At 38.2% G+C, this 61540-nt stretch overlaps 1 protein-coding gene across 1 annotated transcript; it reads left to right on the plus strand.

The window, feature by feature from the left end:
* The first annotated feature begins 1131 nt into the window (after positions 1-1131).
* LOC121630423 (fibroblast growth factor 10-like) lies at positions 1132-31026 on the plus strand. The gene is made up of 4 exons (XM_041970702.1): positions 1132-1135; positions 11680-12282; positions 25946-26049; positions 30249-31026. The coding sequence occupies exons 1-4, from the start codon at positions 1132-1134 to the stop codon at positions 30447-30449; spliced, it is 912 nt and encodes a 303-aa protein (XP_041826636.1). The 3' UTR covers positions 30450-31026.
* Positions 31027-61540: the final 30514 nt, after the last annotated feature.

Raw genomic sequence — 61540 nt, forward strand, 5'->3', positions numbered from 1 at the left:
AGTGTATTTCAAGTGCTTAGAACTTCTTTCAAAACATTTTTAGCCTAACAATTTGTGTTCTTGTCTTACCTACTAAGGAATGTCTTCTCTGTAGGGAGTCTCCTTACTTTGGTTTGTTCGCGTGTCTAGACAGAAAGAGTTTAGCGGGGCTTTGAATTGGTTCTCTATTGTCTACCCCTGCACCTGAGGACAGCTGCATGGTTTTACCACATCACAGGGCTTTGTTTAAATTTGTCCTCCCATCAGAGATCTAAAAATATATGTATTTGTCTTTCAACTTGTCTGTGGGGGGAGGTAGGACATCCTCACCTCCTGTGCATACATATCTGTGGAGGGTAGAGCTACAGGCATACTGGTCACTTGACTGAGCGTGTGCAGAGTGCTTTGGAAAAAGGACAAAGTGGGGAGGATGTTGCTGCTCAACTTAAACTGGACACCTAAATCCTATCTTAGTACATTGGACAGAAGAAGCGTATAATTCCAGCTATGATCAAAGTAACAGATGAGTGTTGCTGAGGTGTGTGTGTGCATTATTGCCTGGTGTGGTGAGGTTAAAAAATCAGCTGTAATATTTGGAAGAAGATGATGAACTTCCAGTGTCTCGCACTCATCTGACCTTGCATACCCTGCTACACCCTACAGTTGGGTGAAAAACAAAGTTCTTGAGTAAGAAAATGTGTAATTTTTCAGGTATGGGCATTTATATAAACACCCAATCAATTAAAGACATATTTTTGAAAGAAAACAACGCATCACATTCTCCTGTTCAAAGTAGAGGTTTTTGTGACTGAAAGATCTGGGAGCATTTTGTCCAAATTACCCATGAACCCATGTTCTCTCACACACACCCACACCTGGCCTCCATTTTACCTCCTTGACGCAATTCTGCACATGAAGGGAGTAGGTTAGCTATGTCCCCTACAGAGGCCTTCTCGAGTAAACTTTGGTGAAACGGTGACCCATATAAGAAACCTCAAATAATATTGAGGTGGAGGTATTTATAAGCTTTAACAGAAAAGTTACAACTGAGTTTGAGAAAACATGCATATTTACATGTTTTTGGTTTTGCTGGTTAAAGTCCAAATCTAACTGAAAGTTTTAAAGAAAGTTGATGGTTTCACACTCGATGCGATGGGTAGGCCTGATGCTTTAAACTGTAGCAACAATCAGTCATAAGATCAGACACAATAAGGCAATTTGATTGGCCGGGGTTTAACTGATCTTAACTTTCTCACCTTTTGTACTTGCATTCTCAAGCTAAGCAAATAAAATGACATAGAAATCAATTTGGCAGCAAAGGACATCAGACTATTCAGACTGAATGAGAAGCGGGACCACGGACACCTGAAACACATACGTGTGAATCTGGCCCGAGGGTCTCTTCTCTAGCATTGGTTGGCCTTTTTCTTTGAAGACATGCATTCAAACTATTACTTGATGCACAAATGTGGTCCCAAGTAGCAAGCAACATTTCCACCTGGTGATCCAGATTATTAATGCAAATATGTTTTATTTCTTATGTCTCTCTAATGTGACTACAGTTATCACAGCAGTGCATGTGAACAGATGTGTTAGAAAGAGGAACACAATCATTTCTTTTCTTGGTATTTAGTTCTCCAGGTTCAGCAGATGAATGGGTTCTTCAGTCGAGGGTCACTGAAGGGATGCTTGCTTCTTAAAATACACTCCCATGCATTACAGAGGTCTCACGTAGATCTCAATTAAAGATTTATTTACAGATAATTGATTAAGTGACTGATAATAAATGTACATCATCTGCTGCTGAGTCAGCATCAGACCTTAATTTTGGTGAAGATGTAACTTGCTTATAACAGACTAGGACTGTTTCATCAACATGATGGTGATCAACGCTAGATTTCTGTGGTGCAGTGGAAAAAGAATTCAGAATGGCTTAACCGATACTGACAGCTCATGCGTTTGACACAACGGAAACTAACCACAGTGGAAAGAAAACTAAATGATTGGAAATATGCTGATTTCAGCTGGAATGAAGCTTGCATGGCATGAGGCAATCCAACAGTGTGTTTATGCCACTGATTTATGTAATTTGTGTTTTATCATAAATAGAGTGGTGGGCCACATTGTCATTGACTTCTCTTGAGTTATGATGGTAAAATAAACGTGCATTTCAAGCTTTTAAAAACTAGTGTTCACTGCACATAGTCATTATGCAGGAAACACTGTACACAAACAGTTTTACAGACTTAACAAACACCTCTCATCTGTTTGTCTGACGATGTGACTGCTTGGTGCTTTTCCCGCCATTTACTGACGCTGTTTTTGATTGGCTTTGGTCCTCTTCCCACTTCTTAATGATCACAGCTGACTGGTCGCAGGCCTACTCTGCTTTCAACTTCCCGCCAAGCAAAAATAAACAAGAAAGCCACAACAATCATCAAAGAAAATTACCTCTCTCTTACTCTCCAAAAATCCTCCTCCTCACTCACCTCAATTTTTTTTTTCCTCTAACTACATGCAGGTCTGGACAGTGACACATGCACCAGTTTATGCTGAAAGTCAAACTTCATCATTTTACTTGTTGCATTACATTAAAAACATGTATTGTCAGGAGTAAAAAGAAATAGTCTGCAAAAGTTTTAGAAACAGGCTGCTTACAGGATTCATGAAGTCTTATGGAAACACACTTCATGTGTTACATATGATGAATGATGAAGCTGAAAGGCCCGAGCTGGTATCAAATCCAAAGATCATGACTTTCTACTGGTTTGAAAAAGTGGGATACATCTAATTACTGGAGGGTTTCTTTGAAAATAAGGCTACTTATTTATTCTATTTCTGTAATATTTGAGTAACTGAAAGCAACTTTTGTCATAGTTGTGACTTTTTTTTTCCAATTTATTCTCAATGAAACCAGAATGGAAGTATAATTATTAATTTATCCTTCCACTCGCTTTCTCTGAAACCAAAACTAATCCACGCGTTGCATTATTCACCCAGAACCAGCACCTTGGCCTGTCTCATCAATATTTCAATGAGGAACCGTGCAGCCACACTGGACTTTGCACAAGCAATATGTTGAGACAGATGAGTAAGAAAGGGGTGATGAAGCCAATAGGAGATTTTGCTTTAAGTTATGGTTGATTTTTCATGTGCAAACTCATGTACATTTTTATTCCTGTGGTGGATAGATGCTGTAATACACAAATATGAAGATACTTCCTGGCAGTTCAGTGGAAGCACTGAAGCTATATGGTAAATTTCTAAAATGGGCATGGATCTTTATTTTACCAGCATGGAGACAAGATAAATCTGGATGTTGATGTTTCATTTGCTCTAACAAAATGTGTATTTTTCAGATTTCCTCTTGTTGAACTGACAACCATTTATCTAATTTGAAGCTATAGAGTCATACAGTGGGATGATCCATCATCCAGTGCTACTTTATACAACTGGTTGCTCTGATTGGTTGTATACAGCAATTTTATGCTTCTGTATAAATGGCTGTTCTACATGTAGGAAATTTGCTTGCATTTGAAGTGGTACATGCATTTTTTCCCTTTCCCTGTTTTGTGTTTATGCAAGAGTGATAAATGTACTCTCAGATTACGTGCTGCCTGCAAGTTCACAGCAGCCAGTTGATAAAAATGAGCTTCGCTACTAAAAGCAAATGTTCATGAAACTTTGTGTGAATTCCAGTGGCAGTCATGTTTAACATTGCTGCTTTTAATTGTCCTGCACGGGCCACAAACTAATTACTTCCATGTAGTTAGTCGTATTTTCCCAACTCATAGAGGAGGATAAATTAGGGAAAGCTATCCACATTGTTTTGGGAAACATTTCTAGATTTGGGTTTACATTTCTAAAATATAAACCTAATCCTAACCCAGCAGCAGCTGACTTAACCACAGTTTATAAATTAAGGTGATAGGTGAAAAATTAAGACTTTTTTATGTCAGACTTGAAGCTTGAACAAAGCCCAGTGAAGGGTAAACTTGTTTGCTTCACAGTTGGGGCCTTGTCTTCACTGATACCAAGTCTTTATCCTAACCCACATTAAACATTAATGACTATGATAGTTTATACTCACTTTACCAAGCCAAGTCACAAAGGCAGAAACAAATACATCCGACTAAAGAGTTAGACATTCATTAGTAAAATCAGCACATGCTCCACATACTTCCTATGTTCCCTGTGAAGTTAATATATCTGGGCAACGTTTGTTTGACTCTATAGTTCATTATGGCATCAGTGCTGCTGGTGTATGGATATATCTGTGAGGCAGATGTCAGAGCGTTGTGTCTGTTTCACAGATGCTGATGTTTTGTGTCTAAAATCCAAAATATGTCAGTATTTTCCTACAAATGTACAATTAGCTGTTGTTACTTCATTTTGAGTCATAATTTTAGTGTCTCAAAGAAATAAACTAACTTCTCTCTCTCGTCTTTAGGGAACATTTGTGAATGAAGAGCAGCAGCCCTGTACCAGACCATGCTTTTTGTTGTTTGATTTCACTGCTTCCTGCTCCACCTCTAGATGTACTTCTTCTGACCAAACAAGAAGTTTGGGGGCCAACCTGTGTAACTCTTTGGAATTACTAAGACTTCTGGATTCATTGTTCATCAAATGAGGTTTGATGTTCATTTTAGCCACAGTTTGAGACAAAGACAATCCGACTAAACAAAAACACACAAGCAGCCGTGGTTTTCATATGCACATGAAACATGAAGTCACATGGACTCACAAGTCATCATTCAAGTTGGAAATATTGCATCTAGTAACTTGTAGATCTCATCTATTTAGGAGAAAAACGAAGAATAATTTTGGACTTGACCTCATAATTTGACTATAAATAACAGCATATCAGAACATGTCTTTTTTATATTTGTTTTAATGGGAAAATAATCTCTGTGACCATTATTAAACCTTGTCTATAACTAATTTCTTTTGCCCCCAATTGCTCAAATATTTCAAAGCCTCTTGCTCCGGTTGTTAAGTCGCTGATTGTTGATTTGGGACTACAAAAGTTTTTAGCAGGTTGAGGAAGCATGCTCTTCAAGCTACAGCAGAGATACAGCTAAGCACTCCATCGTGTGGGCGTGATCTTGTGGGCATGCTTTACCTTCCTTCATCTGAATATTTCTTTTTTGTCACAGTGCTCTGATATGAGTGCAGACATATCCAGTTAGAGCAGTGTTTCTCAATCCTGGTCCTCGGGGACCACTGCCCTGCATGTTTTAGAGGTATCCTTCTTTAACACACCTGTCTCAAATGAATGGCTCATTAGCAGGCTTGCAAAGAACTTGACAAGCAGTTCAGCTGATCTGAATCAGGTGTGCTGGAGTTGGACAGAACTTAAACATGCAGGGCAGTGGTCCCTGAGGACCAGGATTGAGAAACACTGAGTTAGAGAACTCCTGGTACTGGTCATCCAGCACCAGGAACTGGCAGTGAAACAAATCTACAACACTGCCAGTGTCTGCAGATTGTGTTACTGTATATATGATGCATTTACTTGACTGCTAAAAGATTAATGCATATTTCAGAGCCTGAATAGCTGTAGCTGATTAAGCTGAAAATTGACCACTTCCAGTCACTGCAACATGATTAGGGCATCCCTGTTCCACCTACCAGTATATAATATAAAATATCCATCTGACCTGTGTTTTTCTTGTCTCTGCTCATGTGGTTCTTGGAGCATGCTGTGGCTGGCTGTCACCAAACTGTCTTGAAGTTTGTAGCCTTTGGTTTCATGCATGGCCTTTGGAGCAGCTTGTGGCTGGCTCTCATCAAACTGTACTTGCAGCCTGTAGCCTTTTGTGTTAATTGAGGTCTCTGGAACATTTTATGACTGTATGACACTTATAAATAGTCCTGCATTTGCCATTAGGAGCTGATGTGGAAACATTGCCGCCATTTTTTTACCCTGGATTGGTCTGCTTGTGAGATGCCTGTTTTATCTTTTTTTTTTTTTCAATATTAATTTGTAATTGTTACCTTCACCAAGGTGGAGGTTGTGTATTGGCTGGCATTGGCTTGTCTGTCTGCCTGTCTGTTTATCTGTTAGCAACATAACTGAAAAAGCTATGGACAGATTTTGATTAAATTTTCAGGAAATCTCAGAAATGGAATTAAAAAAAAAAAAAAAAAAAAAAAAACACGAGTCTAGAGATTTTGGGTCATTTTGGATCTGGATCACTGCCTGGATCCAGGAATTTTTTTAAAGGATTCTTTACTATGGGGAGAAATGTATAATTTTGCCATTAGAGCTAAAAAAAATGATGACCACAATAAATAAATAAAGGCTTGGCAGAGGTCTGCATTCTTTAAGTGCTTCTAGTTGTTCAATAATTTTGCTTGATTTTCCCTAATGGGATGTTTTTATGCTATTACATTCCTGTGCAAATTGTGACTCTTGTTTTACTGTGTTGCAGGTTTGGTTCAGATGGTCATGTATCTGGAGTTCGAGGGGAATCTGCTGAGTCATCCTTTTGCATATTTCAGCAAGTATCTTTTAGCCAATGACCCTGCTTGAGTCAGTGTACTTTCAGAAAAACAATTTGTCAGCAATGATTCTTCTTGTATTTTTACTTTTAAGGAGGAGAACCTCTATATTATTTGTTTCCACAAAGGTTCACATATTTTTCCAGCCTGGATTGTTAAAACTCTGTGCGTCTGACTCATTTTGATGGTACACCAACATTCATTATACACGTTTCCGGAGTTATCGTTCCCCTGCAGCATACTGGGCCTGAGAAACAGCATCACACGACAGCTGCGTTTTGCTTTACAGCACCGCATCTCACACCACACTGGCCATTTTCAATATGCACCATGGCTGATTCAGCAAAGTAACCCAGGAGGACATTATCGGAGGAAGGGAGGAAAAAGAAAGGCAGTGACAGAGCAAGAGTCAATATCGAACTGACTTACTGGCTGGAGAGATTTAACAGACGAGACAGGATGTAAGACGGGAGCTGAAAAACCGCAATTGCTCCCTGGTCCCCAAAATATGACAGCTTACTGCTCTCTAATAAGTCTATTAGAGATGGGTGAAATTCAGCCTAATTTCCAAAGTGTGATAAATAAAGTAAAAAAAAATAATGTCATTACAATTTATTATAAATAATTACTCAGCATGTTGAGTTGGCACATTTGTGTAACTGATGTAGTTAGTTTGTCTGGATTTGAGACTATGATGGAGATCAGACCATATTTTATAGTATTCGAAGAAGAAATTCTGGTGATTACAAAAGGATTTCCCTTTTTTGTTTCTTGTAATTACAGCAATTCTTTTTGTTTGTTATGATATTCTTACTCAACAATCATTGGATCCTCCTTATCATGAGCAAACTGCTTGCCTAACACAGAAAGAATAAATTTTATTTCTACAGTAATATTCCAGTGAATGACAGAAACTGTGACATCAGAACCTTTCTGTGCGACAATGTAAAAACAGCTTTGTCTTGATTTTTAGATCCATGTTTCTGATTACAAATCTGCAGCATCAGGAGACCATCGGAAATTCTGTGGTGCGTGAATCACACAACACCATTAAACCAAAACACAAGTCTTATTGTTTAATGTCACTCTCTTGGAACATCTTTGTTTACGTGATCTGAAGGTCACGTCTCTTTACTCAGGAGTTTGGCAAACCCTCTGAAGCTGCCTGAGAAAGAGGTGTTTACTCATGTTTCTCTTATTGCTGCAGTTAACATGCTGATCCCTGTTTGTTTCCATTCCAAGTGCATGTAGAAATGTAGAAATAATGCCGCTGTGGGGGAGGGGCAGCTAAACATATAAAAGGTGACTTTACTGCATGTTTCATACCTCGAGTTAAACAACTTGTACAGAACAGATTGTTATCTAAGCACTTGGGATTGTTATGGCTGTCACTGATGGTTTGCATTCACTGAAAATTATCTATCTAGCTGAAGCTGAAGTGTATCTGTAAGTTAGCTTATCTTAAGACCTCCTTTTTTCTAAGTGCTTTAACGTGTGTGTAATTAAAGTTAACTGCCAGGGCCATTTCTGCAGAGCTAGTTTGAAGATCATAATGTGTTCAAAGCCACCAGTGCGACCGCAATGAAACAATTAGAAACAGTGAGTCAATCTGCTGGTCCCTGATGGCTTTCTCCTCCTAGGCATGAGCGAGCAAGGCATGACCAACAGAGCCAGAGGGGATCGTCTTTTTACATGAGATCCGTAGAGGAGCTCCCATTTGGTAAATTAAGTCAAATTCCAGTCAGTGGCTGACCCCAGTTCTGGACCACCACTTTGTAGTACTTCAAAGTTTGCCTGCCAAGTGCGACGCCAGTTTAAACCAAAACAACTCTTTTTCCAAACTGCGGTGACGTGTTACGTTACTTTTTTTTTTCAGCTGAAATTTGAATCATTATTTTTTGTGTAATACTTTTAAAATATTATTTTTTGTTGCTTTAAAATGAACAGATTCATAAAGAAACTGTTAGACCATCTGATTTTTGACTTAGCAAAAACATCCGAATGATAATCGTGTTCAGAGAGGGAAGCCTCCATTTTTTTCTTTCAAAAAAAAAAAAAGCCCAAAATGTGTGGCTTCAGTGCTCCAACAAATTGTTTTCTGGTGTGATAAAACCTTTTTTTTTTCCCCAACTGACAACTTACTTACAACATCTGAGTCTTGTTAGGACTGTTTCACAGAACAACAAGAAAACAGGACAAAACAATGAAGAGATCAGCGAGACATTAAAAAGTTTTTGCATATTAGTTTAATGCTGATTTCTTATTGATTACACAGACTGAACACTAAAGAGAGAGAGGTCAGTTTCAAATGCTGTGTGGGTGTGTGCATGTGTGTGTGTGTGCATGTGTGTGTGTCTACGCCCTAATTTCCAAGAGCCACCAAGCAGATGTTTTTTCTCCCCCTTTCTTTATCGATTAGTGTTCTTTGCCTCTTTTTCTCATTCAACTATTTTTCTGCTTTCCCCACAACATGCATTTTTGTTGGAGGTTGTTAACACAGCATGTCCAGTGTAAGTTTCTGGGATCAGTGCTGTTTTGCAAACCAGTTCAGAACTACAGTTTGACAAACTTTCTCTCAAATTCTATCAACACACCAACAACTTAAACTAAAAGGCTGTGACCATATTATAGCTTAACAGAACTGTGCTCTTCAGAGTTTGTTCTTTGGAAGTGAGTCTTTGTGTAATCTGCATACCTTCCTCAGAGATTTTCCTTACACTGTACTCAATCTAAGAAAAATGTCAAACAACAGCTTGGGAGGACATTTACAGAAGTGAAAGATGTCTGAAGAGGGGATTTTTAATTATAGCATTAGTATGTTGAAGGACCGCTCTGAAAAGTGCTGTCCGCGGTGCTGATCAGTGCCAACAGTTGACACATACAAAATATGTCCTCTATTACCTAAGTAGATAAACATATTCTGCATAGACTGCTAAGAAACTACTTTGATGACTGACAAATGATTTTAAGTCACTTATATAAAGCAAAATTATTTGCTAAGTATTTTTGAATTTGAAGATTTCAGCAACTTGAAGTCATATTTTTAAGTCCTGGAAAAGTGAAGCCTGAAGGGAAACAAAAGATAAATGAAACTGGTGACTGTTACGGATGTGTTGGATTTTATCTCATGCCTATGAGATAAAAATAAGTTCATGCAATGATTAGCATCAGTGGTGGTTTTTTCCACCAAAACAGCTTGTCAAATCAATCTTTACCATCTGCAATGTCGGGAAACAGAAGGCTGCTGACGAGAGTGACAGATTGTTGGCAACACCCAACATCTGCCTATTCTTACTCAGAGTTACTCTTACAGATGAAAATATTGGCTGAACAGTGAGAGTACAGGTCTTTTCCACGTAGTTGTGTGTATGTGATGCATTCAAAATCAAGGCTGTTATGCTCGGAGAAACTGAAGGCAGGTAAACATGATGTTTTAAACCTGTCTGCAGCATACCATGCTCTAAAGAAAAACTAATGAGAGAGGAGACGAAAAAAGGAGAAAGGAGGAGAGAAGAGGCGGAGATATGGCTGTTGTCTGACTATGTGAAAAGGAAATTAAACAATGCTGAAACCAGACAGAAGACCTAGATTCTTGAAAAGGTAAAATGCAGCAACACATGTATGGTACATTGATCCACAACAGTGTGTTTTGGTTGAAAGAGGTTGTCAAGGAACCCCAAGGAACGCCTGAGAGTTCCTTTAATAAAACAGACTTCTATGTCCAATCACAACAAGACATCAACTTTATTATTTAGTCTCTCTATACCATTAACCTGTAGGTTATAATAAAAAAAGAGACAAGAAGGTTATTTTATTACAATTTGAGCGGATGGCTATACACTGTGATAAATCTTGGCTCTGTCTGAGCAGCATATTTTCATTGCTGCTGGAGTTTATCCAGCATTTAACTCATCAGAAGTTTGGTTTATTTAGTTTAAAAGTGATTTGTTAGCAAACACATTATAAAACTCGGTCTTGGTGCCAAGAAGTGCCAAAACTCAGGCATGTTACAAACATCATTATTACTAATCAACACCAGGAAGAACACAGAAAAATGCGGGACGAGATGAAGGAATGGTTTTCTTTTTTCTTTTTTTTTCTGACCTGCGCAACTAGTGGGGTTTAGTCTGGGAAGGGGTGGAGACAGAGAAATGGGGGAGAATGAAGGAAGGCAAAAACAGGGTGGGACACACACACCCCACACCCGTCTCCCGCACATACACACTTTACATGTACAAAAACACATGCAAGCTCACCCAGCTCTTCAAAGCCAAGTGGTTTTAATAGACATCCAATTAGACTGAGACATGTGGGGAGCTGCTGCAGATAAATAAGGTGAAGAGAAAGACAAGGTTCAGTCACCTCAGAGAAGCAGATAACCAGGGAGATAGAGACAGGAGAGAGACAGAGGAAAGAGGGAGGGGGCCAGTAGAGAGGGAGCCACACACGGGAGGAAAGAAGAGAGGCAACACGCTGCTCCGGCGTTCAGACTCTGAGAGGCAGGGACAGAGGACAGACTGGGAGCGCTGCTCACTGACAGAAGCACACCGAGCGAGGGGAAAATACGAGAGCTGGTGGGCTCAGTTACACACTTAAGTAACTTCAAACCAGCTCGGACAAAACAAGAGAAACTAAGAGAAGAAAAGAAGAAAAAGTCTGGATTCTGTGTTTTTTTGTGACTAGCATTGCTTGGATTTCTCTGGACATTTCATGAGAAAGAGCTTAGATGTTTTTAGTTTTTGTCCCTTAACTTCTGGTTGTTATTTATTAATTTCAAATTAAGCACTTTGACATCTTTTATTCAGCCTTCTCTGCCTTCCTCTTGTCCTTTTCCTGGACTTAAGGACATAAATGGGACATGTGTCTGTGTGGAGGAGATTATAATAGCACATGAATGAACTTATGAAGTGTGTTTTGCTGTTGAGGGGTTTGGAGTGCGTGTTTGTGTGAGAACCAGAAGCAAAGAGCAACAGTCTTGAGGAGAAGGAGGTGAGACCTCAGTAGTTCTTGTTGTGAGGTGATCTTAGTAATGGATGTTGACACATTCCTGTGGTGCTCCTAAGGAATAACCAGCACAAGGGGACTACAGCAGTCAGCCACAGCACCAAAAGCTTCCACCGTCACCAGCTACATCACCATTCATATCACCAATAACTCCACATCTGCTGTCCAAAGTCCTGCTCTGACCTACTGAAGTCATATCGGCTTCACTCCAGCCATTCCACAGGTTTCATCACCTACAGTCCCAGTTTTGGAGGAAGTTTTGTCGATTGTTCAGGGGGAATTTCTCCCACTCTCTTTCCCTCTCCCTGCACCCAGCTCAGCATGCCCCAGCCCCTGAGCTTCTCCACAGCTCTCCCAGCTCCACTACCATGTGTAGATGGACAGTGACACAAGGTGCACCGGTCGCCTGGTTCTCCTCCTGCCCGAGCTGCAGATCTCCTTCACTCCTCCTCTCCTTCACCTTCCTCCTCCTGCTCCGTCCTTCCTCATCCTCGCTATCGATAGACTCTGAAAAGAGCCACAATGCACCAGGAGGGACTCCTTCTCAGCTTTTCATCTCATGTCCACCACCTTCCTCATCACTTGTGTCGCTTCATGCATCTTCTGCAAGGTTGCCACGGGCAACCAACATGTCATCATCGTCCGCTACGGTCCTCGGACGTCACGTGCGGAGCAGCTATAAACATCTACAAGGAGATGTGCGCAGGAGGAAACTATTCTCCTTTCACAAATTCTTCCTTCGCATTGACAAGGACGGCAATGTTAATGGCACCAAAAGTGAGAATGATCCATACAGTAAGTTATCCTTCTTTTACATTTTAAATTGTCCATCTATCCTATGATTAATAAAAATAAATTAGTTTTATTTTAATGGATATTATAGTGGATATTGAATAATCTACTAATTTATGAGTCCCATCAGCAACTGCGTTTCTTTTTAAACTTTTATAAGGTGATAAAGCATCAAAATACAAGGACCTATTTATCTGTCAATGTAACCATTTTCACTAAAGCTTTTTCATCAGTTCATCTCATGGTGGGGAGTAATGTTCCTGTGTTTTCTCCCTGGGCAACAGTGCACATTAACACAGGTGACTGAGCAAAAGAACAAAATAACAAAGTTGCGTGCTTCCAGCCTTTTCCCCATGTGTGGAGGCAAAGCATATTTGTCTGACTACAAAGACTGGGAAAGGAAAGCATGAAAGTTTAAGAGAAGGAGAGGAAAAAAAAAAAGTAAGCCAAACAGATTTTTTTTTTTTTTTTTTAAAAGAGAGAGATGATCCACTGGAACCAATTAGAAATTGCCCAGAGAAAGTTCTTCATCTTTAAAGAAAATCTAAAACAGCTATTACCAAAGCCCTGGGGAGAATGACAGTCCGTTTACTCTTTGCTGTTACTGTGCTGCAGCTTTAATAGTGGTGGGCATATGCTAAGTCTGAGGTTGTACTCAGTCAGATGTAACGTAATAACCATACGATCTCTGCTCCTTCTTCTGGTTGTGCATTTTGCATGCTGTTAAATATGATTATAACCTCTATTTATTCTGTGAGGGGTCACTGAACACACATACTCGTTTGTAGGTGCCAGTCAGCTTCACATCCACACAGATACACTCTTTCACATCAAATCCAATCAAAGCTTTTCACTGCGGGACTTTGGTACTGCGGGACTTTGGTACTGTCTTAAAGCATCTCAAAGTATCACAGGAGATTAATTTCCGTTATAGTAAAATTAATTGTACAAAAATAAGGCATGCTAAATATAAACATGTAAAAAAAATTTTAAAAAAACTGCGTCCCAGTGGCTTTAAAAAATTTGTCATAATTTTACTACAAAAGCTGAGTAGCGTCCTACAGGTCTGCACAATACTAAGTCTAAATACTTTTAACAGCTTGCAAGGTTCATCATAATCACTTATGGCTGATCCAGAGCAGAAAATCAGCTGTTATCATTCTGTCATCCACGACTTTTATCTTCTAGCTAAACACATCTGGAGGTTCTCCAAGACTGCCACAGACTGCTGGCCTGTGAGTAGCAGAGAACTGCACTGTCTCAGAGAACACTGACAGTAGTTGCTGAGGAAAAACAGAACATTACTCCCACCTTTACCTGCCCCAGATTTCCCTGCATGTTCACCCAATCTGTGTGACATCAAAAAGCACAAACTAATTATTGATATTAAGCAACAGGCTGTGACTGCATTATGTCTACGGCATGTTTTTAAATTTGCTGCAGCCTGTGTACGTGCGCCAGGGAATATAATTCTTACAATAAGTCTTTGTCAGACACCTTCATACACGTGTCATACGTTTGCATGCATCTGTCTGTGGGGCTGTGGTGCTGTACAAGCCTCTCCTGCTGGGTGCACACATCCACACACATACACACACACACAGGCCTGAGCACAGAGAGGCCAGTCTTGCACATGGCCTCCATATGGCAAAGCCCACTTTTATTAGGGCCAGGGCCAGTGTGAATATGTGTGTGTGCCACTCAGACACCAAGGCTCTGCCAGACATGGCTGAAGGAATTTCAATTAGTGTCTCTTCCTCCCTCCCCTTGCCTGTAGTGCTCTCTGACAAACACACATGCACATGTGCACACACTTTCAAACACATGCATAGAAAGAGCTCAACCATTAGGCTGCAACGTGTCACTAACTATAATGGCATCAGGTCATTGCATTAGAGGGACAATCCATCAATTTCAGGAGCTCTTGCCACTTGATTATGGTGGGAAATAGGTAAAAAAAAAAAAAAAAAAACAACTTTCTAGTGAGAAAAAAGAACCCTTCATACAAAAACTTGGCCATGCAAGCCAAACCTTTCAAGCCATCTTCTGCCTTAGCAGGATATTTAGTAAGCATTTTGTCAAGCCACGTCTACCTGATAACAAGTATAGATGTTCACATGTCAGATTGAAAAAGATGGATGAACACTTTGTGATAAATTGGGGAGGTTTGGATTTTATGAAATAATGATTAGAGTAAACACATTATCATATGTCTTCGTAACTGTGCATACAACAGTGTACAATGTTTGCATCTGAGCAGAAGCTTGCTTGTAGAAAGATTTGTATGCCCCTCCTGCTTTTTTGCACATGTTCTGAACAAATTGTACCCTTCAAACCAAAACAAACAAGATGTAAGTTAATTCTGCTCCATTATATTTGAACATGAATGCGGTTTTTCGCATTTCACGCTTCATGTCTTCTGCAAGAGTCTTTTTTACCTAGGAGTTGTCTGGTATGTTTGTGCATATCAGACTTTTTTACACATGTTTTTACATCTCAGATCATAACATTGTTCATGTTTTTAGAGCTGATAGAAGCGAAACGCCTGCTTCAAAGCAGTACACTGACTTGGGGACAAATTACTTGCTTGATGCAGGTTTCTGTGCTGCGCTCATTAGAAACATGTGGCTTCTTTGTGGTAAGGCAAAGCCAAGTTACAAAGTTTCCTCTACATGTACTGTAACATGTCATGTAAGGCAGTACACCTACACAGCTTAGTGCATTAAGTTTATCAGTGCAAACTCAAGTTCACAAACAGACCACTTCATAAGGAAATTTTGAAATTGTAGCTAAAGAGGAAGCAGATGCTGCGGTCATCATGGTCTTGTAGTCTGGTAATGTTCAGAGTGTCAGATTACAAATGAGCATCATTAGACGGTGTCAGAGGTGATGAAGGTTTTAGCTCCATCTCCGGGGTCGAGACTCCTCTCCACGGCCAAGCCTATCTAATCAAAGTTGAGCAGATCACATCATTCAGGGTTTAGGACCTGTGTTATAAATTTGCGCATGCTAGCTCTTGTCTTGTGCTCAGCACCCATCTGTCCATCTCACCTCATGAGGCTTTCTAGATCAGGCGCTGCAGCCTACATGTGGAAACCTTGCAGGGTTGTCAGGATGTGATTAACACTGATCCTGCCGCTGACCACAAGCAACAAAACTGTCCTTGTTCTCTTCCCTCCGTGTTGCCCACAGACTGTCACATCTTGTTTACAAACAAACAAATAAAGCAATGAAACAAATGGACATGTGTTTGTAGTTGGACCGCAGACTTATTGAACGGTGCCAATTTGACAACAGTCGGAGATTTTATTCTCACTGTGACCACCCGCACTGTAAACATTACATCCATTAATCAATACTTACTAACATAGATGAGTTTTACAAGCCATAATTTAAGAAGAGCACAGAGTATGCTTAATACTGCTTCACTTTTGGTTGGGGGTCATGTGCTTCCCTCAGTTTTTTGAGCTTTTGTGGCTAACAGATGCTAATTTCACCTTTTAAAGTTCAAAATGAATGCAAGTCTCTGCACTGAGATGAGCTTAAACAGTCTAAACTGTCCAGAATTGGAAGTGATTCTTCTAGTTTTGGGAAATTAGCACTATAAAGTAAAAACCATAACCATGTCTTCATCTTTGTTCTGAGCACCATAAACCTCTTGTGCTTCAGCAAAGGTTAACACACAGTAAAAACTGTAACAAGTGTTGGCCCTTCCAGAAAATGTTAAACATCTCCTTGAAATTAGTCCCAGTTGTCTCCTTGTCTGTTTTTGGACGTCTTTATTTTGCAGCTTTAGTCTCACTGTCTCTCCACCCATGGAGCATGTTTAGGGTTCTCATGGGAAAAGGTAAGAGTGTGGCCTATAAAATAGAGTTATGAGGTGGTACTGGATGCACCAGGGGTTAGTGTCAGTGTTGCTTTTCATTTAAAATCACTTTGACATCTTCACAGAATTTTGTCTGCAGCGGTTGTAAATAAAAGCGGTGAGCAAACGTCTCTGAGACATCTTGTTCGAGAAATACTGAAGCAGGTCGTGAGTCTGTCAGAGCCACAGTTAACATGAACTATTATCTTTAGCTGCACTCTGAAAGTATAAAATAATTATACTACCTACACACTTGTATATTGACTCTCTGATATTTCTCCCACTACAGCACTGCTTAAACAAAATGTGACCTAATGATATGTTAAGAAAAAAACCTTAATTCCTTGTGATTTTTGGTTAGAAGTTGGGGTAAAATTATATCACTTTTAAATCCTTCAATCAGCGGAGCAAATGTTATCAATGTACGCTAGAAAGGCTGCATAATGATTCTCTTATGTAAGAACAATAGTATTTCATACCGTAACTGATTTATAGCTTTTTCTTTGAAAGTTATGAAACAGCTGAATAGATAATGAAACCAAGTCCACTCATTGAGAAACTTAAAAAGATTTCGTTATGAGCTGTTATGCAGTAAGTCCTCTGGCTCATGTATTGACACGATATGCAGCATTTGTTTGTCATTCTTAGTTTCATTTCATGGCTGTTTAGTCCTTAAATGTTATAGTCTTCATATTTGACATCTTTCTTAAGATGAAAATGTGAATGATCTCATCACATGACTTTGCTTACAAGCAGGCTTTTCAGTTTATGACAGAGCCATCACATTATATATGTATAACCGTCCATTTAACAGCCCTCCTTCATCAATGCTGTTTAGGGGTCTCATTCCGCCTCACACACAGGAGTGAGTGTGGTATTGCAGAGGTCAAGATGTGTGAGTGCCCTTTAACCCCACTAGTACCAAGCCAGGGTCATTTTCAGAGCATGTGTGTTTCAGAAATGCTGACTATAACATCCTGGAAATTGTCCCAAATAAGATATATGGACAGATATGACCCTCAGCTGAATGTGAAACAGCTTGTTGCATCATGGTTTCTTCCAAAGCAGGGGAATGAATTATTCTGCTAGTGACTGTATATCACATGTAGCCCAGAACTGATGTCAGATGAGCAGGAAGGTGCAGAAAATGTGCAGCTGGATCGTTTTACAAACTTCATCCATGAGAAAATAACTACATTGTTATAATAACTGTTCCACACACATTGCGAACAGTCATTTATCTGGATACTTGTCTTGGCATCTTTATCAAACCAAAACCTAATGTCATATTTTGCAATCACAAACATGTAACACAATCACTTGTGAAGTTGTCAAGTTTCTTAAAACACTGGTTCAGTTTGAAAGCATTCTGAGGATGTTCTTCCACCACTCCATGTTGGCGTCTACATCACTACTCGACAGAGAGAAAAATGTAGGAGTAGTTTGTTGAAGGGGGAACCATGATAGGGCTGTAATTCTTCTTTATTAAAGTGCTGTTTTTATACTTTTAAAGGCTGACCATTTTTTGGCAGGAGTCACCGAGGACAATGACAGAATCTGTCTCATTTTTCTCTAACTGTTTACATTTTTCCTGTCATCGCTGCTTGACATTTTCCCATTATTTCACTCCATAGTCGATTAGCGAGGCAGCTATAACAAGACAGAAATAAGAGCCAGATATCTGTAGGCAAACCAAGATCGTCCTGCCACAAACCCGACCAGTTGACCACCACCTTAAAAAAAAAGTCTTTGATCCACAAAAATCATGTATCTGATCTTCTGTTGCTTTGGAGAACTTAGCTCTCGGAATAGGAAACAGTTCCACAAGGCTACTAGTCCGCAAAGTTAAGTGGACATCTTGTTTTCTTTATGTTATGTGGAGAATTCATAATAAATACATAGAATAAAGAATGCAGGTACAAATCATACAAATATATTGAAAGGATTCTGGTTTAGTTTAGAAACAGCTGCATGGAATATTTAAAGTCCATATAATGAGGACAGGATCATCCTATATAAATGGAAAGATGTTGTCCAAATAAAACAATTCTTAGTTTATCTCAGCCCAAAATGACAAATTGCAGCTTTTTGTTCACTTTGGAGTTAACAGTGATGGGAAACATGTTTGCAAATTGCTGCATTTGCCACATCAGCAACACACTAATCTTTGTAGCATGACTTAGGTATGTTGCCTAACCTCAGAGATGCTGAAACCACAACCCCAGTTTTACAAATAACTATATCTAAAGAAAATATGAAAAAAAAAACTATATAAAATGTAATGTTAAATCATAAAATGACATTACAGCTCAGAACTTGAGTTTGTGAAGCTCTATTGGGGACTATCCTAAAGCTTTTTTAGATTAAGGAATGCATGAGATGCTGTAACTGGACTTGAAGATGACTCCTTACAGCATAAATTCACTGTTCGGGCATTCATTGATGGATCACTGTGATTGGACTTATCTCACTTTTTTTTCCCCAATTTTAAGTTTTGCTTCGTAAATTCCAAAAATGTGTTTTTACAACCAAAAACAATAAGCCATGACTGCACTATAGTGTATTTTGGAGAGATTTTCATAATGCTTAAAAAGTTTACCCGACGCTCAATACTAAAAGTGTCATTTAAGTGTGAGCTTGGTGTCTGTGAACAGGCTGAATTGATGGCCAGTAAAGCTGTGGGAGGTGAAGACTAGCATGTGTGACGGATAACATCCAGGGCTGCTGCCATACTGACACCACGCGCATTAGGAAAAGACCCCTCCACCAAGTGCACACCTAATGTTACTGCTCTCCTCAATGCTCACCCCAAATACCACTACTCTTTCTCTCTCTCTCTCTCTCACACACACAGAGGATGAAAGTGAGGTTTTAATGGAGTCATCAAAGGTAGAGCGGAGAGCTGAGTGCAAAGAGGCATCTGGACAGTCTGGCTGTTTGAGCAGAGGAGTAAAGAATTCCAGCTAATTACTTCGTGTTTGTGCGTACTGAGTGAACATTAATACATGCACAAGCAGACACAAGGAAAGTTAGACTAAAGCACAGAGAGAATGTGCAAAACTGAATAACATGAGGTGAAAAATAACATGCTTTCTCAAGCTGAAATGTCCGTCTGCAACAGTGCAAACCACAACAGTTGGGCAACATCATGCTGGCAGCTGAACTGTAAATGAAAAATGTGTGAAATGCAGACAACCGTCGCAGCACTTTCTCTGAAAACATAACTCCTGCCGTGTCAAGCTTGTGAGATGTTTTGAAAGAAACTGGCAGCTCTGGCACTTTATCATGTTACAAAGTCAACTCTGGAGGAATCACAATTTCTCAGGTGGTTATGTTTTTTGTTTTTTCTCCTCTCAATCAAATCCCCATTAACATCGCTGCAAATATCTTTTGGTTTCCTCTCAGCTGCTCTTAAAAATATGTGACATAACCCACTGTGGTTTTTCTGTGCTCTGTAAAGTTGTCTCAGATTACATGGGTGGGAATGTTGAGTCAAAACTGTGTGCTATTTGTCAGCTGGGATCTTAAACAGGGTTTTCTACTCAGGTGATCTCTTATGTTGAATTTTAGTTAAATCCGAGTTTAGTTTCCTTCTCACACTGAGTCCAGGTGTGATGACACATTCAGCTTGTGCAGCGTCTGTAGTTTTGCCAATTTCCAATGTGAGTGTTTCTGTCAGGAGAGGACACAGAACCATTTTGGAGACGGAAACAGGCAAAATAATGTGAGCATCTTAACCAGAACAACACCACTAATTAAAAATAAGAGTGCAAACCCACTCAATGCATCACACAAAAACTTATGGCCAATGTGAATTGTACAATACCATACAAAAACAACAACAACAAAAACCAACAAAGATTTCTTTTCATATCTGTAGTTAAATGTTGCCCATGTTGGAAACTAGCCTCTGTTTCCTCTGCTACAGTCAAACCCATTAGTCAGACTTTGATGTGGCCACTTAGCACAGGATGATACTCTTGCCAACCACATCATTCTAAACCAGTTACTCAGTCTTCCTTAAAACCCATAACATGCACCAGTTTCTACTCCAAGCTGACATCTTCACCAGAGCTCACCAACAATCTGCTAAGCAGAGAGACATAGTTCTCCCTTTGACTTCGTAAAGAGCTGGAAGCATTCAGTTTAACTTTGTGAACACTGTTAAAAAACGTGGGTGGCCTCAAATGCTGCTGCAGCTAAAAGGACTAAACAGGGTCCATATATATATATATATATATATATATATATATATATATATATATATATATAGTTCTAAGTATTACATGAGCAGAGCAGATCAGTTTATATGTTATAATCATGTCTGATTTAAGCACAGTGGTGGTCCCCGTTTCCCATTTTTTCAATTCTTCTATATTTTTGTAGCTTTTTATGTGGTTTCCTGGATGTAAACACTGATGTCACAGTGAATACAAGACATCATCAATCACTCTGATGCTTGTTTAAAAGAGAAAAATGGCTTACAGTAAGTGCTTACACCTCTGCTGTTAAATTGAAAAAAATGCATAGAAATAATCCTTTTTGCATCACACAAACTGTTTCTCAGATGTCTCTTCATATCACTGCAGGGAAGCACTACATCCATTCTTCTTGCTGATGAAAGTTCATGACACAAACTAGCCCATAAGGTGACAATATTTCACAACATAGAGCAAGACCTCTCCATGCAGTAGATCCACTCACAGCTGGTCACCATGTTGAGGTCACAAAGTGAACAACCGCTGTATAATCTTCAAAAAAAAACCCTGAATAAACAGTGGAAACATTTTCACAACCTCCCTTAACCTTTAGGTTCAGCTGGAGTCTCAGAGACCGTGTTTCCAAAAGGGGCCAACCAGGGGTCGACAGGAGGTCTGTGTATGTATATGCGTTCCTGTGTGTGTGCGCATCTCTGAACATTTTTTTTTACTAAATATTTAACTTAGATTATAGTGATCTGCTAGTTTGTTGGCCTAATAAGCGTGTTGCTGAAGAGGTAATCTACATCCCAGCCTGCAGCTTTGAGCTGTGAATAAGTCTCAAAAGTGACGATGAATGCAGCAAGAGAGTAGATCATCTTAAAATGTTGTTTATATGATTTAGCTATCCACAGAGTAAAGCTTTGTAGAACAAGAACTGTACTAACAAGTTTACTGCTACTGTATGCCTGCCGTGTAACGTAAAGCTACACCCTGATGAATTCTCAAAGACAACATACCCCTAAAATTCTGTGCAGTCAGATTTACAGAGGACAAAGTTAAGAGGTTAACCTGAAGCAGGAAAACAGATAAAGGATGAGATTACAAAGACAGAGCCAGAATGACACTTTAAAGTGAGGGGAAGAAATTATGTACAGGGTAAAGCAGGGAAAAGCCAGTGAGTGCATTTCTGTCCACTGATTTGGGGGCACATGTTTAACGGTTTGAAAAAAAAACGTTATAACGTCCCCAAAACGTGGAAAAACGGAGATAAAATGGAGGTGAACTTAAAAATTTTTAATAACTTTCCAAAAACAATTTTTTAAGATATAGGGGCACATTTCACATTTACTACTATGTCGCATCCCCTCAGCTTTTTAAATTCCCTGGTGTTAGGAGACCATTTGCCTTAGTTTTCAAAAGGAAATGATTTTCTCCAGCTTAATGGAGGCTTCAGACTACACAAAAGTTTGTGGCTTCCTTTATTTTATTATTCTTTGTGTAATGAGCCAAACGTTTCCAGCGGGTGACAAGTCTGGACTGCAACAAGCCATCCCAGAGAACCCACAAGATCCAAATGCAGTCCTTTATTGTCGAGCTCATGCAGTGACTTTCTTTTCTTCATTCTTTCAAACAACAGAATCAGTGTCTGTCTTTAATGCAGTGCTGCCTGAGGGCCTGAACATCACGGCCATTCAAAACTTATTATCACCCTTGTCCCTTCAGATATAGAGATTTGTCTTGATTCTCTGAGAATATTAGTACAACACATACAGTTGATTATATTATCCTTCAAGCCTTTGCATTTTTATAATGGGAAAGATTGTTACCTTGCTGAATGACTTGCCTCTCTGTAATGCTGTTTTTATGCCCAGTCATGTAACCTACTTGTTTCCTGAGACATGAGAAGGTCTAACACCTGTATTTTTTCCCTTTCTTGCACTGCACATATTTTTTTTTTGTATCTTACCTGTCTAACTTTAAATTTGACAATAACCTTTATCAATGCAGTTTTAATATTTAATACATTACCTCTGAACTGTTTTCAATTAAATATAGGGTTTAAATTATTTAGATTTTGCACAGCTTCCAACGTTACAGGGATGCACAACATCGGGCCCTCTCCTTTTGCACAACAGCACATTTTCAGATGTCTGTTAATGTTGTTAAAATTTCTGCTGATGTAGCATTTATTTAACTTCTAAGAAAATGTTATGATTACGAGGTCCACAGTCATGAGCAGCAATCCACAACATCTTGTTTTAATATGAAAAGCATAAACCCCACTCACACATACACTTACTATATGTCAATATTGCAACTATTAACTATGGATAAAGGCTCAACATATATTTTTTTATGAAGTGGTTAATGAACAGGATCATTCTTATTAAAAGGTCATATTTAGCATATTTGAACTTATAGCTTTGTCAATGCTACAGTATTAGCTCAACAGGCAGAAAAAAACAAAAAAACAAATCATAAGTTTGGCTTGTGGTTCTGAAAGTTATAGTTTTGCTCTGCTAAACACAGGTGTTTGCCCTTGATAGTTTCTTGAAAATGCATATAGCTGCAAATGTCCATGCCTTTTAAATTAAATAGACCCAATGCTGTTAGTGCCTTCAGTGCTGGACCATAAAAAACTTTTTTCTTTTGCACAAAACATAAATTCATAATGAAGACCCTGTGGGAGACCCAGGTGGCACACAGAGAAAAAGAAAGTAAAATCATAAAAAAAAAACTTTTAATAGCACAACAGGCCCAATAGCAGAGTTTGAAGTTTGCATATGCCAGTGGGGCGGTTTGTTTATCACAAAAATTTTATGTGCCACAAGATTATGTCCCCCCCCCCATAAACTGTGTGGCTGCAATCTAAACCTTTTGTTGCAGCCAGGCTTTTTAACTTAAAGGCAATCAGGATGCTTCTGGTAACTGGTAAAGAGGCCATAAAAGAGCCCTGTGCTTTTGGTTTTTCACAAACCACATCAAACAGGAGGAGGGACAAGGGTTTGAACAGGTGGACAAGCTCTTGGCGCAGCACAAACAGATCTTATTTTGTATGGATCACAGCTCGGAAATGTCAGCTGTGGTGCAGCAAAATGGAACATTTTCAGCCTGCTAGATCAGTGTGGTCTGAGTGAGTAATGAACTTAACATAGAACAGTAGCATGATGCACAGAGAGCCATGAAAATCTTCATGTTTATACGTTTAAGAATTTTTATTGACCAAATGAAAAAAAAAACTGTAGAAACACACGAACTCCAGCATCGTTCGTCATATATATATATATATATATATATATATATATATATATATATATATATATATATATATATATATATATATATATATATTTATATATATATATATATATATATACAGAGAAGGGGAAACTGTCACTGCAGATCAAAATAAATGTGTCCAAATGTAAAAATAGTCTCATTATCATTTTGCAGTGTGAGAATAGATGCATAGGGAGAAAACAATGACATTGTTGTCTTGAAATATGTAAAAGCTGTAAGAGAAAGATCCAAGAAAGATACAGAGCAGAACCAAAAGATTTTGACCATGAATGGCATGCACTGTGAAACACTATCTGAAGATGTGTGTGTGTGTGAGAGGGTGAGGGCATGTGTGTGGAAAGCACGGGGTAAAAGGACATCTTCAAAAAAAAAAACAACATTTTTTTTCATCCAGCTTCCTCATCTAACTAGGCAGAAATGTGAAAGACAAAGTCAACATTTGCTGCTTTTAGTGTATTTAATTGGTGAAATAGGAGCCACATGCTTCTAATTAAAAGCATTTGATTAATCATGAACAATTGTGAGGACCTCTATAAATACTGACATTTTAGTAGTTTGTTGGTCTGAAACATTTAGGTGTATGTTAACACAATGTCAAGGAGGAAAGGCATCTGCTATGATCTTAGAGAAACAACTGTTGCTGTTAATCATTCTAAAAAATGAGTATGCAGTTTAGCTATGATGCACAGCACCATGTTTGTCCAAATCCAAACACATCAAATTAGCACAAACACCTTTTACCAGCTGTCAAGCATGATGGTGGAGAGGTGACAATTAAGGCTTGTTTTGCAGTTACAGGACCTGGGGCACCATGTAGTGACTGAGCCACAAACTCTGTAAACAAAGAATTTTAGAGCCAAATGTGAGGCCATCTGTCTGACAGCTACAGTAAAGCTGGGCTGAAACTGGGTCATGTAGCAGAAAGACGACCCCAAACACATCAGCAAATCTACAACAGAATGTCTGAAAAAGAATAGAGTTAAAGTCTTGTAATTACCCAAAGTTTAGAGCTCAACCTGACTAAAATGCTGTGCAAGACTTTAGAAAACTGTGGATAATCTAATTCTTACAAATCTCAATATACTGAAGCAACATTACGAGTGGACCAAAGTCCCTCCATAACAATGTGAGAAACGGATTACATCCCTTAAACTTATCGCTGCTGGGGCTAGTTCTACAAGCTAATGAATCATGGGGTTTACTCCCCCCCCCCCCACACACTCCTTCTGTATTATTAGTTTGTGTTGAATAAATGAGGATATATTGTAACAGGCAATGTGATGTTTTACTGTTTTTTTGTTTTTTTTTTTACCTAATGTTAAGACCATGTGAGGACCCGGTAATTTTTACAATAGGTGCAAAACCTTGAAATTGAAAGAGTGTTGACTTCTTTTTTTTATATGAATGTTTTGTATATGCGTAATAATACCAGCGACTCTCCACAGTTTTGCCTTTTTACTAGTGCATATTGACAAAAAAAACATTTAGAGATAATCTGAAGATACTGATTGTCCTTTTGTACTTACTCCTACAACCATGCTCCACTTCCTAAGCTAACCCTTTCAAACATCTGATAGTTTTATGGCTTGGTGTACTGACTTCAGGATGAGAGAAGAAAGGGCCAGCGACCACAGCTTAAACCAGTAATTGCTTCAGGCTTGAAAACTGATACACATGCCTTGACCTCTTGTAAGTCTGGCAGCCAGAGTGCTTCTCTCAATCCTGTCCGTGTGCCTGATGGCTTGCCTACACTCCCCTGGTCAGAAAAACAAACATTAAATGCAGAAATGTTTTTTCCTGGCTTGCACCTTGGTCCCAGGGCATACAGCCCACAAGCTAACCGGCAAATGAACAGGGGGCAAGAGGCCAGTCTGAGGTCTGAATGTGATACAGCGAGAAAAAACTGGGAGATAGACTGGGGTTCACTTGTGAGGAAGAAAATGGGATAATTCATGTGTCTTTAACAGTATTTTAAGATTTTTGAATAAAAAAGAATACATGGGAATGGAATGTATGTTGCAAAATGTTGTTTTTCATATTATATATTAATAGTGTCTTTGCTAAATATCTATTTTTGAGGTCTTTTCTCAAATCAATCTGTCAATCATATGTTGTATTTTCAGCACTGAGAGTAATGCTTGTAAGAAAATATTGAAGGAACATTAATTTAAAAGTTATTAGTCTCTAAAAAGAAAAATGTCACAGAAAAAGTCACTCCAGTATCTAATAAAAGTCTACGGATGCAACAATATCCACACAAAAGCTTGACATGTTTTTGTCTCTGTGCTTGCTGTGCCAGGTATTCTGGAGATCAAATCAGTGGATGTGGGAGTGCTGGCCATCAGGGGCCTGAGCAGCAACCGTTACCTGGCAATCAAGAAGAATGGAGTTCTGTATGGAGCGGTAAGTTCTTTTCCTAGATTTCTTTCTTTAAGTGAGATCCCTATTACCATTTAAAACCTGAGGTCTTGGGGGACTTTTAGAACAAAGTCAAACTGTGCTAAAAGGGTCATTTTGGAGACCTAGTCTGAACCGTTTGAACTAAAACATTTATTTTGTCCTGCTTTACTTTTTAGAGTTGTCCTTTGCAGAGATAATGCAAACATACTGTATTATGATTTGATAGAAGTTTTAACCTTAACCTGCATTATTTAAACAGATATCCATATTCATCTTTAAAGAAACCTTTATTCATTTGACCTACGTGCCATATTAATTTATTTTTCACACATATGCTGATATTTACACATCTTATCAAATCCCAAGACTGTTCCCTATATTATGACATCAAAAGTAATAAATAGATATTTGTAGTTGCAGACATATGTGTTATTTTATTATAGGTATGCCATTTTCAAGCAGAGGCCTGAAAAAATAAGCACAGGGCTCAAAGTTTAATGCAAAATGTTCACTTTTTTCATTGCAAGACTATTTTCATAGTCCTGTGAGTGGTAAACTCAAATGAGTATGTCAGTGTGATAGAATCAAAGTCATACAATAAAGACTTTTTGACATGGTGATTATTTGACTTTAAAGTCTCTTGAATGCTTGATGAAATAATAGCTGCAAGACCAACTCTCCAGAAACAGGTACCGTAGTTAGTCAGTGTGAGCCATCTTCTCTTCTCTCCATTCAGAAACAGGAAACACAATCCTTCAGTTTCTCTATTCTACCTCAATCCCTCTGGGGAGAACAGCCCTGATTCATCTGTTTTCTCTCTCTTTCCTCCCTTTTCTTTATCTCATTCTCTCCCTCCTTTTTTCTCCCTATTTCTTACTTTGAAAGACCCGATTTTCTGCATGTCTCTCTGGAGCCACACCACAGATGAAATGACACACGGTAGACAAGAAAGAAAAAGAGGCATTTTGTTGCATGGCCTGAAACTGAATTCCCATGACGTCTTCTGCCCGGTGCAACACAAGCCATAGTGGCAGTAGGTAGAGAGGGACTGGCATTCGATTACACTTGATGGGTTTACACAGTGACTTCTTTATCCGTTGGTAATCAATTGAAATCATTGTTTCATTACATCCGCAGATAAAGTATCACAAAGACCATTAGGTTTGAACATTTTTACCATGATTTTCATCAACAATCACAGCATGGCCGTGTCATCTCTGGGTTTTATTTGAACACTATCTGAGCAGCTTTTTATTTATTAATCTCCTCATTATGAAGCTTATTTTTTCTGCCTGCTGCCCAAACTTACTTACCCATACCTGGGTATAATCTTGGTTTCATAAGAAAGAAAATATATGTGAGATTAGCACAGATTAGCAAAGAAGTATATTGACCTGGAACACATCTCCCAAAACAGACACATTACTTAAAATGAAAACCATCTTTAAACTATGAGATAACAAGACATTTATTATATATATAGATATATATATAAATATACGTGTGTGTGTGTGTTTCTGTGTGTGTTGCTAAATGTGATTTTTGGGACATTTTACTGTCATGCACACAGCATTGTTGGGTCATTTTGTATTATGAGTACAGGGTTGATGTCCTTACAATTCATGCAATGAAAAAGTAATTAGAGGGTGCTTAAATGTTTGTTAGCATCTACATCTTGATTTTCTCATGCAGTCATTGTGGTTCTTCTTTACCATACTTTGTGTGTTTGATTTAAATTGAAAGACAGCTGACAAATTGTTAAAGCACATGCCATCATACCAGCAACAATACTGACATGATCAGATATAAAATGTTTTTTAAAGATGAATAAAAAAAGAAAGAAAACTTTTTTTTTTGTTTGAGAATCATAATCCTTACAAGTTATACTTTGCTGTAAAGATGCCCAATCAGACTTTCCAACAATGTATGAAACAATATACATTGTAAAGTGATTTACAGTGAAAAATAAAACACCACCCCAATCACTTTGAGTCCTTTTAGGTCTGAACATTTTTTACTCAGTGAGGGGGTTCAAATTTGAAGATCAAAATGACTTTACACCCCCTGCTCAGAGTACAAATATGCAGCCTCCTCATCTTTATCTTCCATCTTTAACTTTAAATCATGTGGTAATTGGTGTACCACAGGAACAGAAAGTTCAAGTTTTGCTTCTTGCTTTGCTAATAACTGCTAATTCTGGACCTAAACACTTTGCACCTGCTTGAGTTTAGATGAGTTGTGCAAATGCCTGCAGGGATGGACAATTTCACATTTCCTACCTGCAAGATGTGTCACTTGCACATTGGTCACCTTATTACAAAAATCAGGAGGTGTTTACCCAACTGAAGTGACACTAAAGTCCCAGGAACTATGACATTAGTTTTAACATGTGAAGGAGAGAAAAGTTAGCATAAACCAAACATGTGTCCCTCAATCCCCTCCTAGTGTGCTCATGATGTGCCAATGTTTGTCGTCTGAATCTCTAGCAACCCCACCATGTGAATGTAAATTTCATGATCACAGAATGCTGGTTACTTAGTTCACTTAGAAATATTATAGAAATAGAATAGAATAGAATTAAAAAATACAATATTGGAATTGTGAGTTAGATTTGATGCCTTGGCTATTATTAGTTCTCATGCTGGGCACTGTAACAATGTGTTTTAAAAACATTAATGAATTATTATTTTAATTATATTTTGTGTCCAATTTAAATTTGCTTGGTAGCTTGAAGATGTAAGAAAAGAAAATCAGTTAAGACATCCTGCTCAGGAAGAGGTGGTGTGTGGAGGCTAGTTACTAAAACAAGTTATAGCGAGAAGAACTGTAAATTCATAGTTTTATAAAAGTGCATAATACATTGCATCTCTTTTTGAGAGCAACTACCTTGCAGCTTTTAGATGCATTTATTCCCCAACACACCTGAAGTGAATGGTTCGTTACCAGGCCTCTGCAGAGCTGAATGACATGTGGATGAAGGAATTTAGCCATTTGACTCCAGTGTTGAAGGGATGCATCTAAAAGTTGCAGGATAGTAGCTCTCAAGGACTGGACTTGGGCACCCCTGGTGTAATATAATACGTTTTCCAGGCTGGTAGCTAAGAAATGTCAAATGGTACACGTGATACCAGAATGTGCCCAAAAGGCCCATTTGATGGTTCTGCCTGGACAAATCGGTGTTAAAACCTTTATAAAACTGCTCAAGATAACTTTTTTCAAGATCTTTTGCATAAATACTTATCACACACACACACACACACACACACACACACACACACACACAACGTCTGTTAAATATTCTCATTTTACTTTGAGAACATTCAGTTTTACTTCTGGAACCAATTTGAAAAGCTGTGGCCAGACTCGGAGAGAGACAGTGAGAGATAGATACTGAGCATGATTGTATGTGTTTGTGTATGTGTGTGTGTGCGCACATGAGGGAGGGCAAACACATTTTTTTCTAGTGAGTATCAAATGCATTCAGTTAACTGCCTGCTTAAGTGACGTTAGCCTTTAGCGCAACAGCAGCTTCCAGTAAACTGGCAAACGCTGCCCTCTCAGATAATTTTCCCTTCATGTAGCAGTCACTGTGGTAATGGAAGCCACAAACTTTGTGCCACAATGCTCTTCACTGGCAGCAAGCCTGAACTTTTAAAATGTCACACCTAAAAACTAACTTGTATATCCCTAGCCTACCCATCACCCCTCACTCCCATAACACTGACACATAATTATATTAAGCATGGGAATTGTTCTTTAGCTGATGATTATTAGATTTGTGTTAAACTAAAGCTGAAAAGAACAATGTAAGCCATTAACACCTATTGCAACATGAGTTTAACAGTACCCAAGCTTAGAGGGCACCTTGATGGCTTAAATGTTAGAAACACACACAAAAAAGAAAAACACTTACAGTTTGTGTGTCCATTATCCTCTAAAACTTTAACCTTAATCATGAAAATGGTGATGAGTGGCAGAAATTAAGAGGAGAAACAGATTGGGATCATACTGGAGTAGATCAAAAGAGACTTACACTATTCAGCTGTGTCTTTAAGAGTCATCTGACTTTGGGCTAGTCCTATTAAGTTCAGATCATTCTTGAAAAGAAAAGAAACTGTGGTTGTTAAGTTAATAACAGAAAATAACAATGGTTTATTGTTGCATGCATCCCATTTCTAAGTTTACATACTTCTCTTCCACAGAGGGATTTTGGTCCGGACTGTCATCTAGTCGAATGCATCGAGGAGAACAAGTACAACACCTACGCTTCTGCTGAATGGCGCAATAAGAAGAGGCCCATGTTCGTGGGACTGAATGGCAACGGAAAACCAATGAAAGGAAAGAAGACAAGGAGGAAAAACACAGCCACACACTTCCTGCCCATAGTGGTTCAACCACGATGATTGGACTCATCGATCGTGGGACAGCTCTGCACACTGCAGGAGCTTTTTTCTTTTTTGGGAGTTACAGTGATGGCTGCAATGGGACAGATTTGAAAACGATCTGTATGATGCACTGAGGAGGAAAAGAAAGGAAATCTATAGACATTTAATTACTGTTAATAAAGACATTTCTATTTTTAAAGAAAGATATATCGGTATACATTGTATATAATATTTTCTGTTTTAAGTTATAAGGTACACTGGCACAGTTAAGCGAGAGAAAAACAAGAACAGGAACAGCGTCTGTGCCAAAATGTTATTTAGTAACACATTTCTAGATTTGTGAAGTGTGACTGAGATGAAGACAGAGAGGGAAGAAAAGGAAGTATTTTAAGAAGTTTAACTGAGAGGAGAAACAAAAGACAACAAAGAGAAAAGCAAGAAAGAGAAAGTTGTGTCAAGAAAGCATCAACATGAGTCTAACATTATCATGTTTTTCTTCCAAATTATTTATTTTATGTAATATTTAACAAAAAAATAGAACAAAAACAAAAAGGTCAAATTTTTGTCTTTTTCTGGCATTTATGTTTTTCTTTTTGAGTACTAATCATTTAAACCTAAACAAATATTAAAAAATATATTTGTCTTTAACTTGTTTGACTTGATTCCTTTTTTGAAAAAAACTGTTGCTGAGTACAGAATTAAATATGACAAAAATCAGTTTAAGAAAATATAAAAAATTGGGAAATGATTTAAATTCCTAACACAGGTTAACATACTTGTGAATCATTGCTGGCCTCCAAACTTAAATGTATTTCTAATGTTAATCATTTACGGTGTTTAAATGTACTTCTAAATGTACTTAATACTCTTTAATATAAAAATTTAGATGTCTTTTCAGCATCAGGGCCTGGACGACATGTAATTCCAGGGATCTTATATATGATTTACTATCCCAGTTATTCACAAAATAAAAGATAAAAGTAAATTTTGAAGAAGAGCTTTATCCATTTTCCTCTTGTGGAGGGTCACCTGTACCACCACGCTCTAGTGACACTACACAGCCTTGTTCACTTTAAAACTATTCCATGGAAATGTGTCTAGTTCACGTTTCTTTTTTGCACCTTTTTAAAAGACCAGTTTGACTTTGTAACTGGAAACATGATTGCTCAAAAAAAAAAAAAAAAAAAAATGCAAATGAATATTCTCACTGAGTCCTTTACCTGAGGTGTAATTTGGCCGTTTGGCCATAAAGTGCAGGAAAACACCTTTTTCATGTGACTTAAAATTTTGACTTAAAATAGTAGGACAAGCTCTGGTCTGTTAATGATGGCTTAAAGGAAATATGGTTTTTGTCCATGTTCAACAGCTAATTAATATACAAGTGTATAAATAGAGTGCAGCCCTCTTTAAAACACCTGAGCTTGACCTACTATTTCTAGCACACTTGAGTGTGTACTATGGCTTTCAGCACAGCCTCAGGATTCCCCTTTACAAATAACTAGATCAAGAAAGCTGTTATTTGGTGAATATCTTCCCTTTGTTAAATTTGGAGAGCAGCAGCTCATTAATTGGTTATGCCTTTGATGACTTTGGTGAGGTTTTAGACATAAGCCCATGATGAAAACAGATTGAAAGCCTAATTAGTCACCTTTACAGCAAGGTAGAACTTTCTAATTTTAACTAAATATGTGGGTAGCTTCCCCCCAAAAATGTGCCAAAATCCCCTGCCATGATCTCCTGTTGATATTCACTCTTGTTTTGAGAAGCACTGCAAGGTATGCCAATCACAGATGTATGACTGGCATCTTGACTCCTAATTTATAGACAGACATATCACAATTAGATTGTGGAGCCAGTGGCAATAACATATTTCTAGAATTTGGGACATGGCTTCATCCTCATGGATGGCAATGGTCTCCCCCTTTAAAGTCAGGATCGTCACAGAGTACCTTTAGAATTGGGGAATAGAGAGGGTGCACCTGCCATGAGTCCAGAACTCAACCTAGTTGAACACTTGTGTCAAGGGTACAAGATGGACTCAAGAGATCTCTTTTAATGCTGGATGAGAAGTCTCAGAAATCACAAGAGAACAAGGTTTGGGCGAAGGCTGACAAAAGTAGAATATCCACAGAACTTGGGGACATTTTGAGGGGGCACTACATACACATTTACCTGTGCTGCTCATTCCACAGATGCATAATCCTTGCAAGTTATATTTCATGACAAATATGAAAAATCAGGCTTTCCAAGAATGTATAATACAACACGAACTGGTATTATTAAAGGAAAGAAACACCTGACCGAATGCACATTTCCTTATTTTTTGTGCTAAACTTCAGTACTTCTTTCAAGTTTTATGACAACAGAATGCTGCAACCTTTTTCTTCTTCTTCACCTGATAGTTGAAAATAATGTACCATGCAGAAAACCTGCCAGAAAATTTACCAGTTAATGATTATATACTTGAATTTTACGTATAGATTGATCATGTTCCATAATGGCATCAACTAAAGCTGATACATTCTCTTTAACAGCAGCTTGACACAGTAATCTCTGAGAAATCACACCAAGCTGAAGGAGAACTTTGAAACTCTGAAGGTGTAAATGAGGAATCTGTAAGAGATTATAGTTTTGAAAGGAGACCAACAAACAGCCCAGCAGATTAGTGTAGGAGTTTCCATTTCTTGCTGCAGAGATGTCTCCCTTACAAGTAAACATGGCTTCCTGGAGGATAATCAAAAGTCTTTATGTGATAACAACAAAGACAAAGCAGGCTTTAGAAATGGCCGACACATGCATGAACACGCGCACAGATGATGTTGGGTGGCTGGGTAGCTTTGTGTGTGCATCAGTGTGGTCTAGCAGCTGGGAAAAGCCTCCTCCTTGACCTTATGTGTCTGAAACCTGTTGCTGTACCCCCCGAGACAGAAAGACACATGGAGTAGGGCATATGGTATAACATAAATATCACTCCTTTGTTTATCACCTGATTCTAATTAACTATGATGTCATGTTTTCTTTCGCTTCTCTTGTCCTCTTAAACTCATACTCTCATGTTGTTGCTGTCCTGTGTTGAGTCCTGCCCCCCGACCCACTCCAGCACTCACCCATCCCACGTATACACACACACACACACACACACACACACACACACACACAACTGTTTTTTAAAGGTTTCTGTTGTCTCAGAAAAGTTCAGATAGATTCCAGCTCTGAAACTGGATCAAACATCGAGCAAGGCTATCACATAGACGCAGTCTTGCTCTGTCCAGGACTGCAGCAGTTATAATTTGCTTACTACAAACATCACTTTAAGTCTCTTCCGTGTGTTTCTCTTATGTGTCTGTGTGTGTGTGTGTGTTTGTGTGTGCATCTAAGTTAATTTCCAAGTATGTGATAGAATCCACTAGTGTCGGTGCACCCCGCTGTGTTTATTACAAAAAGGTCCTCGATCTTCTTACTGTGCTCAGGAATCCTCAGTGTCTAACACTCATGTCAAAATGTGAGTAAGTATGATGCATCAGAGGGCGATTCAGATTTCCTTTCATCCTCCCAGGGCATCTAGTTCTTTGTTTATATGATTACTTGGGTGTTCTGTAAACGACATATCAAGTACAATTACATTGAAATGTGTTCAAGACACCGATACGCCTCCTCCTCTCCCCCTTTTCCCTCCCTCATAAAGTTCAAGGGCTGGCATTCTTAGGCCAAGATGTCTTTATTATTTGGTGGTACAACTCCAAAGACCTAAAACATCCCATTTGCATCCTTACTGGAACATAGAAATCTGGACTGAACTTAGATATCTGAGACAAATTTGCCTACTTGTTCAATCTGGAAACCTGGTATGAAGTACATTTACGGTATAACATGTGTCAGCCTCTTGGAATAGCTTGGTGTATTTTTATTGCAGCTTTAACATGACTTAATGTGCTCTTGCCTTTGCCCGTAATCCATAACAAGGCCAGACTTTAAAAGCGGGGCATTTATTCAAGACAGATGTTTCACACTGATTATCAGTGATATCTGAGTTAGTCTGTTAAATGGCACCAAACCGCGCATCGAATCTGAAGAGCACCTAACACGTTACTAAAAACAATTTGCAGTGGTGTTTTTTTTTTTTTTTTTTCTTTTCTTTTGTACTTTTGTGCCTGGTTATATTTGGTTTGTTGAGGCATGTGGTGAGGTGCGGTATGCGGTTTCTGTTTTGACTGTGTTGGGATCTATCGGACCTGTGTCGGACCTCAAATGAAATGTGCTCCAATGGCTTCACACGTTCACAGCTCCCCTGTTTGCTCAGAGGGTCTTGTGGCCGTGCTACCTGACCGCAGCAGCAGCTGTGAATATTTTACATCCTGGTGAGTGTTGGAGAGACAGAAAAAGAGGATCGAGAGAGAGGGGGAGAAAGGCTGTGCGCTCTGACTGAAAGACATGAGGATTTGAAGGGAAAGGTGAACATCTGAAAAAAAAAGAAAAAAAAAAAAAAAAAAAAAAAAACTGTCCTGGGGGCATTTACAGCAGTCAAAGGGGCAGTTCAAGAAAAAAAAGGGAGTAAGGGAGTTGTTTGCTGAGAAGGCAGCAGTTTAAGCAGGATGCCAAAGGGTGAGAGGAGAGGTGAGAGGAAGAAGGGGTGATGGGGTGCAATTGAAGGAGTTGCCAGAAAAAAAGGGGGGGTGGGGACTTGAAGGGGTATTTGGAGAAGTAAAGAGGGCCAGGGGGGCTGGCAATCATTGGAAGCAGACCAAGGGAGTTCCTGGAACCCAGAGGGTGAACCGGGAGTTGTTCTCCTCATGTTCAGCTTATTTTACACATTTTTTGTCTCTTGCCTTTTAGTCATTCAAACATCATCTCTAAGAAAAAACCCAAAACAATCAATATTTTTAATCTACATTAATTAAATAAAGATATAGAGTGGGCAAATGAGCTCCTTGTACAAAACAAAATAGAAAAAAAAAGTTCAATATTCATTTAGAAGTACAGTCATAAGAAAACAAAAGTTCCTATAATCCCAGAGGAAACTACAGGTACTTATATTATTAGAAGGTACGATATAATATTGTGCATTTCCCTTTAGTTCCTTTAGTTTTTGTCTTTATATTGTAAGTAGTCTCATATAACTGGTACAAAATTATGGTTTTTTTGGCTTATCAAAGCTCCTAACTGAGACAAGGTGACACGGAAACATTAGAGGGCACTGATTGGTCTGTGGGTGTAATAACAGCATCTGTAGATCTTAGAAATCTCATTTCTGCATGTAAATTGCATGTTGTGCCATGACTAATGAATACACAAGCCAGTTTATGAAAAGCCATATGAGTTTCTCTCTGTAAAGACCATCTGTAAAAGTCTATTACAAACTCTTTCAGTGTAATAAAATGCTGGTCACAGCTCCTTTAAATTCTTCAATTTAGAGGAGCTTCTTCTATCATGTTTGATAAAAGCGTCTGCTAACTAAAAGAAATTAAATACAAAACATGCACAGTTAAGACTTGCAGATATCCGTTCAAACTGGATGGATGTTTCAACTCCATGTCTCTTTAAATTAGAAGTCGATGAGGCTGACATTCTCATTTTTTAAGTGCAGGCAGACATAACTTGCATAGAAATGTTAAATTTTTACAGTGGAACTCTTCTGCAGACAGTACATAATATTCCTGAAAGTAATCATAAACACATGAAGCATGTGATGCCCACACTGTCTGCAGCTCCTCTCTCTTCACCTCCTCTTGCCATTTTAGAGCGGGTCTGCACCCGCTTTATCATTGCAGAACACGCTGCAATGATAAATGGCCGATCCCACCCAGGGAGATATTGTCTGTTATGGAATAGTGAAACAAGAAATTGCTGTGCCAAGTTGAACCACACTGTGTACTACATAACAGAAAAAAGCCATGATTCTTAAGAATCTAGCCAATATCTACTCCAATGACGTCTTAGTTAGAGGATTTGTGTTCAGGAAACAGGAAATTTACAATGATAGGTGTTTCACCAAAATGTGTGACCCATCAGAATCTGTGACCGCAGGAGCCCTCTGCACGTACGTTTTCAAAGACGAGCAAAGTCTTGAAGCACTTTTATCGAAGTCTGAGTTCATTATAATGCAGGTAGAGTAAAGTCACACATTCTGACATATACAACCTACAATACCACTACTGCATTTTTTCTGCTATAATCTCAAAATTAATCAAATACAGACCTACTCTATTGTAGCCATGGTTTTTGTCTGGCTTGCACAATACAAATTTGACAGCTCTATTTGGTCTGAATTGTCTAACGTGCCTCCTTGTGGAATCGTTCTTTAACAAGCTTAGTACACAAGCAAGTATGTGAACAATTATGGTTGCAATGGAGTTAGTTGGATATGCGAATGCTAGGTTAAAAGCAAGTACCTACTTGGCCATACGCTGTTACAATGCCTATACTGTGCCATATTTCACCTATGAAAATGTCAGGTGGAAAAAAAAGTAGTTCCTACATTCCTTTTTCTGCCATCGTCTGAGTGGGTGCATGGTTATCCTTGCAGTGAGCTGCTTGGGTGCTGTGTGATGGCTGCTGGTTATCTGGGTCTAGGGGCCCTTTTTGTCTACTTCTGATCCTTGAAGGGGGCATGATTGGATTTGCACAATAGCACTCATCATTAAACACAAATCCCTCCTGAAATTGTGCAATTATATTTACACACACACACATGCACACACACACACAGACACAACCAGTCAGTCACTTACACATGTGCTTATACAATCATTGTGTTGTCCTTCAAGTTTTATCACCAATAACTACAGTTACGTTTTCATACACTTGCTGCTGATTATTTTTTCCTGTGAGATGCCTGTAAGAAATATTCTGCTAATATCTTTACAGGTGCAGTAGCCACTTGTCTGGTTTTCATGTTTGGGTTTGATTGTGCAGCTATTGTTTTTTTTTTATCTTTTGTATATTTGTCCCTTTTGTCTTCACTCTGTCCTCATTTCTTCTCCTCACTCTCCCTCTTCTGTCGTTCAGCTGTCAGGTCCATTATAAAAGGTAATTCAGCAATGACCAAATTCAAAAATAAAGTACAATATTCAAGTGGAAAGGGGGGGATCTTAAATCTACAAAGCTGCCTTCCCTTTTTATCCTTTAAGCTCCCCCTCAATTAAACAAATTTGTTCGGCACAACACAGCAGCCAGACCATCATTCCACTGGCTTGCAACAATGCTGGACAGGACAAGTTAAAAAAAAAGAAATTGCTCTTACCAATTGGGGGTCAGTTTCAGTTTTTTTGATTAAAAGTTTGGCAGGCAGGCATGAATACATAGCGTAACAACACCTTATAAGCAATGTACAATCAAACCAAAGCCATTATCACTAAATTAAATCTAAATTGGACACCCACGTGAAAACATATGTCAAAGTTTAAAAACACAGGGAATAAAAGAAAGTTCATGTTTGGAGGGTACATCTGGAGGAGCAGGAAGCTTTGCAAGGTGAATACCAGTCCCTAAAGGTGCATTCACACCAGCTTTTTTTGTTTCAGCTCCTAGTCCTTTTGCTCAGAAAGTCCACTTCGTGAATGCACAAACAAATTCTGATTATAATCAATGAAGCGGACTCGGTCCACCTACAAACGCAGGTCTCGGTCCGTTTCAAGGGAACCAAATACAGGAAGTGGACTACAAAAGTGCATTGTGGGTTCAGTGCACGGCATTGTGGGTAAACACAACAGTGATAGGCGGCTGTGGACAGGAGAAATATCACATGGTCAGACGAGGGAGAATTTGGTAAAAGAATATAATCAACCCAAGACCCCTAGAATCTTATGCAGCTCTGTATTTGGCTGTTATGTACTAGAAACCAAAGTTGTTCTGCTTTAACCCAAAAATGAACAAGTTTTCTTCTTTGTTGTGTGTCTCGACTTCTCCTTCAGTAATTCGAATGGAATACATTATTAAAAAGGTCCGATTCGTTTGATAAGTGTAGTGTGAAAAAAATATTGATCCAGAAGAATGTTGCACCCCCCCCCAACTGTACCGAATTATTCTTCTGGTTCTTTACCTTCACTGACTCCTGAGAGAGGCCTTTTGAACATTTAAATAAGATCTGATAGTATAGCTACTTTCCTTCTTACTTAATACCACAAATTTTATTACTGTTTTGTATTAAATGTTTAATTTTTACTCTCAGTAATATTTATTGCTTGATTAGTGTATTAGGAGAGTACTAAGGAATTAAAATCTATTAACTCCAGGAGGGTTTCTTTTTATTTTAGAGTTTAAGATTCCTCTTTGTGGTGTAGATTAAAATACCTGGACGTTTAAATACAGAAATAAGTTAAATTTCACCTCATTTGTCAATGTGCTGTCAAACTTGCTGTTGCATCAAGTAGTTCACCCCCTGCCTGTGGCTTGACACAAACACACACATAGCTCTGAATTTTCCTTCTCCCTCTCTTTTTTTGGTTCAGAGTTAACCTGTAGCTGGATCCTAGCCTCTGCTTCAGCTCTATCTTCACATCTCTTGAGGGCCTCAAGTTTCCTGCAGCAGGTGGCTCAAACATTTGCCTTGGCCTGCTCTGAGGTGAGGCCTCTGTTTATTGGTTTGGAAAGAGTGAGGAGAGTTAGGAGAGGGACAGAGAGACATGGATAAAAAGGCAGAAAAAAGATAAAGTTAGTCGGAAGGAAAATCATTGAGTAAATGGCACCTTGACAAAACAAAAACAAACAAAAAAAAACAAAACAAAAAAAAACACAGACTACAATGTGAATCATTCCAGTGGAATGTGTTTTATCTTAATGCACTTGCTGTGTGGAAATAAAAACAGTCAGTAAACATGTACTTTGTAATAAATTAGCTCAAGCCTTGAGAAACTTATTAAACCTTCTCCAGAGGTGGAGAAAGAATGGAGGTAAAGCCATTCTTCTCTCCTTTTTTCTCATCCTATACACAGTATGATTTTTCTCTCCTCTGCTTTACCACTCACCCCCTTTCCTTACCTTTACTCCTCCACCCAGCAGTCTCTAGAGGAATATGCCTGGAGTCTAAATGAAAATATATTTGTTGTTTTTGTTGGCCCTCTCTCCTCAAACTCTACTGGCATGATTCATTTAAGACCCGTCGCTGGAAGCGGCTATGGCAGCAGAAAACCTCCATTAGTCCTTGATCACTGGCTGCCTGACAGCAGAGTCAATATGCGGGGCATTAGAGCCTGACATGGGATCAAATAAAGACTAATTTATTGGCTGCTTGTAGAACTACATTAACCATCGCCATTCCCGGTATTGTTTTTAATAGTTAAAATTGTTGGAATTAGTAAATGACACATGTGAACAAATGAAAAGAGGGTGTTTTTTTTTTCCTTTTACCATAAATGAAACCTATTTTTATAATAGAACTTTATTTTCCCCTCTAAGCAGCTGACAATTTTAACACTGATTTAATTTAAAGGAAATATGGCCCCCAACTACTTAAAAAAAAAAAAAAAAAAAAGAGGATTTGGTTGAACATCATGTTTACATTGTGGACATAACGTGGGGCATGGCTTTTGAAGCTGTTATTACAGATAAATAACTTTTACATCTGCCCTTGATCAAAATAAATTTGCATGCCAAAAAGTTTAATCAAAAAGGTTTAAATTCACAATTACATTCTCTGTGAACAAACCTCCAAACCTGATGTGGTGCAGTTTAAGATGGATGAAATTAACCCCAAAGACCACACACTTACAAAGTGAGAAGTACAGACATATACAAGGTCAATTTATACTATCTGTTTTTCATCATGTACCACAGGAGACAAGTACAATGTTTCCTCTAACCGCCTGCAGTATTTTCATTTTAAAAAGGAGGAGAAAAAAAAAAGTGAAAAATAAAGGCACGGGCTTGAAGCAAAATGTGCTGGGATTTAGTGCTACTGCATACTGATTCATAAAGTACCCGGTTTTATCCAAAATGAGTTTTCATTCATTCTCTACCGTTTTGTCCATTATGGATCGTGGGTAAGCTGGAGCCTATCCCAGGATTTTACCAGGTGAGAGGGAGGGTGACCCTGGACAGGTCACCAGTCCATCGCAGGGCCAACACAAATAGGGACAGACAACCATTCACACACACACACTCCTAGGGAGAATTTAGAGTGACCAATTAACCTAACACGTTCAAAATTGAACAATGATTGAGAATTACAAAAAACAAACAAAAAGAAACCCTTAAGCATGTACATATACTGTTTTCTAGAATTCAAAAGTACTTTAAGTACAATGTATTCAGACATTTTTTTTTTCCATTGGATCCCAGTAAGGTTCAGCAGAAGTGGTTTCTAGAGCAGTGTCTGGAAGTCCTCTTTCTTAATATCCAAGTTGTGTGTCTTAAACTGGGGGAAAAACACACACACACTCACCCCACAATTAGTGATAAGTTTATCAAGATAAATCCTCCTTTCCCAAATTCTTCTATTCATGCACCTATTAGCATTGCTGAAGTGTAATCCACAAGATGTGTGTTGCTTCAACCATAAATGACACATGTACAAATCAAACTTACAATCCTTGTAATTTTGTGGTACAAAAACATAAAGACATGCATGAATGGTGAGAGAACCTATATTCACATTCACTGTTGGTACAGATTTGGATCAATACTTTCAGCTTCTTATTTTTCCTTGCATATGCATTTGTAAACATGGTGGCAAAATCATAAGTTTCCTCTGGTCAGACCTTTTGTATTATGAGGGATTTGTAGCTGAGGTTGGTTTATGTGGAGAGTGTGACCTAAAGTAAGAACAGACTGAATGTGTTTAACAAAAGGAGGTAGGGTGGCAAAAATGTGAAGTGGCTTTTTTTGTGGTTTTGTGGGGAAGAGCTGTGGGCCCATGGGAAAGTTGTGGCTTGAGTGAGTAATTTATTGGAGCCAGCGTATGTGCTGTATGTGTGCATCTTTGGATATAATTTATATGGAGCTTATATGTAAAATCCAAATATGAAGCACACAAGAAACGCATAGAAATAGGTTCCCTTTCAAATATTTTACAACTAAAATGCCTTTAAGCCCTATATTTTCATTTAAAATATGCATGTACACTCATTTTAATTTTCCCTCTTTTGTAATGTCCTTTCCTCAACATCCGAGCATTTATCTAGAATGACATTCTTTCAGTTATTAAACATGTTGAATCCCAGTTCAATGAAATACTGCTGTGTTTGTGTGTGGCTTGTATGTGGGGATTGTATGTGAATGAAGATAATGAGTGTTTTTAAATTGCTATGTTATCTATTTTGGTGTGCTAAGGCTTGTTTTGTTTTACTATGTATGAATTGTTTATCATGTAAAGCACTTTGGGTTGCTTTTGGTATGAAAAGCACTTTATAAAGTTTGATTTGAAGACACTTTTTAAAAGCTATGGTTCCATTCAATCCATTTCATTGTAGTCCAGTTATAATCCCATTAAATAAAACCATTATATGATCAACACTGTGTGGTGAGCGGGGCCTATAAGTAACCCTGGGTCACTAACATTGAGACTTCCACCCAAGGAATGTCACATTTCAGAAAAACACAGTTTGTTATATTAATAAAGACTTAGTCCATCCAAATATCATAAAATTAAACGTACACTATAGAATGGTACAATCAGGTTAAGAGAAAGGCAGCTAAGGCTTACTAGTGGATCAGAGGGAGGGGGTCCATGGAGAAGGCACCTCGGGTCACCCCAAGTCACTTACTTCACACACACACAGTGCAACCCAGATCAACAGTCCAGGAGTCCACAGAAAACAAACACAAAAGAAGGAATCCATCGCCACCATGCAGAGTTCCTAGATGCAGGAGAAAACAATCAGCTGTTGAATATTAAAGGTTTTCTAAAAACTTACTGAAAGTCAGCCACTAGAATAAAATGTCTCCCACTGCTAAACGATTAATTTACCCAGACTAGTGGGAGGAAAGTAAAAAAAAAAAAAAAAAAAAAAAACAGAAAAGAAAAGAAAAGAAAAGTAAATAAAAACCCTGCGGGCCAAGAAGGATCTCTGGGCTCAGGAATAAGATTATAACAGCATCTTTCCCTCGACCTACACCCGGGTAGGAGCAGCAGTGTGAACAGTAGTCCAGATTTATAGCTGGTGATTGGCATGAGGCAGCACATTAGCAGAGATTTCTACAATATGAAAAGGTTAAATAAACACTACATACCAGACAGACACTCAGGCCTAACTGAAGATAATCCACTTATGGAAGATCTAAAATGCAGCTGAAGTAATAATGAGCAGGATGTCAGAGCAGAACAGAAACCAAAGAGAAAACGAGGCTCTTACCTTTGACACTAGAAGCCACACAATGTGTGTTTGGATGATTTCATGAGCTGGAGTGACAGTCACTGCCACCTGCCTCATAGATTGTGTGCCACACCCTAACTACTTGATTACACACAGGTGTTATTTGTCTCACTACAATCAGCCAATTCATAAACTATAACTGCAGTATTTTTGATCAGCAGGAGGCTTTTCAGAGCTTTTTGTTGAAGTTGTGGTGAAATCTTGTAGTAAATGCATGGCCTGGTTAAAGGAAAGATCCTCCTAAAAAATAACTCAAATCTTCCTCACAATAGTGGAAGCCAAGGTAAAGCCGTCTGGTGTAATTACCGAGCTAGATGGAAGATGGAAGGAAAAAAAAAAGAGAAAAAGAACATTTATACCATGTATGTAAGAAGTATTGGTTCCTGCATAGAACCTTGAGGAACTCCACAACTTATTATGATGTGTGAGGAAAGTACAAAACCTGGAATCTGTCAGATAAATATGGTCCCTAAATTCCAATAATATGTTCAAGCATCTGTAACAGAATGTTGTGATTAGTGGTATTAAAGGGAGCACTGAGATCCAGGACAAGCATCGACATGCTGTTATGAGGCTATCAGGAGATCATTGCTAACGATCACCACTGCTTCTTCTGTGTTATGACGTTCTCTGAACCATGACCGAAGGTCTTCTAACAAATCATTTCTGTGCAAATGGTCACATTGTTGAGTTGAAACATTTTTTTCAGGATTTTCTTCAGAATAATTGGATTTATGCCTAAAATTAGCTAAAAGTCCTGGATCATGACAAGGTTCTCTAATAAAATGTTGGATTACAGCAACCTCAAAAGCCTGTGGAACAAAGCCTGTAAGTAGTGGTTTACTGATTTAATCCAATACAGAAGCATGAAGGAAAAAACTTCCTTGAACAGTCTGATTAGGTTGGGGTCTTAAATAAACCAAATAAAAATCACATATTTTGCTAATGATTACAGTGTGACTTTGAAATGTTTATCACTCAGTGATTCCTATTTGCTTTGGGGTTATTAAGTCATTTTTTTCTTCAGTTCTCTTTTATCCCCACTTGAGCTCAGCTCATGCTGCAGTAGGTCTTATTCTAGGAGGCTCCTGCAGGCTACTTAATGGCACAAAGGTCAAAAAATCATCACTGTTAAAATAAAGGCTCAAATAGTCTTAAAATCAGCGATGCATGGCCATTTTTTCAAACAGGCTGTTGGGCTCAAGTGTTCTCTCAATGTCAGATTAAGCTTAATAATTGGTCTCACTTGGGTTAGAACCACAGTAAAAGTTGTCGAAAGAGAACTTTTCAACTTTTATCTGACAAGTAAAAGTATGCAGAGTAACATCACAGCCAAAGTAGTGTTTTAAATATTTACATTTTAATTGAAATCAGTATACCAGTTATTGGAAAAATTAAATATCCATCGAATGGCTATTGATGATCTGCCAACCATTACTTTGTCTCATAATTCCAAATAGTCCTGACTGTCTGCACCAGAGCCCCAAGTTTGCTTTTTGTTTGATGTCGCTATTTTTGTTGACATTAAAGACAAGCGCTGCTGTGGAGTCACTTACCCTGACACTGATTAATTAATAATTGGCTCTGATGATGGATCATTTTTCTTAAAATTTGGAAAATTATTTTATCTAGATTTTTTTAAAGCCTACAACTTCCAGATGTACTCCGCTGAGATTTTATATACATCTGGATTAAACAGCCTCACCATAACCTGCTTGCTTTGTTATACAGTGACCATAATTATAGGATATGCTGCAGCACAAGCAACCACCATGAAACTATAAAACCAAGGTTAAACCTCATGTTAACTCCCAGACCCACAAATCTTGCATTTTGAGACAGAACATGTTTCTGAGAAAAAAAACATCTTCAACCATTTCTCTCCCCTCCTCTCTACTGCAAAGTAAAACAATGCCTGCTTCATTTCAACCAAGCACACTCCTGCTGGGCCTCACAAAAGGGTGATCTTGGAGACGATGAGCCCTGTGATGGTTTGGTTGTGGTGTGTGTGTGTGTGTGTGTGTGTGTGTGTGCACATGTGCCTGCACAATGTAGTCTGAAAAGCATTGAGCGCACAAGAACCTTGATGAGGCTTTCAGTGATACACTTAGCCTTTCAGCACAGCAGAAGATGTCTCACTGATGTCATGGTCTGCATTTGCTCCGTGGTGGGGCAACATTACCGGACACCTTTCTGACTGATCTCTTTATAATACAGGTTCAAGATACTTCAAGAAAAAATGGCATTATTTATGCGGAAAAATTTGTTTATACTATGTTTATGGATCTTAAACTAGATTTATATATTCTGACCTTATAAATCAACAACAATCTAATGAACAAAAGCCGCAAACTTACAAGATGAATTATCAACATGCTACAACTATCCTTGTTTAGGTGTACTGTAAACTGTTTTGCAGTCCTAACGCCCTATAGAGAGTTGATCTGCACCCCTTTAATCAAGAAAGAAACCTAATAGACCCTGAAGCTTTGTCAAATGATAACAGTGCGGCAGAGTGCAACACATGCAATACGGGGATGTCTCAATGGTAAAAGCATTGTGAGTTTACAATTTTAAAGAAAAAAAATCTCGTGGCAAATGTGAAACACATGTTGGCTCCATATGAAAGCAATAAACAGCTTCTGGCCCCATGTCCCCAATTCCAGCCGTCATGCAGGACGAGCATAGAGAACTGCAACAAAGACTATCCACAACATGTCTTCTGCATTAATATATTTGGTACTGAACTTTTAAGCCGTTGACGTTACATAAGAGACACAATTATAATTTGACACCCAATTCACTTACTCATAAAGCGCTCACTGATTATGGTACAGTAGATATACTGTATTGTGTCCATAGCAGACATGGCTGGCTGATGCCCCTGCGATTCACACATAGACACACAAATAACTTCTGCTACAGCTTTAACAGATAAAACAACAGACGAGCTCTTTCACACTGCATTCCTGATCCTATTTTTCTAGACACTGTGGACAACAGCACCAGACATTAACTTCAAAACGGAATCTTAAAACAAAAGGAAAAGTCCCTCCGAAAATATCTGGCTTTATTACACTGTCAAAACTGATGGCTGGCTAATAAGAACCGCAGGTTGCTGGAGGGTTTGTGGTCTGAGTCTAATCCAGCCAGTCCCAATCTATTTTCGCTTGTGGAGAAAATAGTGGGAATTCAGAACACTACTAGGATGGGCAACCACAATGTCACTCACAGCACGGCAAAACTCTGCACTGCTGCAAAAAAATGGGCTGTAAGGGCATCTGTCTTGAATGCATATATATATATATATATGTATGTATATATATATATGTACATCTTTAGTCTCAAGCAGTTGTGTGACGATCAACAATCCCACGATTTGATCGCTGCAGCCCTGAGGGGCTGCCCAATAACAGTTGTGGGATTTCTGTCTGTCCCCTTTGGTCATCTACAGATCCAGATGCAAGATAGCTAGTGGACCAGCACTAGTTCTGTTCTGGTGGCTCCTGCTGAGGACCTCCAGCAGTTTCAAAGTCTTTTGAGTTAGCAGCTGCTGAATTTGGCGGGAAGTGTCATTTTGCTGGAATTGGTTAGCCTCTGTTCTGCTTTTGTGTCAAAGTTGATATTTTTTCAAATATTTATGTGGGAGTGTGTCTCCCATAAAGGAAATCAGACTATTTCATAAAAGGGCTCCTAAACGCTGTTCTTCTGTCGGCTGTTTGTTTTAAGAGAAAACAAGTCGAATCAGACAGAGAGGAAAGAGACTCTTCAATTTCCTTATCTCTGATTTTCTCTGGTAACTGTCCAATATCCTTGGTGTGTGTGTGTCTGTGTGTGTGTGTGTTTACACTCCATCTTCTCCTGCTGAGTCCAGTCTGTGTAACCTGCATTCACAAGCTGACTCTTTGGATTTGCTTTCCATAGTAACAACATCCATATGGCAGGCATTATGATTTTGGGCTCTTTCTTCCATGAAATCAGATAGAAGTGATGATGACCCACACGCACAACCAAGCTCACACAGTCAGTGATACTGTTATATCCATAAAAACATTTGCAAAATGTACAATAACTTGAAAGAGATACAGATGCATATGATTACTACTCAAGAGTATGCACAACAGAACAAGGACTCACAGACATCCAGTGCCGGTACTCACAAATTGCTATTCCATGTGTATGAGCTGCATGGCAATATACAAGTATATAATGTTATGCAAAACTATATATATATATATATATATATATATATATATATATATATACTACCGTTCAAAAGTTTGGGGTCACTTCCCTATTGAATCCCATGGCAAAGTGACCCCAAACTTTTGAACGCCAGTGTATATACACAAACACACACACACACACACACACACACACACACACACACACGCATACAGAATGACAAATGTTACCTCATGCAATTTTCTATTTACTCAAACTCACAAAGTGTTCATTAATCATTCAGTGTTGTGTAACACATGCAGATGATGGCATTTCTTACTTGAGTGTATTGTAATGCGACATGTATGTTGTCATGAGAATGTCGATGTAGACTTCTGTGGATTTTACAAAAGTGCATCGCCTCTTTCTTTAGATGAAGATGGACTTTCAATGAATTTGTCCTCCAGGTAGGCAATGGGTGCTAATAAGTACAACTATCATGACCATTGTGATTGACGTTATCTTATATGTTGAGAGTGGAGTGAAAACCCATGTAACAGGGTGTGTCCCAAACCCCACACTTCTATACTTCGGACACTACATTTAAGTGCTTAGTGCGCTGACACAGAAATTTCAGTAAAAACTCAGTGCACTGAAAGTACCCGGATGCTGCCCTAAACTCGGCCAAAAATCTAGTGCGAAACGATGGACACTACACGCACTAAACGGACGCCATCTTGCTGACGTAGCGGAAGGGGAGGGACTTTCAACCAGTTTTTCAGAGCTGGCATCCACCGACTCAGAGGTACCGATGCAGGCGGAGGGTATTTTCTACTGTTGTAAGTATGAAGTTATTTGATCATGATTCTAATATAAACTGCAGCATGCTTCTTATCTCTTCTATCCCTGATGACAGTTATGGATCTGATCATTTGTTGGAGGCTGCAGTAGAGTTAGCAACGTAAATGTTAGCAGTTTTATAGCCGATTTCGCGGATGTAGATGGGCTATAAGTGTTAAAAATGATTAATACTATAGGTTCCGTATGTTTATTCATGATTGTTGAACCTCCAGATTAAGCACTGCGGGGTCTCTGGCGTAAAAGGAATGGTCCTTGATTTGAATACTGATTAGGAAACACCGCTGGTTAGAGAACCCGCCGGTTTCCATGGTAACGCTGACTAAGCCCTAGCTGATTGTACATCACTTTAAATAAGCGTCTACAAAGTACCCATAAAGTACATAATAATGTTTGCTTTTATATAACCTGCCATTGTGTGTTCACCGTAGGTCACTGTGGCATCAAACCACCGAGCCAGCAGTGGCACTGAGGCATTTACCACCTGCGGGCTAACACGCTGCTGTGGAGAAGAGGAGGCTGGAAGAGAGAAATGATTTAATAAAAACTTTAAATAAAATGTTTTCTGCATCCCTGTTTTAGCTTCTTCATTACTGCATTTCATATTTTAAATGATGATTTCTAGTAAAATCGGTTTCCTGTTACAGACGTGAAGGTATCAGTGTAAACACCAATGAAAACAGATGTATAATGTAAAATACTTAAATACAGTAAAGATATTTTTGCTTATTTAAAAGCTGTTTTTTAGTGTTTTAAATTGCACTTGATACTAACAGGTATGGGGGAGACATGCAAAGACACATGAACGTGTGCTGATGGTTTCTATTGTTATCTACTGAGATAGATTAATACAGTGGAGGCCACAGTTCTTTGTTTCACTAATGAGGCCTTTTAAAAGGCATTTAATAGCATAAAAGTATGATGACATGCAAACAGGTATGTTAACGTGATTTTGGATTTTGGAAGAAAAAAAGTATATTAACGGAGTGGCGCTGCTAAGCTGGTACGTCACTACCGGTAAGTGCAAAACGTTAGTGCTCAGTTTGGATCAGGTCTTACCCACAATAGTGTGCACTACAGAAGGCACTGCTTAGTGCGCACTACGTACTACCATCCAGTGCACTCATGTAAGTGCGCGGTTTGAGACACACTCACAGTCTTTTCACAGGCTACCTCTTCCTATCTTTCATCTGTCCATATGAAGTAAAACAACAGATAGTACATTAAGTTACTCTAGGCTCACTTTTTCAGATATTATTTTCTCCATAACTTCTTGTCTATCTTTTTTTTAGTCTACTTTTCCCATCTATACCTTTTTTATCACTTCCTTGTCCTGCACAGTTGTCCCCCCACCCTGCATTTTACTGGTTCTCTCTCCATCTTTCTGCTTCCAGATGTTTTACCAGCAGATGCAGAGTTTATCTTACCACAGCTTTCAAACTTTGGTCCTCCACGTGATTATGGTTCTTCTTTTCTCAAAAGTGAGAAAAGAAGCTCTTTGAGGAGAGAAGGACATGGTTAAGGACATGACTACCTAATGATAATGATGTCTTTATTTTTAAGTGTGTGTTTACTTGCTCCACTGATGCCACTTGCTGATAGAGTCAAGAAGAGATGGCAATCTTTACCCACTATGGAAGCACTTATAGTAAGTCTTGATGCTCTTATATGACATAACTTTCATTGCCTTGTTAGCGTACATAAATATCTAATGAAGGCTTTACTCCTGGTGTCATTCTTGTAATCCTTTTTATGTCTTTATTAATACTTAAACAACCTATAGTATACTGTCTATTTATTACCACTGCTGCTCTTTGGGGTCATCTTAATAGCTTCAGAGCTGACCTCCTGCAAGCAGCAACTGCCAGCCCACAAACCTTGCATCTATGATCTCTGCACTTTACATTTTGGGAATGAGACCATCAAAGACAACTTCATGCTCCACTCATATATTATGCACTGTGTTATTGGGTCACAGTCTGGTCTGCATTAGGCTCACACCACTCTGTCCCAGGACAACATAGTTCAGTACAGTAAGACTTACATCAACACTGAATAACTGGAAACATTATTTTGGCAAAAATAGTTTGTACCTTTTTGGTTGATTTGCAACAACGTTGAGACTAGTGCTTCAGCAGTGCTATTTAAATACTTAATGTCACATTCTTGTTTAGTTTTTGTTTATGATGTGGCTCATCACAACACATAAAATCCATCTTGTCTGGCACAATGATTAACATTTCTGTTCTGTTAACATTTGTGGTCCAAACACAAAAGTTGGGACCAGTCAGCATCATACACATGCAGCTACGTGCAGGTTTTAGGTGTGATGACAGACAACAACATGTGCTTTTATTTACTCACCTGATTGACTGGTGGAAGTGTGCTAATGACTTTCATCCAGTTGGGTATATTTTGGATGTACCTGCAATGTTTCAAATAAGAAATTTACAATCTGTTGGATCCTGTTTGGTGAAGCTAAGGCAAAAATATGTAAGATATAATTTTCAAATGGAGAACACAAAAGTACAAAACATATACATTCATTTCACATCTTTACATGGTTTTGCACAACAATGGCTAATTATATCAGTGCAGCCAGTGACTGGTTAGTCTCGTGACTTTTGCACATTGTATGCTTACTACAGACACACCACAGACCACCAAGGAGCCAGACAGTCATGCTTCTTCAAGATCACTCAGTAGTAGTTCTGACATGACACTTGAGAGACAGCAGCAAAGTGTGGAAGACTACAAACACCAGCATGTCATCCAAGTGTGAAGCATCCTGCAGAACTCAGCCAGAATCCTTGGACCAACCTGTTCATCAAAGACAGAGGGGAATTACCCCGGCCTAGTGACTACACAAACCCTTTTACAAATACACACACACACACACATCCAGGCAAAAACAGGCACAGGTCTAATGAGTCCCAGCTGTGAATGGTTGCGTGATACAACAACACAACAATTAATGTGGAGTTGCTGACCCACTAAACAGATATGGAAAGATGGAGGAAGAATGAAAGAGAATAGGAAGAGGGAAAGTTTGGGAAGAAAAAGAAACATAAAGACATTCTCGGTTATGATGCCTTACAGCAATAGAAACAGCAATGTAACAACAACAAAGAAAAACTTAATTATAAACTAAATTATGGTAAATATTTGACGGTTAACTTCACATAGTTGCTCAGCGGCTCATGCATGTAAGGCAATGCCAGATTAATGACTCTCAACAACGTCCGTGAGGACAAAAGCTGCTCTAAAATATGCCTTTCTAAAAATCCTAAGAAGCTCAGATGGTCTAGGAAGGAATATTTCTCTTATATGCCTGAAACCACTAAAAATAAGAAAGAACTAAAGGCCAAACATTTTAATTTTGATCTTTGCATCCTGTATTTCACTGCAGTGTTGACATCTAACCAGAGGATGTGCCAAGTTTCTCTCACAGTTTCCCTCTCTGCTGTTAGATAATGAAAAACTGACTTCAGACACTTTCCCTGTATTGTTCCATTACTCATTCATATTCCATCTATACGTACATGGAAAATAAAACTAAGCTGATGAGCAAATAATGAGCAAGAAAATGGAAACCTCACTTAAAGGTTATCGTTGTGCTTGGTTATTAACAGAATTAAGACAAAGAGGAAACTACATGAAAGACAACAGAAAAGCTAAATATAGTGTCACCAAGTACAATCCATACAAGTCCAGTAAAACTATCCTCTGGGCTTGTTTCCAAACTGAGCTGGGGAAAAAAGGGGGGAAAAAAATGTGCAAAAAATTGGCACATTGTACAAAATGTTGAATCATACATGTGAGTATTAATTTGTTTAGATAAGACATATGTAAAAACATGTAGAATAGAATAGAATGATTAATTCTCCATAGTCTTTAATAAATGGTATTGGTTTTTCACAAGAATATTATGACTGAATGTTTTATTGTCCACTACCAGTGAGACATCAACTTTCTGTTTACTTCAGCTCTTGTCTTGGCAAAGGAATAAAAGAATGGCAAATATAGTTACTTGCTCAACAGTTTGCAGGATTTTCTGACCCATTTATCACCTCCGTCCTTTCTTAGCAGGCTTTTGACAGACATGTTTCATGATATCTTCACCATTTACAAAGTAAAACACCTTAAGCACAAATAATTTATTAATGTGTTGCTGCCTTGCACCTGTCACAAGTGAAAAGCCTAGCTGACTAAGATAAACACTTGCCTAATTTTCATTGCAGACTCTGTAAAACAAACAAATAATGCAATAATCACCTCCCCACAAACGTTTTAAGAGGTGAATTCAACCACACAACAGCCACAGCAGCTGGTCAAAACTGGTCCAAACAAACTTTATCACCACACACACGCACATACATTGGTAGACACAGCAGGGAAGCACATAAAAATATAGATTCAGTGCAGTTTCTTACCACACATGCACACACATAAACGCACTCATCACATGCAGTCATGCTTTTAGATTTGGCCACCCAGCACTCATCTAGGTAATAAAGCTTTTGGGTTGCAGCCCAGAGAGGGGCTCCGTTTGAGGGGCTGTGCAGGGTAAACAGAGCTTTAAAAAACAATAACAAGTCACTGGTGAAATATTCTAAGTTTGCAATGGTCCTGTGGACTAATAACCTTTGTATTAGCAGGTGACTTTTTTGGGACCACTGGGGAAATGTGTGGAGGTGTTTTCTTTTGGAATACAAGACGTATCAGACAGATGTGTGCTGCTGAATCTTGAAAGATGACAAACATGTGCACATATTTCACTGGATTGGATCATATGTCCTGATACATTTAAAAGTTATTCTGTTTCTCGCCACTGCAACTCTTTTTCCCAATTAATTGAAAAGTTGGATAAAATTTCTACAAAAACAGAATTCATAAATTGTAAATGATTTACAAAGCCAACCATAATTTAGTTTTTATGTAAGAGTAAAGCAGCCATGCTCAACAAAATGTTTTTGACATAATTTATCTCATAATTTTACTTTCTTGCTATCTCATGATGGTAAGGATTGTTCTCTCTGGACATTTTTTTTAATTACAATGGAACAAAGAGGTCTATCTTTGACACAGTTCAGGAATTCTATGGCTACATGCTTTAACTTATTGCCCCTCAGGTGCCACCCCAAAAATAGAAAGTCAAATCTTAAAACAATATCCAGCGTAAGCTAAACTTTATCTGGGTAAAACCTCAAATGTCCAAGTGCAAGTGAATGCAGCATGTAATGTACTTCTATGATGTTTTACATCCAAATCACCATGCTCTCCATCATAATGTAGCATTCATACAGTATCATCTCACCCACTGTCAACATGGGTGACAATATTTATCTCTCCAAACTGTTTATGTTTAGTAAAGAGCACGTAAAAGCCATAATAGCAGCGGCCATGACAACTGTGCAAAGTTAAAAAGCCAATAATGTTGAACACAAAAGCTTTTCACAACCCCCACCTCCGTCCCAGTCAAAACATTTTTTCTTGCTTCTTAGTTGCAACACTGAACAATGACATTAGTCATGTTAAAACAGCTGTTTCACATCTGTAATTTTAAGTTCCAGCTGGTGTAGAACCACCTGTGTATTTCATTAAGCTGCTGTTTTTTATTATGCATTTTTGAAATACAAAATCTTAAGGGAAAACAAAAATTCTGTTTTTATTAATTTTTTGAAAATTTTTAAATTTATTTAACGGAAAACCCCTTGAGATGCAGCATCTCGTTTTCAAGGGGGTCTGTAAAGCAAAACAAAACCAAAAGACACCACACAATACAAACAGGGACATGACCAAGATAACATATACAAACAAGCAGACATAATACAATACAAACAAGTAAACAAACAAAAAGAACAACTTAAGAACAACTTTGAAATTTAATATGACTTACTGCAAATAAATTGTTATCATTCTTCAAAAGGTGCATGTTTATTATCAGAAAATGTATACACTATAATAGACTTGCTTTAATCTCCTGAGTCCTAGTGTCGTCAAAATGTGTATCATTTCTATTTATTGGTTCCTCCTAACCTCAAAGAGCTAGAAGAAATCTCCAACACAAGTCAAACTAAAGCTCGGGAAGATAATACTGATTCAAAGACTACAAAGAAAGACAATTCTACCTATATTAATTAATAAATGACAGTTGTTTGACAGCTTTTTTTAATTATTCCATCAACATTGTTTGTTGGTGCGATGCAGGACAAATATTAAGCATTACAACATAGAATTTTATCAGTCTTTTATCAAGCAATTTGGGCTGATGGTTGATAATTGCATTTTTAATCTTACAACATTCAAGTGGCAGTTTGAATCTTGTATAAAAAAGTCTGGCTAAAGAGGCACACGCTCTCACACACACACACACACACACACACACACACGTAATGTTCCACTGAAGTTCAGGTCACCCCTTCTCACTATAGTCTCCACAGACTAGGGGAGAAATTAAATAATGTTCACACTGACAAAGAGAAAACACACTCTCCGTCCAAAGAATGAGATGGGAAAACAAGCGAGTGGTACAGCTAGTGAGGTGGAAAAGTATTCCTCACACAAAGAATCAGCAGAAAAACCCAGGCACACTGGAGATTTGAGGATGTAGCCACAAAATTCTGGCCCCAAAAACCACACAAAAAATAATAATTGTTGATCTTTGAGGACTCGAAAAAGTATAAGCCCCCCCCCCCCCCCCCATACATTTCAATGCAAAGCAGTAAAATTAGAGCATCTGTCTAGAAATATCTGCTGTCTTTTTTTTTCCTAACATGAGAAAGGAGTGCCAATGTTAATATGACTATTTGACCACTAAGGCAATGTTATTTCATCTGGATATTGAGTATCTGTCAGTGTGTGAGTGTTTGCATGTGTAAAATCACATCTAGGAGCGAGCTAAACGACACCCAAAAGCCAAGTTTTAAAACCACACACACACAATGGAATCTGTACTATGTTTGTTTTGTTTTGTCTAATTCCAGACCCCCAGTATGAGGACTGACAGAACAGTGAAACAGGAGCTGAACAAGGGCCAGACACCGCCAGGAATGAAACCAAAAAGCATTCACTCACACCTTCCTAGCCTCCGCCGAGGTGTACATCATCTGTCATATTTACAGCAATCTTGAAACCATCTCTCAGCAGAGCTTTTCTCAACAGAACATTGAACCGGGGCTGGCTCTACACTATGAGAGGTTATTTTAGGGTCTTTGTGTAATAACATTACCACCAGCTGCAATATCTAAAGACCTAGTGATAAACTTGCTACTATTACACAACCAAATAAACTTCTATATCCTAAACTCTTTTAACATACTGATCAAAATGTGATTAATTTGTTAGAAGATATTAACTTCCATTCACTAGACAAGATTAGGGCAAATGGTTTAAAGCGCATTCAGAACATTTGAAAAAGGTATTTGTATTCATATTTGTCATCAAGACTCAAGTTTAATTGAGTCTTTATTTAAGTAAAAGATTACTAGTGTGGTAAATTTTTAGATTTATGGGACGAGCCCTCAAGGTTGTGCTCTGCAGTGAATTTACGAATGAGAAACTAACTCCATCAGCTTCTGTTACTAATGCAAATGACTCTGATATCAGTTAAGAAATCCCAACAGGATTTTTTCTGAGGAGAGACCCTGTCTAAAGAGCTTCACCTACAGCTGATTTTGATTATATTTGAACAATATGAACCATTGCCACTGATGGGAGAGAGAGGGGGAACTGGAGAAAGGTAAGATTCTATTCTATTCTATTCTATTCTATAGAATAGATAAGTCAAAGGACAAAATGATAGAACATGGTTGATTACAAATAAACAGTGAAAGGAAACTTAGGAGAGGACAGGAAAAATGTGACAAGAAATCTGCTTCTCCCACTGGTGGTCCATGTTCTCACTGTTGCCTCTCTTGATTTAATTGCCTGGGTAGGAGTGAGATCAGAGCCACAGAGCAGCAGTAGGCCTTTATCAGACCTGAGAAACAATAACAAATAAAACATTAAAAAGATGAAAGAGAGAGGGAGATTAAAAAAAAGGAAAACACAAGAGATGCACAAGAACAAGGGGAACTGAGGCATGCAACTGGACAATGATAAAGAAGACTAAGTCCAAAAACATGATGGAGAGAAAAGGAGGGATGGAGGAAAAGCAGAAACAAGTGGAGCTGGTGGTCTGTTTCTCCGTCCTTAGCTATATTAAATTACCTAAGTAGGAGTGAGTTCAGTAGATCACTAGTAGGAGTAGCAGGCCTTCATCAAAGCTGCAGTCACTGCTCATTAGAATATTATTACAGAACAGCAGCAGCCAGCCAGTGGGCTGATTACTGACTGGGTCCAATGGGAGGCTTCATTTGACTGGAATGTATGGAGGCTGAAATTGAGAACAGGGACAAACAGAAATACCATTTATAGACTAGGTGTTTTAATAGGGTTTTTTTTTTTAGAAAAAAAAGTGTCCACAGAGGACAAGCCCTTCTTTTCCACTATACATGAGATTTTCCCTTAACTGCTTCAGACTGACATTTTCATTCTCTGTAACTTTTAATACAAAATTCCTTTTATGAACATTTTCTACTAGTGACATAAATCTACTTCCTGCTGTATACAGATAATGTTGGAATTTGTGGAACAGCTTTTGGATGATTTCATGTTACTCTCATTTCTTTATGAGAAATTCATGATGGCTTCACAGATTTACCCGAAAATGATACAAAATATAACATAAATCAGATTTTAAAATGGATGAAACTGAAACCACAAAACAAGCACAATGAATGGCAGTTTGGAAAATTTAAAAAAAGAGATCGAGAGAGAGCATATCCAATCTAGAAATACCAATTCTATGATACAACACAAGTAGAGCAGGATATTGGGCAATTAGCATTACCTACAGGAACTCAGATCACATCTCATCCACCAATCAAGACAAAAACTGAACTCAGGTCGATTGGTTGGCTGACTGGCTGAAATTAGGCAAAGCGATGCCTGATACTTATCCCCAGATTTGACATGGCTGGTTGATATGTTCCCCCCTGATGCAGCACACACAAGAACAAACACATACGCAAAAGAGTGCACACATCCAGTGTGGTCCAAGCAACGACCACCACGTTGATTCCTGACTGAGAAAATATTAAGATGGATGTTTAATTTGGTAAATTAAAAACATATGTGAGCAATATTTAATATGCAGGGCAAACACTCATTGCTGTACGTTACTGGTACACAGCCCTGCTTGTCATTTTGTCTTGACAATTAAAAAGTATAAAAGCTTGTTTGTATTTATGGCAAATTATGCTGATGTTTTAGATGAGTGTCTCTTTAAATCTATGAAGAATATCTAAAAAACTGCAACCAAGCTTAATATGTGACATACATGCTCAAAGAGTTGATGTTTCAAACATTTGTTCTCTTGTTTATCACTAAATTTGCTTTTTTTTTTCCTCACTGTTTGTTTATTTTTTGTGACTTTTTGGAAATGCATTGTATCTTTTAGGACTTAAGTTTATACTTGTAAATTGCTGAGTTTGAAATCAACTCTGGTATGTCTGTATTAATATGACTCGGATCACATCCCATCTCTGCCAAAAACCTTAATAGTGTCAAGCTGGGATGCTGTTAACAATATGTTTTATTGTACTATATAGTATTTCTGTTTGGACTGTATTACTTTCAAAGTCCCAAGTCAAACTTAAGTCAAATGACAGGGCAAGGCACCAACTGAAAGGACCATATGATCTCTTTTTAAATAATTAATGTAGGTTTCACAAATTCCCAGCATATGTTACAGGTTTCTGTTTACAATCTAGTACAGATTGTTCATTTTAACATGTAGCCAAAGAGGCTGCTCTGGTATTTGCAGTTTTTAATTAAATGAGTTGATGATGTTTGTCTCCGTTTCCAGAGGCGTGTTTTGCCTTTTAACTTTAACTTCATCCATTTGTTTCTGTACTTCTACCTTTTTTAACCTTGATCCAATTCAGGGTTGCAGGGATGAGGGCTGGGATTCATACCACTTGCTCTCAGGTAAACAAAACATCTAACCAACCACACTCATTTCTAGTGTCAGTTTACCATACCATACCATTTCACTTTAAAAACAGCATAACAGCTGTTCAAAGTGCTGCAAAATAAATGTAAGAGACAGAAAAGAGCATAAAAAACAGCACAAATAAAGAACAAGGATTAAAATGCAAATAAAGATAAAGGAGAACAATAAAACAGATAAATTACCACATAGGAGCTAAAAGAAATTTAAAGTTTAAGTTTTAAAAGACCAACAAACCTAACATTTTTGTCTGTTTGCTCTGTGGGAGGAAGCTGCAACCCACACAAGTACAAAAGGAAGATGCAAACTCCAACTTCAACACAGTGTATATAGTACTATTCAAACAGAAATGAACAAAATATATGCAGACAGGCACACATAAAAGTTTAACAAACTTATAGCACCTGCACTAAATTAAGAAAAAGGAGTTTTAAAAAAATTAAAAACAACATATTAAAACAATATGATTGGGATCTAAAGTAAATACAATCATATAATGAACAGAACTGGACCTAGATGCCCACTTGCATCATAAATACTGTCATGTACAGTGTGTGCGGGGGTAAAGGACTGTCTTACTCAATAAAAATCCTTAATTTAAAATTTACAGTTTAAATAAAGACCACATTTCTCTTTTCTTTCTACATTTTCAAGTAACAGTTGAACACACAGACCTGCCTTATAATTAAGTACAAAGAATATGATAGCTTTAAAGCTTGAGTAAGTTGTATCCTCACATTGAAATATGTGTTAGTTTCCTTTTCTCATAATCTTCATTTCCTGTTTTTTGCAGAAACTGTGTCAGCTTGCATGCCAAATACGAGGTGGTAGTGTGTATGCACATATGTCCAAAGGCTTAGAGCAAGTTAAGGTTGGTCTAATTGGAGGATGTTTGTATGTCTGGGAGAACACATAAATGATGGCGGTAAAAGGAAAATGAAGGAAACGGGGGTAGCAGGTGGTTTCATTCATCTGGACTACAGCTGTGCCCTGCATGACTCACCTCTATCTTGACCAACAGATATACACACACAGTCATACTTTACAGCACCTGAATCATACCAAAATTACCTATATGTCATATATATATATATGTATATATATATAATCAGAGAGTTAAGTGGCTTCTATTTTGGTCTAATTTCTTTCATTCAGCAGCAGCTGGCTTCTCTGTGACTCATGTGAGAGCATGTATGTGTGCTCGTGCACCTACATGTGGAGGGGACGGTGGGTTTCTTGTCCTTCAGGGCATTATTAAGGTCCTTTGGAGCTCAAACTTTTTTCCCTCTCATTTCACTTTGATTCCTGGAACACTTACCATTACACACACACAAACACACACACACACATAGTTAACAAGACATGGATGCTTTACTAACAAGTTGGGCAATTGCTCAAACACTGTGATCAATTAAACCATACAAGTGAAACCCAACCTCCTTTGAATCTCTACTATGAGAATGTTGCTTTCATTTGAATAAATCAAGAGTGCTACAAGTTCTTGATAATATGGTCCAATAAATTATGCAATAAAGTTTTCTTTCAATAGGACATGATTTGATGCTTTGCAAGTCCTGGCAAAAACTATTAAAAATGAGCTGCTACTTTCTTGTGACTGAATCAGCATGTGTTTAAATGCACTAATAAAACTTTTAATATAGTCAGATATATGTACCCTGATTCACAGAAAAATGCATTCCTTTAGATGTGTACTATGGCCAGCAACAAAAGCTCTGCCATCACAGGAATATGTGACATTCAGATGGTAGGGTCAGAATTGTAATTTATTAATTCATTAATTTATTTACATGTTAATTTAACAGGGGCTCTGAATTAATAACGGACAATTAAACAGTACTGAATTAAAAATACTATAACCATAAAAGGATACAATAAGCTCAGTTTTTACAGCAACATGGATCATTGCTCCCTTGTATCACCGGTTCAGGCTGCTGGTGGTGTAACGAGGTGGAAGATATTTTTTTGGGCCCCTTAGTACCAGCTGAGCTTCATTTAAACATCACATCTCTGGAACATAGTGTACCCATCTTCTGATACTTCCAGCAGGATCACACCAACAAAGATAGCTTAAAACATTTCCAATGTGTTTTCTTGAAAATGCTAATGAGCTCACTGTACTCCAGTTGCCTCCATAGTCACTAGTACTCAATCCAATAGAGTACTTTTGGAATGTGGTAGAATGGGATATTCTCATCTTGGATGTGCAGCCAATACATCTACAGCAACTGTGTGATGCTATTATGTTGAAATGGAACAAACATATGGGGAATATTTCCAAGACCTTGTTGAATCTATGCCATGAAGAATTTAGGCATTTCAAACAGGAGCCAACCCACAACTAGCAAGGAATACCTAATAAAGTGGTCAATGGCAGCATCTAAACTGCTGGTGTACCTTTTAGTCTGTATGCTTAAATGGAAAAATTCACAGTAAATACTTAAAAATTGCTTTAACATAATTTTCTAGATAAGTGGATGTGGGGGATCCTGGTCTTTGAGGGGCACAGTCCTGCAAGTTTTTGATGTTTCCCTGCTCCAAAACACCTGTTACAAATCAAAAGTATCAAACAGCCTATCCAGTTCTGCACAGTCATTCTTCCATTTGAAACAGGTTTGTTGGAGGAGGGTAACATCAAAAACTTGCAGGATTAGGGCCAAGGTTCCCCACTACTGGTGTAGATCAAATAAGCCAAACTGCACACCTTAATAAAGAGACCTAGAAAACATTAAGAGACTAAATCTCTGAACATTAATTGCCATTTTGTACTGCTAATGTTGCTTTAGACCTTGCTGTTAGATGAGGAAGGGTTAAGCTGCCTCTATTTGGCCTAAGTAAAATTTTAAAGATTACAAAATCTGACAGATGCTTGTGGCTGGTGTAAAAATCTACATAATTCCATGATGTTTAATGTGCATTAGGCTTTAAAGGTTTGCCAACTCTTGCAACATATGTGCTGGATTTTTATTGTAAAAAGGACAGAGGGCCTTCCAGACCTCCTTTAAAGATTCCTCTCCCTCCCTTTGTAGAGCTTTTGTCTCCTTTTTTTGTTTGTCTTGTTTTTTTACAAACTTACTTTTCTACATTCTTCATGGCTTGTTGAGATTCTTCATCTTGAATTGTGGTTTCCCTTTGCCATGATGGTTATTTCACTCAACATTGGCACCGCTCATATTCTAAATTCTTAGCATGCCCTTTTCACGGTTGGAGCATTGGAAAATTATTGCATTTTCCTTTCTAACAGAGAGCCAGTGCTTGTTTTGATCTCAGTTTGGCACAAGATCTAATCAGATATACTGTGTTTTCCCTTTTTTAGAGTAAGGAATCATGAATAATGTATATAAATATTGCTTGTTTCATCTTTGACTGACAAACTAAAATCTCAAGCAATAAAACTGTACATACCAAAGATCCTAAATGTTGATTTCAAAACACTGTATGAAAGCACATATGCACTATATGAACAAGAAAACTTAGAAATAACTGTGTAATTTAGGCATGTAAACAAGATCTTCATGCAGGCCTGGATAATGTTAAGGAAAAGATGGTGACATTAAATAACACAAACAGGCCAGAAGAGTAACAACTCCTTACAGAATTTGTAGATGCAGAACAGAGAGCCATCATTCTTCAAATATAGAATATAACTGTTTTTGATAAAAGAGAATTCTTATTGCAGTTTTTCCTTCCTTTAAAGGGAAAAGGTT

This window comes from Melanotaenia boesemani, chromosome 19, assembly GCF_017639745.1.
Source record: "Melanotaenia boesemani isolate fMelBoe1 chromosome 19, fMelBoe1.pri, whole genome shotgun sequence".
Lineage (NCBI taxonomy): Eukaryota > Metazoa > Chordata > Actinopteri > Atheriniformes > Melanotaeniidae > Melanotaenia > Melanotaenia boesemani.

Bases quoted from the DNA above. Each gene is read 5' to 3' on its own strand.
- LOC121630423 (XM_041970702.1), top strand. The intron at 12,283-25,945 runs GTAAGTTATCCT...TTGCTGTGCCAG, and splicing joins AAGTGAGAATGATCCATACA to GTATTCTGGAGATCAAATCA. The intron at 26,050-30,248 runs GTAAGTTCTTTT...TCTCTTCCACAG, and splicing joins ATGGAGTTCTGTATGGAGCG to AGGGATTTTGGTCCGGACTG.